Source organism: Oncorhynchus clarkii, chromosome 19 (assembly GCF_045791955.1).
Source record: "Oncorhynchus clarkii lewisi isolate Uvic-CL-2024 chromosome 19, UVic_Ocla_1.0, whole genome shotgun sequence".
Classification (NCBI taxonomy): domain Eukaryota; kingdom Metazoa; phylum Chordata; class Actinopteri; order Salmoniformes; family Salmonidae; genus Oncorhynchus; species Oncorhynchus clarkii.
Genome location: NC_092165.1, coordinates 35,464,543 through 35,534,158, shown reverse-complemented (window position 1 = coordinate 35,534,158; position 69,616 = coordinate 35,464,543). Strand labels below are relative to the sequence as shown.

Genomic DNA, 69,616 nt, shown 5'->3' with positions numbered 1-69,616 from the left:
AGCTATGCGTCCTTCCAAACACTACCCTGCCAAGCCGCACTGCTCGCTTAACCCGGAAGCCAGCCGCACCAATATGTAGGAGGAAACAACATCTAGCTGCCACAAGGAGTCGCTAGAGCATAATGGGACTTGGAAATCCAGGCCGGCTAAACCCTCCCCTAACCCGGACGACGCTGGGCCAATTGTGCGCCGGCCTCATGGGTCTCCCGGTCACAGCAGGCTGTGACACAGCCTGGGGTTGAACCCAGGGCTGTAGTGACGCCTTATGCCGCTGCGCCACTCAGGAAGCCTTTAAGGTCAACAGTTGAAGAGAGAAGACACTGCTGAGATGTGGGCCATAGGGGCCCACCTCAAATACCATCTGATCAAAGTCCTATCTCATACACAATTCCACGCCAAAGAGGGTCCTAGACTTAGGCAGGGCCATGACAATACCAGTAAGAGGAACCGACCGAGTTTCTGCCAAACAACAGAAAAGGTGTGTTTATCTTGGACATACAAGGAGGGGACTCCTAGTCGTAAGTATTGTATATGCTTGTGTGACTTGTGTCTGCAGATGAAGCACCCAGTGGGCGAATAAACTTGGTTGAAGCTTTTTCTAGTCATCCGTTTGAGTTTTTACTCTGTTTGTTCAGAACCTTACAAAAGTATGTATATTCTCTCTTGCTCGGAAAAGAAAGATTGAGAGTGAAGAGTGTCTGAGTGATTCACCGGTGGGGTCGGCCTGTACATTATGTACGGTATTTGAAGTGTGTCGTTTCGTAATGTAGAGAGAGGAGAAGAGAGAGTCATATGCCTCATACCACAGGAATTACCGACGCCACCAAACCTGAACGTTCTGTCTGTCTGGAATGTGTGTGTGTGTGTGTGTGTGTGTGTGTGTGCGTGCGTTTGAGATAGACAGACATATTTTGGTTTATGATTATCTACAAGACAAAAGACAATACGACATTCAAAGACAATGTCTCAGGTGTAGAGTATCATGACATTGATCAAGCATACATTGATAATGATCCATAAGTACACTCAAATCAAAATCAAACTTTATTTGCCACATGCGCCGAATACAGCAAGTGTAGACTTTATGTGAATTGCTTACTTACAAGCCCTTAACCAACAGTGCAGTTCAAGAAGAAGAAGAAAATGTTTACCAAGTAGACTAAATAAAAAGTAATAATAAAAAGTAACACAATAAGAGTAACAATAACGAGGCTATATACATGGGGCACCGGTACCGAGTCAGTGTGCGGGGGTACAGAATCATAAAACACGGGACGAGATGTTAAAAACTGTCCATTGTGCCAATAGATGGAATGCACTCGCATGAGATTTGCCGTGATGTTGACAGAGTGGCATGGGAGGTTTATTTCTTAGACTGGGTTAAGATGTCAATTTTGGGACACATCCTCAGTAGTGTGCCTTCGAATCAGTGGGTGTTTCGGCCTTTAATCACTAAACACTCTCATCAAAGGTGGCCAGCTAAAGGGTGATCAAGCCTTAGCTTGTGTCCCATGCCCAATTAAGATGTCCCACGGGACTATGCAAGGCAGGGGCGTCCTCTTCCCTGAGCCAGTCCTACAGCTGACCGCATACCTCAAGTTGGAGGGATCTGAATTGGGTTCTCAGGTGGGGGTGGGGGGTCATGAAGTTATAGCCCAGCAAGGGTCCTTCCGTTTGATCCAGATCCACTGGCTGCCTCTTTCAGCTGCTTGAGAAACTGCTCTGGCGGTCTGCCGCAGAGCCTGTCCATGGATTCCAAGTTCTTTCAGCAACCTGATGGTGGAAGAAGCCACGAATCCTCTGCATCCCACTTCAACTGGCCAGACTTTTGCATTCCAGCCACGCTGAGTTGCGTCTGCTGCCAACTCTGTGTAACGCAGTTTCTTACGCTCGTAGGCCTCTTCAACAGAGTTTTCCCACGGGACTGTGAGCTCTATGATGTACACAGCCTTTCGTGAAGGGGACCAGAGTACCATGTCTGGCCTAAGGTTGGTAGAAGCAATCTCAGGTGGAAAAATTAGTTGCTGGCCAATATCGACAAGCATCTTCCAGTCCCGGGCCATGGCTAGGTGTCCAGTTTCTGGCTTTGTAGGAGGATACATGGGCCTTTTCTGTCCCTCCCGGATGAATGTTGTTGTTTTGACGGGATTGCTTGTTTTTGGAGGTAATGAATTGGTTGCACTCCTCTTGGTCTCAAGTGCTGCAGCCAGGCTCTTGAGGACCTGATTGTGCCTCCAGGTGTAGCGGCCTTGTGAGAGGCTGGTCTTGCAACCTGTCATTATATGCCTGAGAGTCGCTGGAGCTGGGCAGAGGGGGCAGGTCGAGTCCTCGCCATACCATTGATGTAGATTTTTTGGTGATGGAAGCACATCATAAACAGCTCTTATGATGAAGCTGATGTTGCTTGCCTCCATTTGCCAAAGCTCACTCCAGTTGATCTTTCTCCTCTCCAGGCCTTCCCACTGCGTCCATTGCCCTTGTTTAGCAAGAGAGACAGCCTTTGCACTTCTTGCAGTCTCCTCCTGTCTGCGCACCTCCTCGACCACCAGCTTCCTGCGTTCAGATGTTGTTGCCTTTTGGAACGTTGGTTTGCTTGCTGCCAGGCCAAAGCCTCCTCTTCCATGCTGGATATTCCCCACAATGTCTTGGTGTCTCAGGGCTGATGTTGCTTGCTGCACAGCCTTGGATGATGTCAGACTAGTTAAGGTAATCTGTACATGCAGGTAGGAGCGAAGTGCGTAACAATGCATAGGTAACAAACAAACAGCGAGTAGCAGCAGTGTACACAAGGGAGGGGGGTCAATGTAAATTGTCCGTTGACGATTTTATGAATTGTTCAGCAGTCTTATGGCTTGGGGGTAGAAGCTGTTGAGAAGCCTTTTGCTCCTAGACTTGGCGCTCCGGTACCGCTTGCCTTTACCATGTACCAGAAACAACGGTCAATAACTTTGGTGACTGGAGTCTCTGACAATTTTATGGGCTTTCCTCTGACACCGCCTGCTCCTGGATGGCAGGAAGCTTGGCCCCAGTGATGTACTGGGCCGTTCGCACTACCCTCTGTAGCGCCTTATGGTCAGATGCCGAGCAGTTGGCATACCAGGCGGTGAGGCAACCGGTCAGAATGCTGTCGATGGTGCAGCTGTAGAACCTTTTGAGGATCTGGGGACCCATTCCTAATCTTTTCAGTCTCCTGAGGGGAAAAGGTTTTGTCGTGACCTCTTCACGACTGTCTTGGTGTGTTTGAACCATGATAGTTTGTTGGAGATGTGGACACCAAGGAACTTGAAACTCTTGACCCGCTCCACTACAGCCTCGTCGATGTTAATGGGAGCCTGTTCAGCCCGCCTTTTCCCGTAGTCCACGATCAGCTCCTTAGTCTTGCTCACATTGAGGGAGAGGTTGTTGTCCTGGCACCACACAGCCAGTTCTCTGACCTCCTCCCTAGAGGCCGTCTCATCGTTGTCGGTGATCAGGCCTACCACTGTTGTGTTGTCAGCAAACTTAATGATGGGGTTGGAGTCGTGTTTGGCCATGCAGTCGTGGGTGAACAGGGAATACAGGAGGGGCCAAGTACACACCCCTGAGGGGCCCCGTGTTAAGGATGGCAGACATGTTGTTGCCTACTCTTACCACCTGGGGGCGGCCCGTCTGGAAGTCCAGTTGCAGAGGGAGGTATTTAGTCCCAGAGTCCTTAGCTTAGTGATGAGCTTCATTGGCATTATGGTGTTGAACGCTGAGCTGTAGTCAATGAACAGCATTCTCACATAGGTGTTCCTTTTGTCCAGGTGAGAAAGGGCAGTGTGGAGTGCGATAGAGATTGCATCATCTGTGGATCTGTTGGGGGCGGTATGCGAATTGGAGTGGGTCTAGGGTGTCCAGGAGGATGCTGTTGATGTGAGCCCTGATCAGCCATGATCAGCCTTTCAAAGCACTTCATGGCTACCGATGTGAGTGCCACGGGGCGGTAATAATTTAGGCAGGTTACCTTTGCTTTCTTGGGCACAGGGACTATGGGGGTCTGCTTGAAACATGTAGGTATTACAGACTCAGTCAGAGAGAGGTTGAAAATGGCAGTGAAGACACTTGACAATTGGTCCGTGCATGCTTTAAGTACACGTCCTGGTAATCCGTCTGGCCCAGCGGCTTTGTGATTTTTGATCTGTTTAAAGGTTTTGTTCACATTGGCTACCGAGAGCGTCACACAGTCACCCAGAACAGCTAGTGCTCTCGTATGTGCTTCAGTGTTGCTTGCCCAGAAGCCAGCATAAAAGGTAATTAGCTCATCTGGTAGGCTCGCGTCACTGGGCAGCTCGTATCTGGGTTTCCCTTTGTAGTCTGTAATAGTTTTCAAGCCCTGCCACATCCGACGAGCGTCAGAGCCATTCAATCTTAATCCTGTATTGACGCTTTGCTTGTTTGATGGTTCGTCTGAGGGCATAGTGGGATTTCTTCTAAGCGTCCGGATTAGTCTCACGCTCTTTGAAAGTGGCAGCTCTAGCTTTTAGGCTCGATGCGGATGTTGCCTGTAATCCATGGCCACTGTGAGTATTCCTACATATACTGTACAACAGGTACATTACTTTTCTAGTCATGGTTTAGATGTAAAACCACTCTCTCCTTAGCCCCAGTTGATGGGACAAAGTCTTCTAGAATCTCAGAAAGAGTTGGAATTTTAACCTGAGGCCGTGGTGTACTGTATGGAGGGATGAACTAGTTGTAGCCTGGAGCACTGAGCTCCATGCATGTTTCATTCATACATTTACCTACACCTCATTCTTGTAAGCATGCCATATAGGTTCTTGTACAGTTCTCATACATATGTAGCTTCTTAATTTGAGCCAGTTTGCTACAGCAGGAAAAAAATCCTGCTGCTATAGTAATTGTGAATTAAGTGGATTATAATTTATTTGTTTGTAGGAGTCTATATATATTTCGTAAGGGGAAAACAAGTCTGAAATTTCAAAGTGAATCTTTTTAAAGCTCAAATACACTACACATTTTACATTTCATGCATTGCAGTAAAGTTATCCTGCTATAGGGTGATCAAATTAAGATCCTACATCTGTAGGCGTCAAATACTTTCTATAATGGAACAAAATAAGAATGTTATAAAATGAATCTATAACTGACCTTCCACAGATAGGGCGAGGAGGATGATGGAGAGGAGGAGGAAGAGCAGAGAGAAAACAACGACCTCTATAGAGAATGATTTCGACACTGCCCATGACCCCATGAACTCTCCCACTGGCGCCATGGCAACTGCTGCTGTAAGGGGAAACAGTGAGTGAGAGAGGTGGAGAGAGAGAGAGTTTGTGGGTGCATACATGTGCACTGAGAGGATTAATCTACTTACTCATTGAAAGATAATTCAAGAGAGTTCATGTATGCACATATTATTACAGTATAGGTTTGAACTCTTTGTATATTCCCAGCCCTGCCTGCACCCATGTCTACTTAAGGAAGTGAAGGCTGCTTGCTTATCCACTTGAGGGTGAGGGGATCTGGTTATGCCCTTACAGTAGATGGTAAGTTAGTAAAAACGTTGCTCCTATTTTATGCAAAACAGTGAGGGATTTCTATTGCTGGCAGTATTGATCACTGATATTTATAAAAAAAGTGCCTATAAGAATAAGACGGACGGACGGACGGACGGACGGACGGACGGACGGACAGCTTACTGATGACAGGAAAGTCATTTTCTCTGAGAGGCTACTCTTAATTAATTAATCACTTACTGCACTTAAATACCGAATTATCAACAAGTGTGCAAAACATTCTAAGAAAAGTAAAACATTGAAATAGAAACAGTGAAACAAAAGAAAACTGACATACACTTTGTGTACAAAACATTAGGAACACCTGCTCTTTCCATGACGTAGACAGACTGACCAGGTGAATCCTGAGGAAAGCTATATGATCCCTTACTGATGTCACTTTTTAAATCCACTTCAATCAGTTTAGATGAAGGGGAGGAGACAGGTTAAAGAAGGATTTTTAAGCCTTGAGGCCATTGAGACATGGATTGTGTATGTCTGCCATTCAGAGGGTGAATAGGCACGACCACAGATTTAAGTGCTTTTGAACGGCGTATGGTAGTAGGTGCAGTCACACCGGTTTGAGTGTGTCAAGAATCGTAACGCTGCTGGGTTTTTTACACTCAACAGTTTCCCGTGTGTATCAAGAATGGCCCACCACCCAAAGGACATCATGATATGACATGTTCATTCAGTATATGGCTTCTACAGATAGCTTGTTACATATTGAATAGGAAACAGCATTTCATGTAAAAAAGGATTTACCTTGTGATTCACAGGGATTATGTCTTGACTGTTATAATCCAATCAAATTCATAACCCAGAGCCATCTGTCAAATAGCAGAAGGAAAAATACACAGGCTTTTAATTTACATGTAATACACCTGATAACTGATATCATTAACAATGTTTAAATTCTATTCTACCATTCCAAGAATGACCTCATGTCAGTTCCATTCTGTGTTCTCTGAAACACTTGCACCTGTTTGGAGAGGTCTCACTGCCACTGCCAATCAATGACCCGTTGATTTGAGCCAATTAAAATGGGCTGGTGTTGATTGAAAAGCATTTAGATACAAACCTGTGCTCATAAAAATGCATGTGCTAATTATACTGCTCACTCTGTACTTGATGCGGCCTACACGTTGTTCAAACAATTCAAATTATATTTTGAAATGTAACTTTTTCTTTCAGGTAACCCATGAGCAAATACTGTAGTCCTAATGTACAAACACACATTCACACACACACACACACTGTATGCTTGCTCAAAGGAACAGGTTGTTTTGACCACACCTGAAAACTCACTCTAAGAACAGTGTCAATGAACAGGTTTCTCCTGCCGCCTAAGACTTAGACTGTAGCCTATGGCAAATTGGGTTGTTAATAAAAGTGGAAATGGAAGTTTCTACATTCTGCAGTTTATTCATTGACAGCCTTGAACACACAGGACAGAGGGCAAGTACTGAACCGTGCTCCTATGGTTGTGTTATATGGTCATTAATGACTTTCACTGTACAGGTGTTGAAGGCTTTAATACTGAAATACACACTGTCTTTCTCCTTTGAAAGGCTCTTGTTGTGTTGTTTTTTGTGTGTATTGTAGTCTGGGAATTGGGATCAAGCCATTTTTGTTGTTCTTGTACAATACCGTGACAAGGGATTAGTATACAATGATATCAAACTGGCAGCTATTTTAGCAGTGCACAGCAGCCCCCAACTGATGGTTAACCCTTGATCAGTGATGCATAGTGTGTTGTGACCCCAGCTGTGTGTCTCACTGAGATGAAAGCGAGAAAGGAGAAGAGAAAGACCACTTAATAAATTGAAGGAGAGAAAGGAGAAGATAAACACTTAGCAGATGGTAGATATTGTGTATGACAGTGTGAGGAGTTTAAAAATGATAACAAGCATATACAGTATTCGGGCAAAGGCCCACAAGCACACACACACACAGGTGGAAATAAACAAGTACTCACAAAGTAAATAATTTTGCAGGGTCGGACAGCTGACCTTGTCACAGACGGTCAACAGACAGCAACACCTTCTCACCCAAATATACCATGTCAATATGGCACACCACAGCCACCACCTCTCTCCCTCTGTCGCTGTCTCTGTCTCTCTCTCTGTCTGTCTCTGTCACTGTCTCTGTCTGTCTCTGTCTCTCTCTCTCTGTCTGTCTCTCTCTGTCTGTCTCTGTCTCTCTCTGTTATCTTGTCACTGATCTCGGTTAGCATTAAGCAGCAAGTAACTTTGGAACTTTACTTCCTCATTCTCTCTCTCCCCACCTCTTTCTTTCTCTCTCTTCCTCGCTTAATGTGACACACATCACAGCAAAACATAAACATTCTCAGAATAATAGCTAAGATTCCCAGTCACGGTTTTATCTATCATTAGGATGATGACATCCTAAACCATTCAAATAATGTTTTTGATAACAAAATGTTGTTGTTTTTTCTTCAGAAAATGTTTTCAATTAAATATCTTCGGAATGTTCTCCTTACATTCACTTACATTCACTAAAATGTTTTGCACAACATTTGGAGCGACTGCCTCAGAACAGTCCTCATACTTTCTCAGAAGGTTTTCAGGTAATGTAATAGCACAATGTACTAGTAATGTTTTTAGGTCACACTGCCGCAACAAAATGTCAGAACATTGGAAATGGTTCTGAGAAAACATTCCGGGAACGTTCTGCTAATGTTGATTGAAGTGTTATTAAAAAGACTGATAACAACAAGCAAGGAATATTCCCACAATGCTCTCATAAAGTTATAGTGTGACGTTATGACATTCTCTTAACATTATTCAGCAATCATGTCTGGATTCAATTATGTTTTTTTTAATGAGAAAACATTATCGGAACGCTGCGCTAACATTAATGGAGATGTCATCCGAGACATCTACCCAGGTACAGGATCTTAATTTGACCACACAGCAAATCAAAATTGGTTCTGTGAATGTTCCCAAAACATTCATTATGTAGCACCGAATGTTCTAATAACACAAAAACTATCCAGTTGTGCTGATGATCATACAATGTTCATATAAACATTCAGCTGATGTTGCAAGAACGTTCCCAGAACACATTTTGTCTGTTCTTTAAAGGTTCCCAGAATATCGGAGATATGTTTCCAAAACATAAAAACTGACCAGGTGTGTTGATGACTATACAATGTTGGCATTAGGGTTGAAAAAATATTCCTCTGATGTTGCAAAAATATTAACAGAGCATATTTTTTTTATGTTATTAGGGTCGGCAGGGTAGCCTAGTGGTTAGCGCGTTGGACTAGTATCCGGAAGGTTGCAAGTTCAAACCCCCGAGCTGACAAGGTACAAATCTGTCATTCTGCCCCTGAACAGGCAGTTAAACCACTGTTCCTTCATTGAAATTAAGAATTTGTTCTTAACTGACTTGCCTAGTTAAATAAGGGTAAAAATTACAATCAATTAGGAAAGTTCACAAAACATCATTAGGTTTGTAAGAACAGTGTGGGGACATTCCAAGAGATAAGTTCCTAAAACACAAAATCTGTCCAGTTGTGATGACATTCTTACGATGTTTGAATCAGGGTGCACAAAACATTACCTCAATGTTCCCAGAATGATAAAATTACATTTTGAACAGTCCATGGTGGTTTCTTTTTCCGTGTGTTACCTTACTGTTGAGGAAGTTAGTTGTACAACAATCCATGTAGAAACACATATGGCACTTATTTGGAATCACATGACATGACAATGTACTAACATACAGTAGTTTCACTGTATTTTGTTGTTAGCCGCAAGCAGAGATCAAACCTGGGAGCTTTTGAGTGTTATCCTTGGAATGAAACCACTGGTCCACTGGGACTTTTACTCTGACTTCTAGAATGTGGTTATCCAAAAGAGAGGATAACTAAATCTAGAAAAAGAAGTGTCTTTTATTATTTCTTACTCTACCAAGTTTGTAGGTAAAATACAAGTCAGTACATCCCAAGTTTACAGTATATAAAGAAGATTGGTAGAGTACAAAATAATAGAGAACGTATTTTTCTAGATTTAGTTATTCTCTCTTTTGCAAAGACAAAGACCACATCCTGGAGGCAGAGTAAAGGTGTAAACAGCTTTGTGTTGCGTCCCATCCCCGTGGCATGGTGGACTAACTCAAGGGATATCACTCCAAAGTTCAAAGGCTCTATCCCCGCTTGCAACTATCAACAAAGTAGGTTCAAATTGGGGCCCCACGAGTGGTGCAGAGGTCTAAGGCACTGCATTGCAATTGCTAGCTGTGCCGCTAGAGATCCTGGTTCGAGCCCAGGCTCTGTTGCAGCCGGCTGCAACCGGGAGACCCATGGGGTGGTGTACAATTGGCCCGGCGTTGTCCGGGTTTGGCTCCTGTGTTGTGGTGGACCGGGCACATGCACGCTGACATGGTTACCAGGTGTACGGTGTTTCCTCTGACACATTGGTGTGGCTGGCTTCTGGGTTAAGCGGGCAGTGTGACTTGGTTGGGTCGTGTTTCAGAGGATGCATGGCTCTAGGCCTTCGCCTCTCCCGAGTCTGTACGGGAGTTGCAGCGATGAGACGACTGTAAATTCCAATTGGGGAGAAAAAGGGGTCAAATTAAAATTTTAAAAGTAGGTTCAAACTATGTTTGTAAATAATTGCTATATGTGTTTCTACGTGGATTGTTGTACAACTAACTTCCTTAACAGTAAGATAACACTAACACATGATCGAAACATAGGAACATAGGAATAACATGCTAGGAATATTGAGGTATTGTTTTGTGCACCCTGATACAAACACTATAAGAATGTCATCACAACTGGACAGATTTTGTGTTTTGGGAACATATCTCTTGTAATGTACCCACAGTGTTCCCACAACCTAATTAAATATTCTGGGATCCTTTAAAGAACTCAGAATGGCTCTTCTGTCAACATTCTTACAACATCAATGGAGTGTGTTGTTCACCCTGATGCAAACATTATCTGAATGTCAGCATAACTGGACAGTTTTAGTGTTTTGGGAACTTATTTTGGGAACTCCACAATGTTCCCACAACCTAAAGAAATGTATAGGAACTTTAAAATAACATAAAATGTTCTGGGAACATTGTTGTAACGTCAGGTGAATGTTTTTGCCCCTAAAAGAAGCATTGTGTAATCATCTGCACAACTGGACTGTTTTTGTGTTTTGTTCACATAGTTTTTGTGATAACCCCACAATGTTCCCACCAGACTGTTCCCACAACCTATTGAAACATTCTGGGAAACTTTAAAGAACAGGCTAAATGTGATCTGGGAACATTCTTGCAACATCAGGTTAATGTTTAATACAAACATTCAATAATCTCTTGACAAATCATCCGCACGACTGGACAGTTTTTGTGTTATGAGAACATTTTCCGCAACCTAACAAATGTTCTTGGAACTTTCTGGGAACAGAACCAACTTTGGTTTGCTGGGTTGTCATATTCTGACATGCTTAATCTCGCTCTCCCACCCTGATAAGTGTCAACATGTCTGCCTAGCTTTCAGAATCACAACTATCACAGCTCAAGTTATTAGGTTAAGTGTATGTTTTATTTATAAAGACCTGCACAGATATTGTAATTTTAGGTAACACTTTACATTCAACCCTTACATTAGTGTGTCCTTAGTACTGGGTAATTATTACTCTGAATACAGTGCAACAAGCTCTTTAAGTATTATTGCACTGTACTTACAGCAGTGAAAAGTAAGTACTAGTTTAAAAGCAGTAAAATTCTAGTGTCATTATGTGAGTGGTTCAGTGTCATTATGTGAGCCAAAAAGATAATCAAGGACCTCAGCCACTCAAGCCACGGCCTGTTCACCCTACTACCATCCAGAAGGCGAGGTCAGTACAGGTGCATCAAAGCTGGACTGAGAGACTGAAAAACAGCTTCTATCTCAAGGCCATCAGATTGTTAAATAGTTACCACTAGCCGGCTTCCGCCCAATACCCTGTCCTGAACTTTAGTCGCTGTCACTAGCCGTTTACAGCCCGGTTACTCAACTCTGCTCCTTAGAGGCTGCTTCCTATGTACAGAAACATCTAACACGGGCCACTTTAATAATGGAATGCTGGTCACTTTAATAATGGAACACGGGTCACTTTAATAATGGAACGCTGGTCACTTTAATAATGGAACGCTGGTCACTTTAATAATGGAACACGGGCCACTTTAATAATGGAACGCTGGTCACTTTAATAATGGAACATTGGTCACTTTAATAATGGAACACTGGTCACTTTAATAATGGAACGCTGGTCACTTTAATAATGGAACGCTGGTCACTTTAATAATGGAACACTGGTCACTTTAATAATGGAACACTGGTCACTTTAATAATGGAACGCTGGTCACTTTAATAATGGAACGCTGGTCACTTTAATAATGGAACACGGGCCACTTTAATAATGGAACGCTGGTCACTTTAATAATGGAACACTGGTCACTTTAATAATGGAACACTGGTCACTTTAATAATGGAACACTGGTCACTTTAATAATGGAACACTGGTCACTTTAATAATGGAACACGGGCCACTTTAATAATGGAACGCTGGTCACTTTAATAATGGAACACTGGTCACTTTAATAATGGAACACTGGTCACTTTAATAATGGAACACTGGTCACTTTAATAATGGAACACTGGTCACTTTAATAATGGAACACTGGTCACTTTAATAATGGAACACTGGTCACTTTAATAATGGAACACTGGTCACTTTAATAATGGAACGCTGGTCACTTTAATAATGGAACGCTGGTCACTTTAATAATGGAACGCTGGTCACTTTAATAATGGAACACTGGTCACTTTAATAATGGAACACTGGTCACTTTAATAATGGAACACGGGTCACTTTAATAATGGAACACTGGTCACTTTAATAATGGAACACTGGTCACTTTAATAATGGAACACGGGTCACTTTAATAATGGAACACGGGTCACTTTAATAATGGAACACGGGTCACTTTAATAATGGAACACGGGTCACTTTAATAATGGAACGCTGGTCACTTTAATAATGGAACACTGGTCACTTTAATAATGTTTACATAATGTTTTACCCACTTCATATGTATATACTGTATTCTAGTCAAGGCCATCCTATTAAACTATTGCTGTACATATACTATTCTGTCCTACATATTCTACAGATATACAATAAACAACAATAGACACAAATCAATTTTTAAAAAAGTTAATGAATGGAATTAAGAAATATAGAAAAATTAGGATGAGCAATCTCGAGGTCCGGAGTGTGTGTGTGTGTGTGTGTGTGTGTGTGTGTGTGTGTGTGTGTATATATATATATATATATATATATTAGATTTGTGTCTATTGTTGTGTATTGTTAGATACTACTGCACTGAGCTAGGAACACAAGCATTTCACTACACACACATTATATGTTAAATATGTGTACGCGACTAATACAATTTGATTTGATCGGATTTATTTGTTGATTACAGGGCTGGGTTTGAGGCGGATTGAGAATGTTGTAGAGGAGTTATAGCATGACATCACCCAAGGGTGCTGATTGAGACATACTGTAGCAACAGGGTCTAACCTAAAAATAGCCTTATCTTCACCGACACACAGTCACTCATGCACCCATGCATGAATGTCCTTTGTGTTCGCAGTGGCCATGGCTCACTAAACCTGTATATGTGTCTGTATTAGTGTGAGTAGGATCACATTGTTGAAAGATGCATGTGTCAGAAAGTTTAGTTTATTGTTTGAAAAATTATGTTTGAAACAGAGTGAACCTAAACAGTGTGAACCTAAACAGTGTGAACCTAAACAGTGTGAACCTAAACAGTGTGAACCTAAACAGTGTGAACCTAAACAACGTGAACCTAAACAGCGTGAACCTAAACAGCGTGAACCTAAACAGCGTGAACCTAAACAGCGTGAACCTAAACAGCGTGAACCTAAACAGCGTGAACCTAAACAGCGTGAACCTAAACAGCGTGAACCTAAACAGCGTGAACCTAAACAGCGTGAACCTAAACAGCGTGAACCTAAACAACGTGAACCTAAACAACGTGAACCTAAATAGAGTGAACCTAAACAGTGTGAAGCTAAACAACGTGTGCCTAAACAGAGTGAGCCTAAACAGAGTGAGCCTAAACAGAGTGAGCCTAAACAGAGTGAGCCTAAACAGAGTGAGCCTAAACAGAGTGAGCCTAAACAGAGTGAACCTAAACAGAGTGAACCTAAACAGAGTGAACCTAAACAGAGTGAACCTAAACAGAGTGAACCTAAACAGAGTGAACCTAAACAGAGTGAACCTAAACAGAGTGAACCTAAACAGAGTGAACCTAAACAGAGTGAGCCTAAACAGAGTGAGCCTAAACAGAGTGAGCCTAAACAGAGTGAGCCTAAACAGAGTGAGCCTAAACAGAGTGAGCCTAAACAGAGTGAGCCTAAACAGAGTGAGCCTAAACAGAGTGAGCCTAAACAGCGTGAAATTGTGAAATGCTTCTCAATAGGAACATAATCACAGCATGAATGTGCTTGGAGTAAAAGTATTCATCTTTGCTTCACAAATCACAACTCTCCCTGCAGTAGATAGTAATGACAGTAGACACTGCCTCCCTATGGCCAAAGATGCACACTACAAATGAGACAACAACGTACATAAGCCTATGATCACCAGTGAATTATGTTCAAAACAAATAAGTGACCATAAAAGCTAGATATCAAGTCATCGTATGAAGGCCTTATAATGTATAAGAATTAATCTTTACAATCCCCAAATCTCTCTCTCCTTCCCCTTTTACCCTCTCTTCCCCTTCGTTCTACCTTACACCAGATCTCTCTTTCTCCCACTCTCTATCCTCTCTCTACCTCCTCCCCCCAACTGTCCTCCTTCCTCAGCCTCCTCTCCACCAATCTCCTCATGACCACAGCTGTCAGCACGCTACAGAACACCAGGGCAGGAAATGACACGGCTGCCACCAGTAGGCGGCACTCCCCATACTCCCTCGTCAGGGACGCCCGCCGGGACAGGAAGTCCTCAAACACAGCTTCCTGTTGGGTCAGCGTGCAGAGGGAGAGGAGGAAGTGGAAGAGCTGGTGCCCGTGGCCGATGATGTCACAGTGCCCAGGAAAGAAACGCTCAGGCATGGGACAGGAGAAGAAGAACGCTGCCAGGAGGAACAGCAACACCTGTGTGTGACATCAGAGTGTCAGATTGTGCAGAAACCTCTCCCCAACCTCAATCTTCTCTATCTCTTTCTCCATCATTCCCCCTCTCTCTCTCCCTCTCGCTCACCTGTATTGCGTGTAGGGTCATAGCAGGGTCGTCTCCCCAGGTCCTGCTGACCAGTCTATGTGCCACAGGACTGCTGTCTAGCAGGTACGCCAGACCGGTTGGCACGACCTGGCACAGCTTACGATGGAGTGGGTATGGGTGGCGGTAACTGAGTTTGGCAAAGCAGCAGCAGGCACAGGACAACCAAGCCAGGAGAGCTGCTGCAGGGAGGAACACCTAACAGAGGAGAGGTTTGTTCGTAACTTTGTTCCTTTGTCCACTCATTCATTCACTCATTCACTCATTGACTCCCTCATTCACTCATTCCCCACCTCTCCTACTCGACTGCGTCTCCATGCGGGATCAGAGCTGTAGAAGTATAGAGCCAGGGCACAGCCATACTGGTACACAGCCACTCCCACATAGTCCAGGAAGAATAGGGCATAGTGGGCCAGCTCGGAGTGGGACTGGAGCAGGTGGGCTGTAGCGCTGCAGCACAAGTAGGTCAGAAGAGACAGGACGTAGTAGACCAGTGGTAGACAGGCCAGGTCCAGGTAAAGACCCAGCCCGTCTGGTCCATTCAGGGTCAGGCCCACGAGACCCTTAGGAAGGGTGATGAGGTTTAAATAAAAGGTTTAAATCTGCAGTAATTGTGTTGCATTATTTTGGACACAAATACGCACATACAAATGCATACATACAAAATTCATCTAAATCTAACCCTAACACACACTGAATTACACAAAAAAGTATTGAAGTACCCCTCCACACATCACAGCAAACACAGAGAACCTCAGGGCAACGCAGACTCCGGCCAGCAAGTGGCTCCACACGTTGATTGTCTCATTGTGTATCTGGAAGAGGCTGAGGAAGTAGAAGCTCCAGGAATGGCCCACGGGCCGGTAGCCAGACAGGATGTAGGGCTCACGGAAGAGAAGGGGGACCTCAGTGTCTCTGACGGTGTGGGGAAGAGAAGACAGAGAGGAGAGGAAGGAGGAGAGGGAACTCATGGGTTTTAGGGAGAGGGAGACAGATATACTGGGCATGGTGGAATTGGGGGCAGAGGGAATGAGGGGGTAAGGAGAATGGGGCACCTGTGAGGAGGTTTGAGGTGAGGTGAGGGGGTCTGTCTGTAGAGGGAAGGACAGCAGGTTGGTAACTGTGTTGTCATACTGAGTTTGGTCGAATTTGATGAGATGCATGCTTTGCCCAAAAAATAGGATAACACAATAAGAGGTGTACATGATTGTACATTTACAGACATAACTGTCATTGGACAAACATTTTACTAGACTTCTCATGCCTCTGGTGTATCCTCTGCCATATAATGCTCCTCTTTCAAATCAATATCAACATCAACATGCTGCTGACTAATCTGGTTACATATGCTCACAGTGACCAAACCAGGAACTCAACCTTGTGAATAACAGTTAGCAGAAGACATACTTGTAGATGTCTACTATAAACTAAACCAGAAAGCCCTGAAGAAACATGTTAAAAGTGGATGTAGGAGAAACAAACCTAATAAAACAGAACTTTGAATTCCCCCTTTTAACACATATATAACAAGTATAGGCTGCTGTTCCACAGAGGTGAGAGAAGGACAAAGGAACTAACCTGAAACTCTCCCTTTCTGGACTCTCCCACCTCTGACTACTGACTGCAACTTTATGTGTATCAACATTTCACTCCCACCGATCCCAGACATCAGTCCCTCATTATAGGGATCTATTTTGCTTGGCCATCTCTCTCTCTCTCTCTCTCTCTCTCTCACACACACACACACACACACACACACACACACACACACACACACACACACGGGTAACAGACGGTATGTTCTACCTCATAGCTCTTAGTCAGCTTAATAAAACAATGAGTCTCCTTTTCTTAATGAATGTAAGAATTTGTTTCCAATTATGCTTATTTTCCTCCCAAACACAAACTGCAGACCACGAGGATAATCAGTCATGAGACATTCTTTAAATTGTAGTGAGATTTCCCTAGTAACTTCTACTGCTGATTTTTCAATTCTGATGAATGGACTGGACATTCTATTCTACTTCAAAAAATAATATATTTCAAAAGGTTTAAGACAAATGGGTTTTAAAAATGTTTTTATTGCTCAAATAGAACATATGTCAATGGGGATCTTTTTCTTGAATTCTACTCAACTATTCACAGTCAATTCTTCTGCTTAGTGGGATTAACAAATGTTGGACCTCCCTAGTTACTTTAAATTAAAATACATTACATTTGGATTGAATTAAATGAATAACCAAACAAAGTAAGGCCATAGATGTAGTGTACTGCAGGCTACATCAAGTAGTCCTTGCCCAGGCACAGGTGCACCCCACGGCCACAGACAGGAAGGAGGCGCTGTAGCACTTCCTGGTGGCTGAAGTGTAGAGTACCATGACCTGCTGGTAGATAGGTACAGAGTTCTGCCTGTAGCGCATGTACTGGCTTCTGTTGGTGGGGTAGACACAGTACATAGAGCTGCACTCGGCCTCCCACATGGTCGGAGGAATACGGTTCTCCACTGTAGTGCTTCTAGAGATTAAACAGAGAGAGAAGAAAATAAATCAACAACAAATATTTAAACCTACGGATAGTATTCACAGGCTTTACATAGAGCTTGTATTAAGATTGTAAGACAGTCACATAACTCAGATCAAGGTCAATTCAAGGTCAGTATCAAATACTGTAGTGTGTGTGTTAATGTAAATTTGCAGTAGGTAGCCTAGCGGTTACGAGCATTGGTCCAGTAACTGAAAAGTCGCTGGTTCAAATCCCTGAGCCGACTAGTTGAAAAATCTGTCAATTGTCCTTGAGCAAGACACTTAACCCTAATTGCTCCTGTAAGTCACTCTGGATAAGAGTGTCTGCTATATTATGTAAATGTAACTCACTTCCAGGTCCAGGGTGACAGAGAGCGTGTGTGAATGTTCCCATTTCCCTCTGATTCGTCTGTGGGAATCTTGTAGAAGTCTGAAGGGATGATCAGTGTTTCGTTACACCTCTCATTTGTCACCTTCATTCCTTTCGCCATGGTCAGGTCCAGCAGCACAGACACACAGCACACAACCTGAGGATGGAAATACAAGTAAATATGTTAGAAGTTATCTAACAAATGAACAGTGCTGAAACTTAAGCACAAACAGGCTAAACAAAAACCATTGGACAGAAACGGTTCTATTTAATTTTATTTAGATCAATTAAATTAATAAAATTGTCCAAATCGGATGTGACTCTGCACTGTACTAATAAATACATAAGAGATGATGCAACCAAAGAGTTTTTCGTTTATGAGATAAATGAATTAGCACATCACAAGTACATGGCAAAAAAAGTATGGCAAATAAGTACATGTCTGGTCATCCTTATTAGGCAGCTAGTAGCCTAGTGGTTAGTGTTGGGCCAATAACCGAAAGGTTGCCATTTTGAATCATTGAGCCGAGTAGGTGAAACATCTTTGGACGTGCCTTTGAATGAACCTTAAATGCTCTCGATAAGAGTTTCTGACAAATGTAATCAATTGTTACATACAATTTTCAGTATAACAAAAAAACATTAGTAGTAGCTCTATCACACGCTGACTGTCATACTCACCAGGTACTTCGACACGTTGCTTTTGAGCTCCATCTCTGATCTCTGTCTGTCTATCCGTCACGTTTTTATGTCGAACTTCTTTCTCCGGGTGTGAAGTATTTATCTGAATGCCTTGAGTGGAAAATCTGCACGTAATATGGAAAACTGATCAAAAATGAGATAATATCTCTGACCTGACCTGTTTGTAGACCATTTGAAACAAAGGGGGATTCTGCAGATCTGAAATAGTTTGCCTTATCACTAAATCTACTTCCAGGCGCCTTCGGTGTGGAAACACCACGCAAAAAGGTGTTAAAGTTCACCCAAATTACAAAATTACATATGGGTTTCCTTACCCTGTAAGCAGTCAATAGACAGAGTATGACAGCAATTCATACTTAGGTTTAGTTTCCCTGTACTGTTTCAATATGGTAATTTGTTTTGCATTTGTGGCACAAATCACGTTCAAGACCTAGTACAAATATCAGCATTAGTCACTTATACATTTGAAGTCAGAAGTTTACATACACTTAGGTTGGAGTCATTAAAACTCATTTTTCAACCACTCCACAAATGTATTGTTAACAAACTATAGTTTTGGCAAGTAATTTAGGACATCTACTTTGGGCATGACACAAGTAATTATTCCATCAATTGTTTCCAGACAGATTATTTCACTTATAATTCACAGTCTCACAATTCCAGTGGGTCAGAAGTCTACACTAAGTTAACTGTAAATTTAAACAGCTTGGAAAATTCCAGAAAATGATGTCATGGCTTTAGAAGCATCTGATAGGCTAATTGACATCATTTGAGTAAATTGGAGGACCCATAAACTACTGCAGCATAAATACTGGAGGCTGAGACAGGAGGGGTCAGGAGACACTGAGGCCCCATCCGATGATACCCCCGGACAGGGCCAAAAAGGAAGGATATAACCCCACCCACTTTGCCAAAGCACAGCCCCCACACCACTAGAGGGTTATCTTCAACCACCAACTTACCATCCTGAGACAAGGCCGAGTATAGCCCACAAAGATCTCCGCCACGGCACAACCCAAGTGGGGGGCGCAAACCCAGACAGGAAGATCACATCAGTGACTCAACCCACTCAAGTGACGCACCCCTCCTAGGGACGGCATGAAAGAGCACCAGTAAGCCAGTGACTCAGCCCCTGTAATAAAAGAAAGAGGGGAACCGGCCAGGCAGAGACAGCAAGGGCGGTTTGTTGCTCCAGAGCCTTTGCGTTCACCTTCACACTCCTGGGCCAGACTACACTCAATCATATGACCCACTGAAGAGATGAGTCTTCAGTAAAGACTTAAAGGTTGAGACCGAGTTTGCGTCTCTCACATGGGTAGGCAGACCATTCCATAAAAATGGAGCTCTATAGGAGAAAGCCCTGCCTCCAGCTGTTTGCTTGGAAATTCTAGGGACAATTAGGAGGCCTGCGTCTTGTGACTGTAGCGTATGTGTAGGTATGTATGGCAGGACCAAATCAGAGAGATAGGTAGGAGCAAGCCCATGTAATGCTTTGTAGGTTAGCAGTAAAACCTTGAAATCAGCCCTAGCCTTGACAGAAGCCAGTGTAGGGAAACTAGCACTGGAGTAATATGATCAAATTCTTTGGTTCTAGTCAGGATTCTAGCAGCCGTATTTAGCACTAACAGAAAAGTGTATTTAGTGCTTTATCCAGGTAGCCGGAAAGTAGAACATTGCAGTAGTCTAACCTAGCAGTAACAAAAGCATGGATTAATTTTTCTGCATCATTTTTGAACAGAAAGTTTCTGATTTTTGCAATGTTACGTAGATGTAAAAAAAGCTGTCCTTGAAACAGTCTTGATATGTTCGTCAAAAGAGAGATCAGGGTCCAGAGTAACGCCGAGGTCCTTCACAGTTTTATTTGAGACGACTGTACAACCATTAAGATTAATTGTCAGATTCAACAGAAGATCTCTTTGTTTCTTGGGACCTAGAACAAGCATCTCTATTTTGTCTGAGTTTAAAAGTAGAAAGTTTGCAGCCATCCACTTCCTTATGTCTGAAACACAGGCTTCTAGTGAGGTCAATTTTGGGGCTTCACCATGTTTCATTGAAATGTACAGCTGCGTGTCATCCGCATAGCACTGACAGTAAACATTATGTTTTTGAATGACATCCCCAAGATGTAAAATACACTGCTCAAAAAAATAAAGGGAACAATAAAATAACACATCCTAGATCTGAATGAACAAAATATTCTTATTAAATACTTTTTTCTTTACATAGTTGAATGTGCTGACAACAAAATCACACAAAAATTATCAATGGAAATCAAATTTATCAACCCATGGAGGTCTGGATTTGGAGTCACACTCAAAATTAAAGTGGAAAACCACACTACAGGCTGATCCAACTTTGATGTAATGTCCTTAAAACAAGTCAAAATGAGGCTCAGTAGTGTGTGTGGCCTCCACGTGCCTGTATGACCTCCCTACAACGCCTGGGCCTGCTCCTGATGAGGTGGTGGATGGTCTCCTGAGGGATCTCCTCCCAGACCTGGACTAAAGCATCCGCCAACTGCTGGACAGTCTGTGGTGCAACGTAGCGTTGGTGGATGGAGCGAGACATGATGTCCCAGATGTGCTCAATTGGATTCAGGTCTGGGGAATGGGCGGGCCAGTCCATAGCATCAATGCCTTCCTCTTGCAGGAACTGCAGAAACACTCCAGCCACATGAGGTCTAGCATTGTCTTGCATTAGGAGGAACCCAGGGCCAACCGCACCAGCATATGGTCTCACAAGGGGTCTGAGGATCTCATCTCGGTACCTAATGGCAGTCAGGCTACCTCTGGCGAGCACATGGAGGGCTGTGCGGCCCCCCAAAGAAATGCCACCCCACACCATGACTGACCCACCGCCAAACCGGTCATGCTGGAGGATGTTGCAGGCAGCAGAACGTTCTCCACGGCGTCTCCAGACTCTGTCACGTCTGTCACATGTGCTCAGTGTGAACCTGCTTTCATCTGTGAAGAGCACAGGGCGCCAGTGGCGAATTTGCCAATCTTGGTGTTCTCTGGCAAATGCCAAACGTCCTGCACGGTGTTGGGCTGTAAACACAACCCCCACCTGTGGATGTCGGGCCCTCATACCACCCTCATGGAGTCTGTTTCTGACTGTTTGAACAGACACATGCACATTTGTGGCCTGCTGGAGGTCATTTTGCAGGGCTCTGGCAGTGCTCCTCCTGCTCCTCCTTGCACAAAGGCGGAGGTAGCGGTCCTACTTCTGGGTTGTTGCCCTCCTACGGCCTCCTCCACGTCTCCTGATGTACTGGCCTGTCTCCTGGTAGCGCCTCCATGCTCTGGACACTACGCTGACAGACACAGCAAACCTTCTTGCCACAGCTCACATTGATGTGCCATCCTGGATGAGCTGCACTACCTGAGCCACTTGTGTGGGTTGTGGACTCCGTCTCATGCTACCACTAGAGTGAAAGCACCGCCAGCATTCAAAAGTGACCAAAACCTCAGCCAGGAAGCATAGGAACTGAGAAGTGGTCTGTGGTCACCACCTGCAGAACCACTCCTTTATTGGGGGTGTCTTGCTAATTGCCTATAATTTCCACCTGTTGTCTATTCCATTTGCACAACAGCATGTGGAATTTATTGTCAATCAGTGTTGCTTCCTAAGTGGACAGTTTGATTTCACAGAAGTGTGATTGACTTGGAGTTACATTGTGTTGTTTAACCCTTTATTTTTTTGAGCAGTGTATATAGTGAAAACAATAGTGGTTGATTTGTCAGAGGACAAACCATTCACAGAGACAAACTGATATCTTTCCGACAGATAAGATCTAAACCAGGCCAGAACTTGTCCGTGTAGACCAATTTGGGTTTCCAATCTCTCCAAAAGAATGTGGTGATCGATGGTATCAAAAGCAGCACTAAGGTCTAGGAGCACGAGGACAGATGCAGAGCCTCTGTCTGATGCCATTAAAAGGTGATTTACCACCTTCACAAGTGCAGTCTCAGTGCTATGATGGGGTCTAAAACCAGACTGAAGCATTTCGTATACATTGTTTGTCTTCAGGAAGGAAGTGAGTTGCTGCGCAACAGCCTTTTCTAAAAATGTTGAGAGGATTGGAAGATTCGCTATAGGCCGATGGTTTTTTATATTTTCTGGGTCAAGGTTTAGCTTTTTCAAGAGAGGCTTTATTACTGCCACTTTTAGTGAGTTTAGTGAGTTTGGTACACATAGAGAGCCGTTTATTATGTTCAACATAGGAGGGCCAAGCACAGGAAGCAGCTCTTTCAGTAGTTTAGTTGGAATAGGGTCCAGTATGCAGCTTGAAGGTTTAGAGGCCATGATTATTTTAATCAAAACACTTGAGTGTCTCTCTTGATCCTAGGCCCTGACAGAGTTGTACAGACTCAGGACAACTGAGCTTTGAAGGAATACCTAGATTTAAAGAGGAGTCTGATAGCTTTCTAATAATCATGATCTTTTCCTCAAAGAAGTTCATGAATTTATTACTGCTGAAGTGAAAGCCATCCTCACTTGGGGAATGCTGCTTTTTAGTTAGCTTTGCGACAGTATCAAAAATACATTTCGGAATGTTCTTATTTTCCTCAATTAAGTTGGAAAATTAGGACGATCGAGCAGCAGTAAGGGCTCTTCGATACTGCACGGTACTGTCTTTCCAAGCTAGTCGGAAGACTTCCAGTTTGGTGTGGCGCCATTTCCGTTCCAATTTTCTGGAAGCTTGCATCAGAGCTTGGGTATTTTCTGTATACCAGGGAGCTAGTTTCTTATGAGAAATGTTTTTCGTTTTTAGGGGTGCAACTGCATCTAGGGTATTGCGCAAGGTTAAATTGAGTTCCTCAGTTAGGTGGTTAACTGATTTTTGTCCTCTGGCGTCCTTGGGTAGGCAGAGGGAGTCTGGAAGGGCATCAAGGAATCTTTGTGTTGTCTGTGAATTTATAGCATGACTTTTGATGCTCCTTGGTTGGGGTCTGAGTAGATTATTTGTTGCAATTGCAAACGTAATAAAATGGTGGTCCGATAGTCCAGGATTATGAGGAAAAACATTAAGATCCACAACATTTATTCCATGGGACTAAACTAGGTCCAGAGTATGACTGTGACAGTGAGTGGGTCCAGAGACATGTTGGACAAATGTTGCACCCTATTTCATTGTGAAGCTAGAGGAGTTAGAGCCCTGTCTATGTTGATAGATAAGATGAGAGCACCCCTCCAGCTAGGATGGAGTTCGTCACTCCTCAGCAGGCCAGGCTTGGTCCTGTTTGTGGGTGAGTCCCAGAAAGAGGGCCAATTATCTACAAATTCTATCTTTTGGGAGGGGCAGAAAACAGTTTTCAACCAGAGATTGAGTTGTGAGACTGCTGTAGAGCTCATCACTCCCCCTAACTGGGAGGGGGCCAGAGACAATTACTCGATGCCGACACATCTTTCTAGCTGATTTACACGCTGAAGCTATGTTGCGCTTGGTGACCTCTGACTGTTTCATCCTAACATCGTTGGTGCCGACGTGGATAACAATATCTCTATACTCTCTACACTCGCCAGTTTTATCTTTGCCAGCACCATCTTCAGATTAGCCTTAACGCCGGTAGCCCTGCCTCCTGGTAAACAGTGTATGATCGCTGGATGATTCGTTTTAAGTCTAATACTGCGGGTAATGGAGTCGCCAATGACTAGGGTTTTCAATTTGTCAGAGCTAATGGTGGGAAGCTTCAGCGTCTCTCCTCCTCCCGTTACGGGGTCTGAGACAAGAGAAGGCTCGGCCTCAGACTCCGACTCACTGCTTAATGGGGAAAACCGGTTGAAAGTTTCTGTCGGCTGAATGAGCGACACAGGTTGAGCATTCCTACAGCATTTCCCTCCAGAAACCATGACAAAGTTGTCCGGCTGCGGGGACCGTGCGAGGGGATTTATACTAACGTTACTATCTGTACTTACTGGTGGCACAGACGCTGTTTCATCCTTTCCTACACTGAAATTACCCTTGCACAGTGATTGCGTCTGAAGCTGGGCTTGCAACACAGCTATCTTCGCCGTAAGGCGATCGTTCTCCTGTATATTACAGTACAGCTGTTATATACAGCGACTGCAATTAGAAGGCATCATGTTAATGTTACTACTTAGCTTCGGCTGTTGGAGGTCCTGACGAACCATGTCCAGATAAAGCGTCCGGAGTGAAAAAGTTGAATGGAAAAAACCCAAAATATGAATGGTAATTAAAAAGTAAAAACCGTAAAGTTGTCAGGTAGCAAAGTAAGGTTGGCAACAAAACGCACAAAACGCACAGCAACACGTAAACAAGTCTGCAAGTTGTGACCGGAAATGGCGACAGTAGTCAATGAGCTACTGTCTTGTGATGCAAGAATGCAGTATGTATGTGATGCAGTACCAGTCAAAAGTTTGATGATATGATACTAACTTCAATCTATTAGCCCTATAATGAATTATATTCCCGAAATTTCATCTGAAGGTTTCTTTGAATCAGTACACCACACACACGATTTCTAGCCTGTGACAGCCAATGGACTGGACATTCTATTCTACTTCAAAAAATAATATATTTCAAAAGGTTTAAGACAATTGGGTTTTAAAAATGTTTTTATTGCTCAAATAGAACATATGTCAATGGGGATCTTTTTCTTGAATTCTACTCAACTATTCACAGTCAATTCTTCTGCTTAGTGGGATTAACAAATGTTGGACCTCCCTAGTTACTTTAAATTAAAATACATTACATTTGGATTGAATTAAATGAATAACCAAACAAAGTAAGGCCATAGATGTAGTGTACTGCAGGCTACATCAAGTAGTCCTTGCCCAGGCACAGGTGCACCCCACGGCCACAGACAGGAAGGAGGCGCTGTAGCACTTCCTGGTGGCTGAAGTGTAGAGTACCATGACCTGCTGGTAGATAGGTACAGAGTTCTGCCTGTAGCGCATGTACTGGCTTCTGTTGGTGGGGTAGACACAGTACATAGAGCTGCACTCGGCCTCCCACATGGTCGGAGGAATACGGTTCTCCACTGTAGTGCTTCTAGAGATTAAACAGAGAGAGAAGAAAATAAATCAACAACAAATATTTAAACCTACGGATAGTATTCACAGGCTTTACATAGAGCTTGTATTAAGATTGTAAGACAGTCACATAACTCAGATCAAGGTCAATTCAAGGTCAGTATCAAATACTGTAGTGTGTGTGTTAATGTAAATTTGCAGTAGGTAGCCTAGCGGTTACGAGCATTGGTCCAGTAACTGAAAAGTCGCTGGTTCAAATCCCTGAGCCGACTAGTTGAAAAATCTGTCAATTGTCCTTGAGCAAGACACTTAACCCTAATTGCTCCTGTAAGTCACTCTGGATAAGAGTGTCTGCTATATTATGTAAATGTAACTCACTTCCAGGTCCAGGGTGACAGAGAGCGTGTGTGAATGTTCCCATTTCCCTCTGATTCGTCTGTGGGAATCTTGTAGAAGTCTGAAGGGATGATCAGTGTTTCGTTACACCTCTCATTTGTCACCTTCATTCCTTTCGCCATGGTCAGGTCCAGCAGCACAGACACACAGCACACAACCTGAGGATGGAAATACAAGTAAATATGTTAGAAGTTATCTAACAAATGAACAGTGCTGAAACTTAAGCACAAACAGGCTAAACAAAAACCATTGGACAGAAACGGTTCTATTTAATTTTATTTAGATCAATTAAATTAATAAAATTGTCCAAATCGGATGTGACTCTGCACTGTACTAATAAATACATAAGAGATGATGCAACCAAAGAGTTTTTCGTTTATGAGATAAATTAATTAGCACATCACAAGTACATGGCAAAAAAAGTATGGCAAATAAGTACATGTCTGGTCATCCTTATTAGGCAGCTAGTAGCCTAGTGGTTAGTGTTGGGCCAATAACCGAAAGGTTGCCATTTTGAATCATTGAGCCGAGTAGGTGAAACATCTTTGGACGTGCCTTTGAATGAACCTTAAATGCTCTCGATAAGAGTTTCTGACAAATGTAATCAATTGTTACATACAATTTTCAGTATAACAAAAAAACATTAGTAGTAGCTCTATCACACGCTGACTGTCATACTCACCAGGTACTTCGACACGTTGCTTTTGAGCTCCATCTCTGATCTCTGTCTGTCTATCCGTCACGTTTTTATGTCGAACTTCTTTCTCCGGGTGTGAAGTATTTATCTGAATGCCTTGAGTGGAAAATCTGCACGTAATATGGAAAACGGATCAAAAATGAGATGATATCTCTGACCTGACCTGTTTGTAGACCATTTGAAACAAAGGGGGATTCTGCAGATCTGAAATAGTTTGCCTTATCACTAAATCTACTTCCAGGCGCCTTCGGTGTGGAAACACCACGCAAAAAGGTGTTAAAGTTCACCCAAATTACAAAATTACATATGGGTTTCCTTACCCTGTAAGTGTCAATAGACAGAGTATCACAGCAATTCATACTTAGGTTTAGTTTCCCTGCACTGTTTCGATATGGTAATTTGTTTTGCATTTGTGGCACAAATCACGTTCAAGACCTAGTACAAATATCAGCATTAGTCACTTATACATTTGAAGTCAGAAGTTTACATACACTTAGGTTGGAGTCATTAAAACTCATTTTTCAACCACTCCACAAATGTATTGTTAACAAACTATATTTTTGTCAAGTAATTTAGGACATCTACTTTGGGCATGACACAATTAATTATTCCATCAATTGTTTCCAGACAGATTATTTCACTTATAATTCACAGTCTCACAATTCCAGTGGGTCAGAAGTCTACACTAAGTTAACTGTAAATTTAAACAGCTTGGAAAATTCCAGATGATGTCATGGCTTTAGAAGCGTCTGATAGACTAATTGACATCATTTGAGTAAATTGGAGGACACATAAACTACTGCAGCATAAATACTGGAGGCTTAGACAGGAGGGGTCAGGAGACACTGAGGCCCCATCCGGACAGGGCCAAAAAGGAAGGATATAACCCCACCCACTTTGCCAAAGCACAGCCCCCACACCACTAGAAGGTTATCTTCAACCACCAACTTACCATCCTGAGACAAGGCCGAGTATAGCCCACAAAGATCTCTGCCACGGCACAACCCAAGTGGGGGGCGCAAACCCAGACAGGAAGATCACATCAGTGACTCAACCCACTCAAGTGACGCACCCCTCCTAGGGACGGCATGAAAGAGCACCAGTAAGCCAGTGACTCAGCCCCTGTAATAAAAGAAAGAGGGGAACCGGCCAGGCAGAGACAGCAAGGGCGGTTTGTTGCTCCAGAGCCTTTGCGTTCACCTTCACACTCCTGGGCCAGACTACACTCAATCATATGACCCACTGAAGAGATGAGTCTTCAGTAAAGACTTAAAGGTTGAGACCGAGTTTGCGTCTCTCACATGGGTAGGCAGACCATTCCATAAAAATGGAGCTCTATAGGAGAAAGCCCTGCCTCCAGCTGTTTGCTTGGAAATTCTAGGGACAATTAGGAGGCCTGCGTCTTGTGACTGTAGCGTATGTGTAGGTATGTATGGCAGGACCAAATCAGAGAGATAGGTAGGAGCAAGCCCATGTAATGCTTTGTAGGTTAGCAGTAAAACCTTGAAATCAGCCCTAGCCTTGACAGAAGCCAGTGTAGGGAAACTAGCACTGGAGTAATATGATCAAATTCTTTGGTTCTAGTCAGGATTCTAGCAGCCGTATTTAGCACTAACAGAAAAGTGTATTTAGTGCTTTATCCAGGTAGCCGGAAAGTAGAACATTGCAGTAGTCTAACCTAGCAGTAACAAAAGCATGGATTAATTTTTCTGCATCATTTTTGAACAGAAAGTTTCTGATTTTTGCAATGTTACGTAGATGTAAAAAAAGCTGTCCTTGAAACAGTCTTGATATGTTCGTCAAAAGAGAGATCAGGGTCCAGAGTAACGCCGAGGTCCTTCACAGTTTTATTTGAGACGACTGTACAACCATTAAGATTAATTGTCAGATTCAACAGAAGATCTCTTTGTTTCTTGGGACCTAGAACAAGCATCTCTATTTTGTCTGAGTTTAAAAGTAGAAAGTTTGCAGCCATCCACTTCCTTATGTCTGAAACACAGGCTTCTAGTGAGGTCAATTTTGGGGCTTCACCATGTTTCATTGAAATGTACAGCTGCGTGTCATCCGCATAGCACTGACAGTAAACATTATGTTTTTGAATGACATCCCCAAGATGTAAAATACACTGCTCAAAAAAATAAAGGGAACAATAAAATAACACATCCTAGATCTGAATGAACAAAATATTCTTATTAAATACTTTTTTCTTTACATAGTTGAATGTGCTGACAACAAAATCACACAAAAATTATCAATGGAAATCAAATTTATCAACCCATGGAGGTCTGGATTTGGAGTCACACTCAAAATTAAAGTGGAAAACCACACTACAGGCTGATCCAACTTTGATGTAATGTCCTTAAAACAAGTCAAAATGAGGCTCAGTAGTGTGTGTGGCCTCCACGTGCCTGTATGACCTCCCTACAACGCCTGGGCCTGCTCCTGATGAGGTGGTGGATGGTCTCCTGAGGGATCTCCTCCCAGACCTGGACTAAAGCATCCGCCAACTGCTGGACAGTCTGTGGTGCAACGTAGCGTTGGTGGATGGAGCGAGACATGATGTCCCAGATGTGCTCAATTGGATTCAGGTCTGGGGAATGGGCGGGCCAGTCCATAGCATCAATGCCTTCCTCTTGCAGGAACTGCAGAAACACTCCAGCCACATGAGGTCTAGCATTGTCTTGCATTAGGAGGAACCCAGGGCCAACCGCACCAGCATATGGTCTCACAAGGGGTCTGAGGATCTCATCTCGGTACCTAATGGCAGTCAGGCTACCTCTGGCGAGCACATGGAGGGCTGTGCGGCCCCCCAAAGAAATGCCACCCCACACCATGACTGACCCACCGCCAAACCGGTCATGCTGGAGGATGTTGCAGGCAGCAGAACGTTCTCCACGGCGTCTCCAGACTCTGTCACGTCTGTCACATGTGCTCAGTGTGAACCTGCTTTCATCTGTGAAGAGCACAGGGCGCCAGTGGCGAATTTGCCAATCTTGGTGTTCTCTGGCAAATGCCAAACGTCCTGCACGGTGTTGGGCTGTAAACACAACCCCCACCTGTGGATGTCGGGCCCTCATACCACCCTCATGGAGTCTGTTTCTGACTGTTTGAACAGACACATGCACATTTGTGGCCTGCTGGAGGTCATTTTGCAGGGCTCTGGCAGTGCTCCTCCTGCTCCTCCTTGCACAAAGGCGGAGGTAGCGGTCCTACTTCTGGGTTGTTGCCCTCCTACGGCCTCCTCCACGTCTCCTGATGTACTGGCCTGTCTCCTGGTAGCGCCTCCATGCTCTGGACACTACGCTGACAGACACAGCAAACCTTCTTGCCACAGCTCACATTGATGTGCCATCCTGGATGAGCTGCACTACCTGAGCCACTTGTGTGGGTTGTGGACTCCGTCTCATGCTACCACTAGAGTGAAAGCACCGCCAGCATTCAAAAGTGACCAAAACCTCAGCCAGGAAGCATAGGAACTGAGAAGTGGTCTGTGGTCACCACCTGCAGAACCACTCCTTTATTGGGGGTGTCTTGCTAATTGCCTATAATTTCCACCTGTTGTCTATTCCATTTGCACAACAGCATGTGGAATTTATTGTCAATCAGTGTTGCTTCCTAAGTGGACAGTTTGATTTCACAGAAGTGTGATTGACTTGGAGTTACATTGTGTTGTTTAACCCTTTATTTTTTTGAGCAGTGTATATAGTGAAAACAATAGTGGTTGATTTGTCAGAGGACAAACCATTCACAGAGACAAACTGATATCTTTCCGACAGATAAGATCTAAACCAGGCCAGAACTTGTCCGTGTAGACCAATTTGGGTTTCCAATCTCTCCAAAAGAATGTGGTGATCGATGGTATCAAAAGCAGCACTAAGGTCTAGGAGCACGAGGACAGATGCAGAGCCTCTGTCTGATGCCATTAAAAGGTGATTTACCACCTTCACAAGTGCAGTCTCAGTGCTATGATGGGGTCTAAAACCAGACTGAAGCATTTCGTATACATTGTTTGTCTTCAGGAAGGAAGTGAGTTGCTGCGCAACAGCCTTTTCTAAAAATGTTGAGAGGATTGGAAGATTCGCTATAGGCCGATGGTTTTTTATATTTTCTGGGTCAAGGTTTAGCTTTTTCAAGAGAGGCTTTATTACTGCCACTTTTAGTGAGTTTAGTGAGTTTGGTACACATAGAGAGCCGTTTATTATGTTCAACATAGGAGGGCCAAGCACAGGAAGCAGCTCTTTCAGTAGTTTAGTTGGAATAGGGTCCAGTATGCAGCTTGAAGGTTTAGAGGCCATGATTATTTTAATCAAAACACTTGAGTGTCTCTCTTGATCCTAGGCCCTGACAGAGTTGTACAGACTCAGGACAACTGAGCTTTGAAGGAATACCTAGATTTAAAGAGGAGTCTGATAGCTTTCTAATAATCATGATCTTTTCCTCAAAGAAGTTCATGAATTTATTACTGCTGAAGTGAAAGCCATCCTCACTTGGGGAATGCTGCTTTTTAGTTAGCTTTGCGACAGTATCAAAAATACATTTCGGAATGTTCTTATTTTCCTCAATTAAGTTGGAAAATTAGGACGATCGAGCAGCAGTAAGGGCTCTTCGATACTGCACGGTACTGTCTTTCCAAGCTAGTCGGAAGACTTCCAGTTTGGTGTGGCGCCATTTCCGTTCCAATTTTCTGGAAGCTTGCATCAGAGCTTGGGTATTTTCTGTATACCAGGGAGCTAGTTTCTTATGAGAAATGTTTTTCGTTTTTAGGGGTGCAACTGCATCTAGGGTATTGCGCAAGGTTAAATTGAGTTCCTCAGTTAGGTGGTTAACTGATTTTTGTCCTCTGGCGTCCTTGGGTAGGCAGAGGGAGTCTGGAAGGGCATCAAGGAATCTTTGTGTTGTCTGTGAATTTATAGCATGACTTTTGATGCTCCTTGGTTGGGGTCTGAGTAGATTATTTGTTGCAATTGCAAACGTAATAAAATGGTGGTCCGATAGTCCAGGATTATGAGGAAAAACATTAAGATCCACAACATTTATTCCATGGGACTAAACTAGGTCCAGAGTATGACTGTGACAGTGAGTGGGTCCAGAGACATGTTGGACAAATGTTGCACCCTATTTCATTGTGAAGCTAGAGGAGTTAGAGCCCTGTCTATGTTGATAGATAAGATGAGAGCACCCCTCCAGCTAGGATGGAGTTCGTCACTCCTCAGCAGGCCAGGCTTGGTCCTGTTTGTGGGTGAGTCCCAGAAAGAGGGCCAATTATCTACAAATTCTATCTTTTGGGAGGGGCAGAAAACAGTTTTCAACCAGAGATTGAGTTGTGAGACTGCTGTAGAGCTCATCACTCCCCCTAACTGGGAGGGGGCCAGAGACAATTACTCGATGCCGACACATCTTTCTAGCTGATTTACACGCTGAAGCTATGTTGCGCTTGGTGACCTCTGACTGTTTCATCCTAACATCGTTGGTGCCGACGTGGATAACAATATCTCTATACTCTCTACACTCGCCAGTTTTATCTTTGCCAGCACCATCTTCAGATTAGCCTTAACGCCGGTAGCCCTGCCTCCTGGTAAACAGTGTATGATCGCTGGATGATTCGTTTTAAGTCTAATACTGCGGGTAATGGAGTCGCCAATGACTAGGGTTTTCAATTTGTCAGAGCTAATGGTGGGAAGCTTCAGCGTCTCTCCTCCTCCCGTTACGGGGTCTGAGACAAGAGAAGGCTCGGCCTCAGACTCCGACTCACTGCTTAATGGGGAAAACCGGTTGAAAGTTTCTGTCGGCTGAATGAGCGACACAGGTTGAGCATTCCTACAGCATTTCCCTCCAGAAACCATGACAAAGTTGTCCGGCTGCGGGGACCGTGCGAGGGGATTTATACTAACGTTACTATCTGTACTTACTGGTGGCACAGACGCTGTTTCATCCTTTCCTACACTGAAATTACCCTTGCACAGTGATTGCGTCTGAAGCTGGGCTTGCAACACAGCTATCTTCGCCGTAAGGCGATCGTTCTCCTGTATATTACAGTACAGCTGTTATATACAGCGACTGCAATTAGAAGGCATCATGTTAATGTTACTACTTAGCTTCGGCTGTTGGAGGTCCTGACGAACCATGTCCAGATAAAGCGTCCGGAGTGAAAAAGTTGAATGGAAAAAACCCAAAATATGAATGGTAATTAAAAAGTAAAAACCGTAAAGTTGTCAGGTAGCAAAGTAAGGTTGGCAACAAAACGCACAAAACGCACAGCAACACGTAAACAAGTCTGCAAGTTGTGACCGGAAATGGCGACAGTAGTCAATGAGCTACTGTCTTGTGATGCAAGAATGCAGTATGTATGTGATGCAGTACCAGTCAAAAGTTTGATGATATGATACTAACTTCAATCTATTAGCCCTATAATGAATTATATTCCCGAAATTTCATCTGAAGGTTTCTTTGAATCAGTACACCACACACACGATTTCTAGCCTGTGACAGCCAATGGACTGGACATTCTATTCTACTTCAAAAAATAATATATTTCAAAAGGTTTAAGACAATTGGGTTTTAAAAATGTTTTTATTGCTCAAATAGAACATATGTCAATGGGGATCTTTTTCTTGAATTCTACTCAACTATTCACAGTCAATTCTTCTGCTTAGTGGGATTAACAAATGTTGGACCTCCCTAGTTACTTTAAATTAAAATACATTACATTTGGATTGAATTAAATGAATAACCAAACAAAGTAAGGCCATAGATGTAGTGTACTGCAGGCTACATCAAGTAGTCCTTGCCCAGGCACAGGTGCACCCCACGGCCACAGACAGGAAGGAGGCGCTGTAGCACTTCCTGGTGGCTGAAGTGTAGAGTACCATGACCTGCTGGTAGATAGGTACAGAGTTCTGCCTGTAGCGCATGTACTGGCTTCTGTTGGTGGGGTAGACACAGTACATAGAGCTGCACTCGGCCTCCCACATGGTCGGAGGAATACGGTTCTCCACTGTAGTGCTTCTAGAGATTAAACAGAGAGAGAAGAAAATAAATCAACAACAAATATTTAAACCTACGGATAGTATTCACAGGCTTTACATAGAGCTTGTATTAAGATTGTAAGACAGTCACATAACTCAGATCAAGGTCAATTCAAGGTCAGTATCAAATACTGTAGTGTGTGTGTTAATGTAAATTTGCAGTAGGTAGCCTAGCGGTTACGAGCATTGGTCCAGTAACTGAAAAGTCGCTGGTTCAAATCCCTGAGCCGACTAGTTGAAAAATCTGTCAATTGTCCTTGAGCAAGACACTTAACCCTAATTGCTCCTGTAAGTCACTCTGGATAAGAGTGTCTGCTATATTATGTAAATGTAACTCACTTCCAGGTCCAGGGTGACAGAGAGCGTGTGTGAATGTTCCCATTTCCCTCTGATTCGTCTGTGGGAATCTTGTAGAAGTCTGAAGGGATGATCAGTGTTTCGTTACACCTCTCATTTGTCACCTTCATTCCTTTCGCCATGGTCAGGTCCAGCAGCACAGACACACAGCACACAACCTGAGGATGGAAATACAAGTAAATATGTTAGAAGTTATCTAACAAATGAACAGTGCTGAAACTTAAGCACAAACAGGCTAAACAAAAACCATTGGACAGAAACGGTTCTATTTAATTTTATTTAGATCAATTAAATTAATAAAATTGTCCAAATCGGATGTGACTCTGCACTGTACTAATAAATACATAAGAGATGATGCAACCAAAGAGTTTTTCGTTTATGAGATAAATTAATTAGCACATCACAAGTACATGGCAAAAAAAGTATGGCAAATAAGTACATGTCTGGTCATCCTTATTAGGCAGCTAGTAGCCTAGTGGTTAGTGTTGGGCCAATAACCGAAAGGTTGCCATTTTGAATCATTGAGCCGAGTAGGTGAAACATCTTTGGACGTGCCTTTGAATGAACCTTAAATGCTCTCGATAAGAGTTTCTGACAAATGTAATCAATTGTTACATACAATTTTCAGTATAACAAAAAAACATTAGTAGTAGCTCTATCACACGCTGACTGTCATACTCACCAGGTACTTCGACACGTTGCTTTTGAGCTCCATCTCTGATCTCTGTCTGTCTATCCGTCACGTTTTTATGTCGAACTTCTTTCTCCGGGTGTGAAGTATTTATCTGAATGCCTTGAGTGGAAAATCTGCACGTAATATGGAAAACGGATCAAAAATGAGATGATATCTCTGACCTGACCTGTTTGTAGACCATTTGAAACAAAGGGGGATTCTGCAGATCTGAAATAGTTTGCCTTATCACTAAATCTACTTCCAGGCGCCTTCGGTGTGGAAACACCACGCAAAAAGGTGTTAAAGTTCACCCAAATTACAAAATTACATATGGGTTTCCTTACCCTGTAAGTGTCAATAGACAGAGTATCACAGCAATTCATACTTAGGTTTAGTTTCCCTGCACTGTTTCGATATGGTAATTTGTTTTGCATTTGTGGCACAAATCACGTTCAAGACCTAGTACAAATATCAGCATTAGTCACTTATACATTTGAAGTCAGAAGTTTACATACACTTAGGTTGGAGTCATTAAAACTCATTTTTCAACCACTCCACAAATGTATTGTTAACAAACTATATTTTTGTCAAGTAATTTAGGACATCTACTTTGGGCATGACACAATTAATTATTCCATCAATTGTTTCCAGACAGATTATTTCACTTATAATTCACAGTCTCACAATTCCAGTGGGTCAGAAGTCTACACTAAGTTAACTGTAAATTTAAACAGCTTGGAAAATTCCAGATGATGTCATGGCTTTAGAAGCGTCTGATAGACTAATTGACATCATTTGAGTAAATTGGAGGACACATAAACTACTGCAGCATAAATACTGGAGGCTTAGACAGGAGGGGTCAGGAGACACTGAGGCCCCATCCGGACAGGGCCAAAAAGGAAGGATATAACCCCACCCACTTTGCCAAAGCACAGCCCCCACACCACTAGAAGGTTATCTTCAACCACCAACTTACCATCCTGAGACAAGGCCGAGTATAGCCCACAAAGATCTCTGCCACGGCACAACCCAAGTGGGGGGCGCAAACCCAGACAGGAAGATCACATCAGTGACTCAACCCACTCAAGTGACGCACCCCTCCTAGGGACGGCATGAAAGAGCACCAGTAAGCCAGTGACTCAGCCCCTGTAATAAAAGAAAGAGGGGAACCGGCCAGGCAGAGACAGCAAGGGCGGTTTGTTGCTCCAGAGCCTTTCCGTTCACCTTCACACTCCTGGGCCAGACTACACTCAATCATATGACCCACTGAAGAGATGAGTCTTCAGTAAAGACTTAAAGGTTGAGACCGAGTTTGCGTCTCTCACATGGGTAGGCAGACCATTCCATAAAAATGGAGCTCTATAGGAGAAAGCCCTGCCTCCAGCTGTTTGCTTGGAAATTCTAGGGACAATTAGGAGGCCTGCGTCTTGTGACTGTAGCGTATGTGTAGGTATGTATGGCAGGACCAAATCAGAGAGATAGGTAGGAGCAAGCCCATGTAATGCTTTGTAGGTTAGCAGTAAAACCTTGAAATCAGCCCTAGCCTTGACAGAAGCCAGTGTAGGGAGGCTAGCACTGGAGTAATATGATCAAATTCTTTGGTTCTAGTCAGGATTCTAGCAGCCGTATTTAGCACTAATTGAAAAGTGTATTTAGTGCTTTATCCAGGTAGCCGGAAAGTAGAACATTGCAGTAGTCTAACCTATCAGTAACAAAAGCATGGATTCATTTTTCTGCATCATTTTTGGACAGAAAGTTTCTGATTTTTGCAATGTTACGTAGATGTAAAAAAAGCTGTCCTTGAAACAGTCTTGATATGTTCGTCAAAAGAGAGATCAGGGTCCAGAGTAACGCCGAGGTCCTTCACAGTTTTATTTGAGACGACTGTACAACCATTAAGATTAATTGTCAGATTCAACAGAAGTTCTCTTTGTTTCTTGGGACCTAGAACAAGCATCTCTATTTTGTCTGAGTTTAAAAGTAGAAAGTTTGCAGCCATCCACTTCCTTATGTCTGAAACACAGGCTTCTAGTGAGGTCAATTTTGGGGCTTCACCATGTTTCATTGAAATGTACAGCTGCGTGTCATCCACATAGCACTGACAGTAAACATTATGTTTTTGAATGACATCCCCAAGATGTAAAATACACTGCTCAAAAAAATAAAGGGAACAATAAAATAACACATCCTAGATCTGAATGAACAAAATATTCTTATTAAATACTTTTTTCTTTACATAGTTGAATGTGCTGACAACAAAATCACACAAAAATTATCAATGGAAATCAAATGTATCAACCCATGGAGGTCTGGATTTGGAGTCACACTCAAAATTAAAGTGGAAAACCACACTACAGGCTGATCCAACTTTGATGTAATGTCCTTAAAACAAGTCAAAATGAGGCTCAGTAGTGTGTGTGGCCTCCACGTGCCTGTATGACCTCCCTACAACGCCTGGGCCTGCTCCTGATGAGGTGGTGGATGGTCTCCTGAGGGATCTCCTCCCAGACCTGGACTAAAGCATCCGCCAACTCCTGGACAGTCTGTGGTGCAACGTAGCGTTGGTGGATGGAGCGAGACATGATGTCCCAGATGTGCTCAATTGGATTCAGGTCTGGGGAATGGGCGGGCCAGTCCATAGCATCAATGCCTTCCTCTTGCAGGAACTGCGGAAACACTCCAGCCACATGAGGTCTAGCATTGTCTTGCATTAGGAGGAACCCAGGGCCAACTGCACCAGCATATGGTCTCACAAGGGGTCTGAGGATCTCATCCCGGTACCTAATGGCAGTCAGGCTACCTCTGGCGAGCACATGGAGGGCTGTGCGGCCCCCCAAAGAAATGCCACCCCACATCATGACTGACCCACCGCCAAACCGGTCATGCTGGAGGATGTTGCAGGCAGCAGAACGTTCTCCACGGCGTCTCCAGACTCTGTCACGTCTGTCACATGTGCTCAGTGTGAACCTGCTTTCATCTGTGAAGAGCACAGGGCGCCAGTGGCGAATTTGCCAATCTTGGTGTTCTCTGGCAAATGCCAAACGTCCTGCACGGTGTTGGGCTGTAAACACAACCCCCACCTGTGGATGTCGGGCCCTCATACCACCCTCATGGAGTCTGTTTCTGACTGTTTGAACAGACACATGCACATTTGTGGCCTGCTGGAGGTCATTTTGCAGGGCTCTGGCAGTGCTCCTCCTGCTCCTCCTTGCACAAAGGCGGAGGTAGCGGTCCTACTTCTGGGTTGTTGCCCTCCTACGTCCTCCTCCACATCTCCTGATGTACTGGCCTGTCTCCTGGTAGCGCCTCCATGCTCTGGACACTATGCTGACAGACACAGCAAACCTTCTTGCCACAGCTCACATTGATGTTCCATCCTGGATGAGCTGCACTACCTGAGCCACTTGTGTGGGTTGTGGACTCCGTCTCATGCTACCACTAGAGTGAAAGCACCGCCAGCATTCAAAAGTGACCAAAACCTCAGCCAGGAAGCATAGGAACTGAGAAGTGGTCTGTGGTCACCACCTGCAGTACCACTCCTTTATTGGGGGTGTCTTGCTAATTGCCTATAATTTCCACCTGTTGTCTATTCCATTTGCACAACAGCATGTGGAATTTATTGTCAATCAGTGTTGCTTCCTAAGTGGACAGTTTGATTTCACAGAAGTGTGATTGACTTGGAGTTGCATTGTGTTGTTTAACCCTTTATTTTTTTGAGCAGTGTATATAGTGAAAACAATAGTGGTCCTAAAACGGAACCTTGAGGAACACCGAAATGTATGGTTGATTTGTCAGAGGACAAACCATTCACAGAGACAAACTGATATCTTTCCAACAGATAAGATCTAAACCAGGCCAGAACTTGTCCGTGTAGACCAATTTGGGTTTCCAATCTCTCCAAAAGAATGTGGTGATCGATGGTATCAAAAGCAGCACTAAGGTCTAGGAGCACGAGGACAGATGCAGAGCCTCTGTCTGATGCCATTAAAAGGTGATTTACCACCTTCACAAGTGCAGTCTCAGTGCTATGATGGGGTCTAAAACCAGACTGAAGCATTTAGTATACATTGTTTGTCTTCAGGAAGGAAGTGAGTTGCTGCGCAACAGCCTTTTCTAAAAATGTTGAGAGGATTGGAAGATTCGATATAGGTTTAGCTTTTTCAAGAGAGGCTTTATTACTGCCACTTTTAGTGAGTTTAGTGAGTTTGGTACACATAGAGAGCCGTTTATTATGTTCAACATAGGAGGGCCAAGCACAGGAAGCAGCTCTTTCAGTAGTTTAGTTGGAATAGGGTCCAGTATGCAGCTTGAAGGTTTAGAGGCCATGATTATTCTAATCAAAACACTTGAGTGTCTCTCTTGATCCTAGGCCCTGACAGAGTTGTACAGACTCAGGACAACTGAGCTTTGAAGGAATACCTAGATTTAAAGAGGAGTCTGATAGCTTTCTAATAATCATGATCTTTTCCTCAAAGAAGTTCATGAATTTATTACTGCTGAAGTGAAAGCCATCCTCACTTGGGGAATGCTGCTTTTTAGTTAGCTTTGAGACAGTATCAAAAATACATTTCGGATTGTTCTTATTTTCCTCAATTAAGTTGGAAAATTAGGACGATCGAGCAGCAGTAAGGGCTCTTCGATACTGCACGGTACTGTCTTTCCAAGCTAGTCGGAAGACTTCCAGTTTGGTGTGGCGCCATTTCCGTTCCAATTTTCTGGAAGCTTGCATCAGAGCTTGGGTATTTTCTGTATACCAGGGAGCTAGTTTCTTATGAGAAATGTTTTTAGTTTTTAGGGGTGCAACTGCATCTAGGGTATTGCGCAAGGTTAAATTGAGTTCCTCGGTTAGGTGGTTAACTGATTTTTGTCCTCTGGCGTCCTTGGGTAGGCAGAGAGAGTCTGGAAGGGCATCAAGGAATCTTTGTGTTGTCTGTGAATTTATAGCATGACTTTTGATGCTCCTTGGTTGGGGTCTGAGTAGATTATTTGTTGCAATTGCAAACGTAATAAAATGGTGGTCCGATAGTCCAGGATTATGAGGAAAAACATTAAGATCCACAACATTTATTCCATGGGACTAAACTAGGTCCAGAGTATGACTGTGACAGTGAGTGGGTCCAGAGACATGTTGGACAAAATCCACTGAGTCGATGATGGCTCCGAAAGCCTTTTGGAGTGTGTCTGTGGACTTTTCCATGTGAATATTAAAGTCACCAAAATTAGAATATTATCTGCTATGACTACTAGGTCCGATAGGAATTCAGGGAACTCAATGAGGAACGCTGTATATGGCTCAGGAGGCCTGTAAACAGTAGCTATAAAAAGTGATTGAAAAAAAGTGATTGAGTAGGTGGCATAGATTTCATGACTAGAAGCTCAAAAGATGAAAACATCATTTTTTTTGTATAAATTTAAATTTGCTATCGTAAATGTTAGCAACACCTCCGCCTTTGCGGGATGCATGGGGGACATGGTCACTAGTGTAACCAGGAGGTGAGGCCTCATTTAACACAGAAAATTCATCAGGCTTAAGCCATGTTTCAGTCAGGCCAATCACATCAAGATTATGATCAGTGATTAGTTCATTGACTATAACCACCTTTGAAGTGAAGGATCTAACATTAAGTAGCCCTATATTGAGATGTGAGGTATCCCGATCTCTTTCAATAATGGCAGGAATGGAGGAGGTCTTTATCCTAGTGAGATTGCTAAGGCGAACACCGCCATGTTTAGTTTTGCCCAACCCAGGTTGAGGCACAGACACTGTCTCAATGGGGATAGCTGAGCAGACGACACTGACTGTGCTAGTGGCAGACTCCACTAAGCTGGCAGGCTGGCTAACAGCCTGCTGCCTGGCCTGCACCCTATTTCATTGTGAAGCTAGAGGAGTTAGAGCCCTGTCTATGTTGATAGATAAGATGAGAGCACCCCTCCAGCTAGGATGGAGTTCGTCACTCCTCAGCAGGCCAGGCTTGGTCCTGTTTGTGGGTGAGTCCCAGAAAGAGGGCCAATTATCTACAAATTCTATCTTTTGGGAGGGGCAGAAAACAGTTTTCAACCAGAGATTGAGTTGTGAGACTGCTGTAGAGCTCATCACTTCCCCTAACTGGGAGGGGGCCCGAGACAATTACTCGATGCCGACACATCTTTCTAGCTGATTTACACGCTGAAGCTATGTTGCGCTTGGTGACCTCTGACTGTTTCATCCTAACATCGTTGGTGCCGACGTGGATAACAATATCTCTATACTCTCTACACTCGCCAGTTTTAGCTTTGCCAGCACCATCTTCAGATTAGCCTTAACGCCGGTAGCCCTGCCCCCTGGTAAACAGTGTATGATCGCTGGATGATTCGTTTTAAGTCTAATACTGCGGGTAATGGAGTCGCCAATGACTAGGGTTTTCAATTTGTCAGAGCTAATGGTGGGAAGCTTCAGCGTCTCTCCTCCTCCCGTTACGGGGTCTGAGACAAGAGAAGGCTCGGCCTCAGACTCCGACTCACTGCTTAATGGGGAAAACCGGTTGAAAGTTTCTGTCGGCTGAATGAGCGACACAGGTTGAGCATTCCTACAGCATTTCCCTCCAGAAACCATGACAAAGTTGTCCGGCTTTTGGGACCGTGCGAGGGGATTTATACTAACGTTACTATCTGTACTTACTGGTGGCACAGACGCTGTTTCATCCTTTCCTACACTGAAATTACCCTTGCACAGTGATTGCGTCTGAAGCTGGGCTTGCAACACAGCTATCTTCGCCGTAAGGCGATCGTTCTCCTGTATATTACAGTACAGCTGTAATATACAGCGACTGCAATTAGAAGGCATCATGTTAATGTTACTACTTAGCTTCGGCTGTTGGAGGTCCTGACGAACCATGTCCAGATAAAGCGTCCGGAGTGAAAAAGTTGAATGGAAAAAACCCAAAATATGAATGGTAATTAAAAAGTAAAAACCGTAAAGTTGTCAGGTAGCAAAGTAAGGTTGGCAACAAAACGCACAAAACGCACAGCAACACGTAAACAAGTCTGCAAGTTGTGACCGGAAATGGCGACAGTAGTCAATGAGCTACTATCTTGTGATGCAAGAATGCAGTATGTATGTGATGCAGTACCAGTCAAAAGTTTGAGGATATGATACTAACTTCAATCTATTTGCCCTATAATGAATTATATTCCGAAATTTCATCTGAAGGTTTCTTTGAATCAGTACACCACACACACGATTTCTAGCCTGTGACAGCCACCAAGCTAGAACTGACGCACGCCTACCAAAATGTAAAAACCTACCTAGCTAGCATTAGCATGAATCAATAGATTTGTGCTACATGTTCCCGTAAGAGACCATCAGAAATTTATACTAGCTTCAATCTATTATCCCTATAACGAATATAATCCCTATAATTGTATTCTGACATTATATGGGTTATTTGAATCAGTAACGTTACGATCTGTAGCCAGCTGACAGTCAGTAGACGTGCATGCCATAGTGAATTGTCAAAAGCCACACACCCTTGTTTCAAGTTGAGCGCACACACAGCATTGCTACCTCATTGTCACGCCCTGACCTTAGAGAGCAGTTTTATGTCTCTATTTGGCTAGGTCAGGGTGTGATGTGGGGTGGGCATTCTATTTTTTGTTTTCTAGTTTTCTATATTTCTATGTTTTGGCCGGGTATGGTTCTCAATCAGGGACAGCTGTCTATCATTGTCTCTGATTGGGAATCATACTTAGGTAGCCCTTTTTCCCTCCTTTCAGTGTGGGTAGTTAACTTTGTTTGTGGCACTTAGCACTGTAAGCGGCACGGTTGTTGCGTTCTTTTGTTGCGTTGTTTTGTTGGCGACATTTTAAAATAAAAGAAAATGTACGCTCACAAAGCTGCACTTTGGTCCACTTCTTTTGATGGCCGTGACACTCATTAATAATATATCTAGTCACATGTCCAGGGTTTCTGGTTTTCTTTTATCTTCCGGTATTGAGTGACTGTCCTGGTCAGGAAAGTTCAAATCCAAAATTGTATCCATCACCTTTGTTGGTGGTGTATGTTTTCAGCACAACAAGCTTTGGCATGCCAAACGTGTGCTCAATGTGTCTGCTTCGGTGCCATCATTACTTGAATGAGGGAAGAAACTGTTTTGCGAAAATGACTTCCACCAACCCCTATGGCCTAGATGATTATAGTATCTATGGGGATCAAAGTTGTTATGTGAGGGTGCGTTAGGACTGCTTTTCACATGTATTACTATAACAAGACATGGGATACTTGTTAAACATAGTATGTAATGTGACTGACCAGAACCTACATCTCCATATAAATGCAACTGGTATCTTAGTGGAAGACACACAAAGGATGCAGTTTGAACTCTGTTACTGTCAGTAACTCCACTGCTCTTTTATTAATGAATGAGCATAAATGAGAAGTATAATATACTAACAAATGAAAATGGCAGATGCCGCTTTTTGCTTTGGTATTAACCTGCAATTTGTAACATATCATGCCAAGAAAAAAGGCAGTAACTGCCGTTTAAGGGTCAAAGGTAATTTTAGAGGTCAGGGACAATTAAAAAAACTGAAGCCATTTTTCTCAGTTCAACGCTATGAACAGTTACTGCCTTTTTGCTTGGTAGGGCAGTATAGCACAACCCATTACACCCCTTTGCTGATCGTTGTTTTAGCCTGTTGCATGCATTTACTCTTATCTCAGCGAGATCCGCATCGGCTGAACAGATAACAGAAGCAGTTGTGAGATACTCCTACCTCCTCCTACCCAGTTGTAGTCTAGTCATTCCGTACACTCTAGACTACACAACTACACAACAGTTTTATTATCTATCTCTCCATCGAGATGAAACTCTGTTCTAGATAGATGCCTCCAATGATAGGGCATCCTCATGTGCTCTCGACTACCCAACCACTGCACAGATGAGTGAAAGGCTGACTGCATCCAGACAAGGTCCCATTTTAAAACAGGTTACATCTACCACCTTAATAAGCCCTCTCAACCTGGGAAACGTGCACATGCACACAGTCAGATGCTGTCCCAGGGAGGGGGAGAGGGAGGGAGGGGGAGAGGGAGGGCAGGGGGAGAGGGAGGGGGAGAGAGGGAGAGAGGGAGAGAGGGAGAGAGAGAGAGAGATTAGTGGAGGCTATACACAGGTTTTCTCCCACTCACTTATTTTTCAGTGGGCTTTGCGTATTTTCACTTCTTAATCCCCATGATGCTATCAATTAAATAAGGAGGATGAAACAGATCATAATGCTTAGCTTAAAATATATTTTTATAAAGCATTATTTCACATTTTAGTCCCAGAAATGTGCACACGGTGGAAGGCCTATGAGAGAATGTTCTAAAATGCAATTAGCAGGTGTTAGGTTCCAATTCTCAGAGTAAAAAACTCTACGGACACTATGAAAGCTTAAACCAAGTTTATTCTTCCCAGAGGATCAATACAGCTGCATTAGACAAAACATATTTCCACCAACACAAGTATATATAATCCAATTTAGATGCACTCCTCCTTCTCTCCAACCCTGACATCTGTTATGGTTCAACAGGATGACGAAGTGATGGGGTAATAAACCGTTCCTCCTCCCTTAAGGTGACCTGACCTCAACCCCCTTGATGCCTAATCCAAAGCTCTCCACCCGTATCACCCATAGCACTCCCTTAACACCCTCCCCTCTACCCAGCACATTCCAAAGCCATCTGGCTCCTACAGATAACCATTTAACTTCTGATGTCAAAACCAGTCTCTATCACTCCTCAGATACTATAGTATAACTTCTGATGTCAAAACCAGTCTCTATCACTCCTCAGATACTATAGTATAACTTCTGATGTCAAAACCAGTCTCTATCACTCCTCAGATACTATAGTATAACTTCTGATGTCAAAACCAGTCTCTATCACTCCTCAGATACTATAGTATAACTTCTGATGTCAAAACCAGTCTCTATCACTCCTCAGATACTATAGTATAACTTCTGATGTCAAAACCAGTCTCTATCACTCCTCAGATACTATAGTATTACTCCTGATGTAAAAACCAGTCTCTATCGCTCCTCAGATACTATAGTATAACTTCTGATGTCAAAACCAGTCTCTATCACTCCTCAAATACTATAGTATAACTTCTGATGTCAAAACCAGTCTCTATCACTCCTCAGATACTATAGTATAACTTCTGATGTCAAAACCAGTCTCTATCACTCCTCAGATACTATAGTATAACTTCTGATGTCAAAACCAGTCTCTATCACTCCTCAGATACTATAGTATTACGTCTGATGTCAAAACCAGTCTCTATCACTCCTCAGATACTATAGTATTACTCCTGATGTAAAAACCAGTCTCTATCACTCCTCAGATACTATAGTATAACTTCTGATGTCAAAACCAGTCTCTATCACTCCTCAGATACTATAGTATAACTTCTGATGTCAAAACCAGTCTCTATCACTCCTCAGATACTATAGTATTACTCCTGATGTAAAAACCAGTCTCTATCACTCCTCAGATACTATAGTATAACTTCTGATGTCAAAACCAGTCTCTATCACTCCTCAGATACTATAGTATAACTTCTGATGTCAAAACCAGTCTCTATCACTCCTCAGATACTATAGTATTACTCCTGATGTAAAAACCAGTCTCTATCACTCCTCAGATACTATAGTATTACTCCTGATGTAAAAACCAGTCTCTATCACTCCTCAGATACTATAGTATTACTCCTGATGTATCATGTCTCTAGTATAACAATGTTCCAAGTTTAACCCAGAATCTAACACAGGAAAACACAGTTCTAAAATGTGTTCCACACATGCAAGCGGACAGAGATGGGAATATCGGTTAGAAATGTAGAAAGAGGAGAGATAAAGATGCAACAACTGTCATGGGTTGCTCATATGATTAGGATAATGCCTTTCGCAGCAAGACATTTAAATACATTTGAAAGAATAGAACAGGAGAATGCATATGAGGATGTCTTCATAAAATAATTGGCTCCATGTTTCTATGGTGGGATTTTGGCTATAGACTACTTTGAGCAAGATAACACATGCTTCATAATATGAAGTAAAATGTCCAGGTTTCAAACAATTTAAGGACATAAAAAATATAGAAATGCTAATGACAGGCCTAACCTTTAGGTAAAACCTTCCCAATTAAATGTTAACTGGCTACAAAGTAACCTATTCCTACATGGCAAAATGATTTAGTCTACCTGGCATTTGCATCAATCCAAGTGGTCATTTGTTTTTCAAACTTAATCTCATGTGCTACAGAAACGCTAACCAAACAGTGCTACTGTAGGTGCCTGCACACGTGAATCAAAGGGTAACTACACAAAAAAAAAACATTTATTCGATTTTTCCCAGCCGTCAAAACTCGTCTCCTGATGTGGTTTAAACATTGAATTTAGAACATCTCATTGTGTTGTGTTTCTATTTAAAGAAGTGTAACTGGGAGTAAAAACCTTCTGACACAGTTGATAACTTCATTTATCTGTTTCAATAGCATTACCCTACTTGCACAGTACAGCATGGGTCGGCCTGACTGTGAAAAACCAATATGGGATTCATCATTTTAGATAACTTAGAGTGTATGTGTCAGCATGGTGTATTGGAGGCGAAGACAAGTGCAGGAGGGCAGATACAATGAACAGGCGCACTTTTATTATAGTTCCAAAAACGAGAGCACTACATGAAACAAACACGCTCAGAAAACGGAACATAAAAGTAGAGCGCGTAAACTAACACTACCTAACATGAAAACAATTACACACAACACATGATGGGAAACAGAGGGTTAAATACAAGTAGCTTAATTGGGGAAATGAAAACCAGGTGTGTATGGAAACAAGACAAGACAAATGGACACATTAAAAATGGAGCGGCGATGGCTAGAAAGCCGGTGACGTCGATCGCCGCACGCCGCCCGAACAAGGAGAGGGGCTGACTTCGGCAGAAGTCGTGACAGTATGGCACTGTTTCTCATATAATTTTTCACCCAGGGCGCCTTTCCTTTGCCCGGGCAGCCCATTTAGGACAAATTTGAGTATACCCACTTCTCCAGGCCCACTACACCACTGACTACAACCTTTTAAAACAGACAAAGCAGCATATTACTGTTCATTATCCTTGAATTTTTGAAGCTGACGGGTATTGTACTGTACAGTACATTACTTTCCTTTTATGGACCTACCAACTTCCTGTGTCTTTCCTGCTGGCCCCGCCTCTTACTGTTACATCACAATCTGTGTGATGTGGTTCCTAGCGTCCTCTGATGTGGTCTGGTCAGACTGTGTAGAGGTTTCATTCTTAGTCTGCTGCTGTGACTCAAAAGATACTTACTTGTGGGAAGTGTATCAGCACTTCTGTGACCCCATTTTATCTAGTGTGTATGTAGACAAATGCAATGCTTCTGATATAACTGCTACCCATGATACAATAAAATACAACATAATAATATGATATACACTACCGTTCAAAAGTTTGGGGTCACTTAGAAATGTCCTTGTTTTTGAAAGAAAAGCAAATGTTTTGTTCATTAAAATAACATCAAATTGATCAGAAATACAGTGTAGACATTGTTAATGTTGTAAATGACTATTGTAGCTGAAAACGGCAGATTTTTTATGGAATATCTACATAGGCATATGGAGGCCCATTATCAGCAACCATCACTCCTGTGTTCCAATGACACGTTGTGTTAGCTAATCTAAGTTTATCATTTTAAAAGGCTAATTGATCATCAGAAAACCCTTTTGCAATTATGTTAGCACAGCTGAAAACTGTTATTCTGATTAAATAAGCAATGAAATGAGCCTTCTTTAGACTAGTTGAGTATCTGGAGCATCAACATAACAGTGGGGTTGATTACAGGCTAAAAATGGCCATAAACAAAGACTTTCTTCTGAAACTCGTCAGTCTATTCTTGCTCTGAGAAATCAAGGCTATTCCATGCGATAAATTTCCAAGAATCTGGAGATCTTGTACAACGCTGTGTACTACTCCCTTAGTACCTGCAAAACACCAGGCTCAACGTCAGTGAAGAGGCAACTTCATTAAATAGTACCTGCAAAACACCAGTCTCAATGTCAACAGTGGAGAGGCGACTGGGGGAATGGCTGCAGCTCAAGGAGACAACGGATGTCCACTAGGGCTAGAGCAGATGTGACACCCACAAACGCAGATACTCAACTAGTCAAAAAAAAGTCCAGTTTTATTGCTTATTTAATCAGAATAATAGTTTTCAGCTGTGCTAACATAATTGCAAAAGGGTTTTCTAATGATCAATTAGCCTTTTAAAATGATAAACTTGGATTAGCTAACACAACGTGCCATTGGAACACAGCAGTGATTGTTGCTGATAATGGGCCTCTGTACGCCTATGTAGATATTCCATTTAAAATCTGCCATTTCCAGCTACAATAGTCATTTACAATATTAGCAATGTCTACACTGTATTTCTGATCAATTTGATGTTATTTTAATGAACAAAAAATTTGTTTTTCTTTCAAAAACAAGGACATTTCTAAGTGACCCCAAACCTTTGAACGGTAGTGTATATAAAGTGACTAACCAAAAGTCAGGAAAGTGCAAATATATTTGTGCCCTGTTCTAAGCTCTTGATTGACCAGTGTCCGCCACAGATACACACGTGTAGCCTTTTCCTGCCGTGTAGCCTTTTCCTGCCGTGTAGCCTTTTCCTGCCGTGTAGCCTTTTCCTGCCGTGTAGCCTTTTCCTGCAGTCAAATGACCTAGTAGCCTCATGGGTGGAATATTATTCATTTTTTTTTTTTAAACTGTGTTTATATGTCAAACGGTTTAGTTAAATTTCAGTCTTCTGTGATGTATATAAAGTGTAAAATTAGGATGCAAACTCAAAATTATGGTATAGGTGTCTTCTTTTTTTAAGCCCATAACCATGTGTGTGAAGTGTATACTTTCGTTTCAAAGTTTGTTTGTTTATGACTACCAATAAACACTCTGTGTGATCCTGATTTAGCCCAGTGCAGTAAAAGGTTAATCGATAAAATGTTTTTGGGTCTCCCCGCGTGGTTCCTGGATATTACTTAGCCCACGCTGGTTGGCTGTTAGCGGAAGAGGAGGAAGCAACTTCAGAGATTCCTGGATGTTTAGAAACCCCCATGTAGGTTAACCCTGGCCCTGACATCCACATTTCGACTGACAGTGGTGTCCTAGATTGTGATGACAGAACAAATGGGGGAAACTAAGTCCTAGAAGACCTGAGCCACATCAAAGCCAGTCAAGCCTTAATGAAGTACCTGAACTCTGAGATTTTTATGTATCACGAACTGGATATCAAATTGTTTTGCAAACTAAGAGAATATGACGCTTTGTTTCAGGAAGGGCTGTAAATGATCCACCGAAAGATTTTTCTTGTCTCTTAAAATGAATCAAACCAATGTGTCTGGCCTGAACTCAGTTCTTTGCTGTGACCCTAGTGGAACTAGTCATGTCCAGGCCCGCTATTTGGGACGTACTGTGTTAGGGTTCAACCTTGTACGGTGAAATTAATCATTCCAGACACATCTACCGATGTAGGATCTAAATTTGAGCCAATTCTTCTACAGCAGGATAATAATCCTGCAGCAACAGGAAATGTGAATTATAATGTGGATTATAATACATTGACATATTTTGTAGGGGTTTTCATGAGGGAAAATCAAGTCTGACATTTTAAAATGGGAATTACAAACTTTAGAAGCCATTTTAAACCTTTATGACACTGTTATGAATCATTATGTGACACTTATGTGACACTTTACTTGGACTAAGTATTATGACCATCATATAATCATATAAGCCAGATAGGTCTATCATGTACATGCCCTTATGTCAATCATCAGTCAAAAAGGAGTGTGTCTTGTCCTGATCCTGATTCCTGCTCCTGCAGTCATCCCAGTCATCAGCCACAGAGCATTGGGGTATGTGCAATTACAATGATAATTGAATATGGTCAATTCATATTTTTTTGTATATGACATAAACATATTGTTGACACGTAGGCTATGGTGTAAAGCAATGTTTTGCCCTGTGTGGTAGGTTTTGTGGGTTTTGACACTCTTATGTAGGTGTGTATCATAACCAATCATAATGTAATACAATATACAGTATTTCACAATAGGTCTAATGATCTGTGTCATGACAGTATTGTGAACATATTAAAACAGGTTATGGCAGGTTATGTCAGCTGTTATGACATATTATGACATGGTTACGACAGTGCCATAACGTTTTATGACGCTGGGTGTCAAGTAAAGTGTTACCAAGATTTCCGTAGATGACAGCAGTAACTACGTGCACTACTTTTCGCAATGTGTGGTTAGCCAGTAAGCATTAAGCAGAGGATGAAAGGCAATCGCAGCATCACAGGAAGTGAAACGTCTGAGTAGACACACAGCCACTACAGTATAAAACCTACAGCATCACCTCAGACAACCTGAACAGAATCAGAACACGGCAGCAGAGGAAGACGAGCAGAACACTGTGAGACAACCAGACCAAGACTACAACACAGCAGCGAACTTTCACTGAGGACGACAAGACTAACAAACAAATCATGGGTTCTACTTCAAACGTACACTTTTTGATGGTAAGTGATAACTTGAGTGTCTTCAAGATATCAGCGGAGTTTGCCACTGGTGTCTGTATCTGCTGAGCAAGAAGTTGAAATTGTTTTAAATTGTTTTTTCAGTTCTGTCGTTTTGATTATCCATTTTACCTCATTGGGTTCATAGTAGAGTAAAGATTATATTTTATGTTTTGCTGTTGAATTTGTCTGGCTCATAGTGTAAATCAGCAAACATATTTAGCAACAAATTTAGCAAAACTGTCCTATATATGCCTTCATTCAGAGGTGATACCAGGCCACCAACAGTCCCTCTGTTCCTCAGGTGCTGTGTTTAATGGGGTTGTTGGGGATGATGATGATGGGTGCAGAGGCTGCCCCCCACGTCCATCCAGGGTTGACAGGGAGACGCTCACAGAACAACCTCCAGGGACACAAGAAGCCTGTAGAGCCTTCAGCTCCAAACACAATAACTGTCCCCCTGCACCTGGACCCGAGCGACTTGATTCCTTCCCGTCCCGTCAGATCCATTGGGAACCACTCCATCTCCCCATGGACTACCAAGTGAGGACCTGCAACGAGCTTACATAGACACCATAGAAATACCACAATACACACAGACAAACATTTATTTTTATTTTTATATATATATATTTTTATATGTCTTTCAAAATAATAATAATACATTTTATTTGAGCCTTTCAAAATACCTAAGAACACTTACGGAGTAAGGAATAAAATAAAATATGAAAATGATATATGCTTATGTGAAATATGCCTTTCATACCATAAGGAAGCTTGCTTGAAAAAAACGTCTGAATTCTCAGCTGTGCTCTGTTGAATACATTGTGATCTCTAATATCGTCCTCTCCCCTTCTCTTTCTATCTCCTCTCTCTCTGTCTCTCCAGCACCACCTATGATGAGTCCCGCTTTCCCAATACCATCTCGGAGGTCAAGTGCTCTCTGGAGGGCTGTCTGAACGTCGCGGGTAAGGAGGACAGGAGCCTGGAGTCCAAACCCATTTACCACCAGATCCTGGTCCTGAGGAAGGTGATGGGGAGCAAGGACAGATACTACTACCGGCTGGAGGCAAAGATCATCGCGGTGGGCTGCACCTGTGTCAGGCCTAGCATTGAGCACCAACAGTAATGATATCAGTGCGGTGAGGTCAAGCCTGGTGGTGCAGCTGGTTGGGCCGTGAGTGTTGGCAATACCAAGGTTGTAGGTTCGATCCCCACATTCATTGAAAGTATTTGGGTGTTAGTTTTATGGAGCTTTGGCTCTATGTCATTGAAAGATCGATTTGAAAAGTCAAATATGGATATATTTTCTATTGAGCTTTAAATCACAAAATTAATTATGTATTTATTCAGTATATGGTTCTATTTATTTTGGGGTTATTTAATGTATTGGATGATATTTTGGTATTTATTGAATAAAGAAATTCACATGTTCAATTCAAAACAGAACTCCTTTAATTATCTTTTGGCATCTAAAATAGAGCATCATTTCTGTACATCAACATGCAGCCACATCATTCCCTGACCTCCATTCGCTTCAGTAGATTTACAATGATTTTGGCTCCAACAGACTCAAGTTTACAAACCAAACTCATAAGGACATTTAAGTTAAAACCTTGCCTGCAAGTGTGAGCTCAAAGCAAAATGTGTGATATCAAAGTATTTTTACTGAAGCATACACACTCATGCTCACGCTCATCCTTACGGAAACGCTCACACTCGCACTCAGACCCACCGTTGGCACTGTTGGCATGTCAGCAAAGCACAGAGAGAATCCTGAGCAGAACACTGAAGAAGGTAGCAATGACGTCATCCTTTGTCATATGTTTCAGCTCGATCTTTTAATATCTTTTTTTGTTGTACTGATCAGTTCCTAAAGCAGGGCACACTGACCAATCCGCTTCGGTCGTTGACTTAACCACCTCTCTCATGTGTCATCATTAGAATCTCATAGTCTCAGTCTTTTCTCCAAACGACTGAACCCAGAGGGCTACAGTCTGAACAGGCTGGCGAACGCCCTTCAAAATGGCTTCCAAAATAAGTTCAGCTCGTGTTGTGATCAGGCCGTCATGAAACCTACAACACAGAGTTCAGAGATAGGACAGTTAGAAAAGACACGAGCGCACACACGTGACTAGTGCACATGTAAGTAAGCATACAAACAACAAGGGTCTCTTATACAGATGTTGTACTTTTTTAAATTGATATTGAGTGACACATCACATACATCTGTAACTGGTACATATTAATACAAACAGCCTATTCCCCTAATAATCAAATCTACTATATCTGAAAAAACACCAAAGAAACTAGCCATGCACAATCAACACTACACTACTCACCACAGTGAAACACAACAGCCATTGACTACAGAATAAATACAGAGATAATTAACGCAAATAGGAGCTTTCCTATTTGAGATAGATATAAATTGCGACGTCGGTAGCATCAGTATCCCATTCAATGACTATTTATGTACTGTACACAAGCTAACATGCCAAAAAGTGGGGAAAAGTGTAACAAACATGATGTGTAGAATGCTTTAAATTGAAGTATATGTGTCAGTGATTTTATTGACCGGAACTTTAAAAAAGTAAGCTGTGTTTAGATTTCTTGCAAATAAGAATGTGTTCAAGGTCTATTATAAATACCCAGCCTACAGAAGGTGTAATTAGCTACTAAATGATGCATAGTGCTCTTATACTCCGCTTCACTCAAGAGCAATACAAAACTACATTTTGATTTTCTGTCTCTCCAGGAAACCGCCTTGTGTGCACTTCTCCTACTTCAACTTCATCATTGTGGATTCTCGTCTGTCAAACAAATCCCACGTCCATTTTAAGAACCTGTCATGCTAGTCTCTTTAGCTTGTCTCTTCTCTTCTCTCCTATTCTCACGCAACAAAACAGAGGCACCACGGGCTCTCTTTCTTTGTCTCCATCTCTCTCTCTACCCGCTCTCCTCCTTGTGCTCTCTGTTTTTCCTCACCTCCACAGCGTGCTTGTCCTGAAAGAGAGAAACACAGACACCACTCTTTAGACTTCCCGTCTGTTTTATATCGACAAAATAATGGTCAGAGGTAATGATATTCTATGGATGGACTAGTCAGTAGAGTGTATCTCAAATGTGTCTTGATTGTTTCTCAAACCAGCTACATTACATAGAGGTAATACACAGCACTTTGAACTTTAACATCACAAAAAATTAAATTTCTTAACCAAATAGAACTATTCTGACAGAATATTGATGATATTGTCCATGACAGAAGAAAAACAAACAGAAAACAAAGGAGATAGAGTTAGGGTTGGGGTTAATTCCATTTCAATGTTCATCAATGCACTTCCTGTATTGAGTGAATTGAAATGGAATGGACCCCAATCCTGCCTTGGGTATCAGCTGAGTGTAACTCTACCTTCTCCTGCAGGCGTTCCAGCATGGCGGCCAGGTGTGCCTCACGTTTCTCCTTGTTGTGCTCCATGCGCAGCTCCATGCGCTCTTTGGCCAGCCGAATGAAGTTGTTGTGTTCCTCCAGGGCCTTCTGGGCCACCTCACGCTCGTGTTCCCGCTTCTCAGACAGGTGCTTCAGCAACTCAGCCTCCTGGCACTGGGGTGTGATAGAGAAGGGTAGAGGGAGGGGTGAGTGGATGATCAAAGACCAGAGTCCCTATCTCTTCAAAGATGCAAAGCAGTCTTGCTCAACTCTGCACACCTGACTCTAAGAATTCCATGTCCCCACCAAACTGGAAAAATTTAATTCTGAATTTGGTTAACATTCCCATATCCGCCTTTCCCTCTTGACCCCTGACCTCTGACCCCTCACCTTTCTCCTCTCCTCAGCGGCGTCCAGCTTTCTCTGGATCTCTTCCAGGGAGGGCTCCCTGCGTGGAGGTGTGGTGGCGAGAGGGTTCGGACCCCCGTCAAACGAGGGGGGCTTCAGGATGACCTCGAAGGCCTGGCCGGATCTCCTCTTGTTCAGCTCAATCACCTCCATGTCCCTGATGATGCACAGATTCAGGTCCACCACATCTGCAGAGGGTAGAGATTAAGAAAAGTGTGACATTGTATAAAGGAAGGACCCAAAGGAAATAGAATACCAATGAGGGGGCGGGGCGCCATTTGTGTAGCTGCATCAAAAAACAATAATTATAGTAAGCTGATTGCTGGCTCATTGAATGAAATGGCTTCTATGGTGTGTTGTGGGACTTGCAGGTGGATTGTGGTAAAATTGTGTAAAGCTATTTGCCTTTCTTGGTGGGCTTTTCTTTGGCTTCAGGTAGGATGCAGGAACAGAAGATGGACACTAGAGGGAGCTCCCGTATCTTGTCTCTGTAGGCTGCAGGGGAGAGAAGACCATTAGCATGAATCTCCCTCTCCCTCTCCCTCTCCCTCTCCCTCTCACACACATGCAAACACACATACATTACCTGCGAGAGTCATTCTGCCTCTTGTTTATCTTCTAAAGACACTGTGGTGAATCAGATAGTCCTAGAAGGGGAGACAATAAAAGTTGATTAACATCAGATCCTGCAATCTGCAAACACATGTTAAATCCCTGTACAGCAACAGAATTCCACTACCATTACAATAAAACGGACCATTGTGAACTACTGTAAAGCCTTTATTCAAACCCACTCATAGAGAGCATTTGAGCCCTTACGCTTGTCACGAAAAGAGAGAGGGAGGGGTGAGGAAGAGATAGAGAGGAGGATGGGGATTGGGTGAGAACACCATCTGCATTCTGCTGCAGAAGTGACCTAACCACTAAGCTGTCTCTCTCTCTCCTCGTGATAATAAGGTGGACAAATCACACATGATCAGAGCATGATGGTACACTTTTGTTATATAATTAAACAACATACAGGCCTTATTGTCTACAGCAAAAAAAAGGAGAAAGTGATGGATGGAGAGAAAAAGAGATACTTGATAATAACATCATAATAATCTTTCCATTTGTGTTATCTCCTGCTCTTCAAGCTATCGCTGTGACTCAATTGTGGTCTATTCCTTTCACCACAAAGACAACAAAAGAATCCACCCACAGAGAATCTGAATATTCTCTCTCGCACTTTCTTTTCTTTTCTCTCCTCTCTCTTTCTCTCCATCCACTCCTTTCTCACTGGCCCCTAATCTTACACACTTGCACAAAGCTACCTCGCAACAGTAGCTAGGCCACTAGGCCACATGATACATTCCCCTTACGTACTCAAAACCTTCAGTCATGACGAACTGCAGGACTACTGTTCCACATTGAACATTGCTGTTGTTGAACCTGCCTACTGTGAGGCTTGACTGTAGAAAGAGTCTGCAATATACTCAGTCCTTCACCTACTTGAATTCAACATGCTTTTATGACTTAGCTTTCTTTTTCTATGAAGTGTCTTGTTGCCTGTTATATTGTTTCCTCGATATTTCTGAGTGAGTATTCATGCTGTGTTGAAAGAACAGGAAGGCACCACACAGGGAGAGAGTAGGAGGAGTAGGAGGGAACCAAAGGCCCATACACTACCCTGCACACACACACGCACGCACCATGAACGCACGCACAAACACACAAACACACACCACAGTGTAGATGAATACACACATCGTACAGATTTCATTATCACCAGTCAATCACAATAAAAAAAGGAATCCCATAGTTATCACTGATATCTCAATCCTAATCTTAGACTCACAATCTCCTCAATGCATAACCAAAGTCATCTCATAGTCATCTTGTACTGATCATCAACATCTTCTTTCTCACTTTAAGCTATTTCTTCAACAAGTAAGGCATTTTGTAATAAATGCATAATAAGTAACGCACACTGTATGAATTGCATAAACTGCATGTCTGTGAACCAAAGTCACTTTACAAAATCAGCTGGGACAGACTGTTTCTTGTTGTTTCACTACATTTCAACCCATCTGTGGATAATCTGTGCAGCCAGACACTGTGCACATGCACACACTCGAACAACTGAGGTGAGGTAAACTCCCTGTGCAACTCGGGTGATGTCATAGTCAATGCTGCACAGAGAATGTCCATCATCTGTGGCAGAGAGGCATCCCATGCATACACTCTGTTTTCTGTGGCTAAAGCCTTTTCAGATATAAAACGGAACAATCTTTAGAGAATGCACAACATACACACTTAAATTAGAAAAATATACAAGAAAACAGCTTTGAAATGAATATAATAGGACTATATACAGGATGCAACATCTCATATTTTTGTTTGTTGTTTCAGTAGTTTTGATGGACTCACCCTGTGCTGAGCAATGTTGGTGGTACACTCCTTTTATATCTTTAACTCTCTTTCTTTCTTTCTTTCCCTCTCTCTCTGTCGTTCTGCTGCTGTTTGGGCTGCTCTCTCAGCAGCATCAGCACCACAACCAGCTATTACTGCATGACATCACCTCCCAGCCATCCCATTGGCCCAGAGGAATCAAGGCCCCTGACTGGCTGGAGAGATGGTGGAGGGAAGGGGATGGGGGTAATGTGGAGGAGGAAAGAGCTGGGGGTGAGGTTGTGTTCTTTAGCGTTTACTGAGTGGAGGCCAGCTGCAAGGATGGATACATCCTAAATGGCGAGAGGAACAAGATAATAGCAAATAGGTGGATAATAGCACAGTGACCAGGCACAAAGGATATGTAAGGACAGATGTTTGTCACAGCAGTTCAATGCATGTAAAGATGGGAGACATGAAAAGACAGAGAAATTAGGGGAGGTTGCAGGAAATTAGGTTTAATACTGCAACATTTTTTCTCAGCCTCATGGCGAAATGTGTAGAAAATCAGGAAATTTGCTTTAAAACGCCAATATTTTCTCTTAGCTACATGGCAAAATGTGAACAAAAGCATGTGATGAGCTATAAAACAGCTAAAGAAAATGTCTCTGTCTCTGTCCCATAACAAAAAGTGGAATATTGCAGGAAATTAGCATTTATCTCTCTGCACCATGGCAAAATGTGTTGAAGTGTAGTAAGTTCGCTTATTTCCCCAGAACAAACAAAAACCTCGGAGGTCGGTCCCTCAAAAGCACTAGTTCCAGCCCTGATCCATGAGTTCATAATTTCTTGATAATTGAGTGAATGAAAACACTGGTCATGTCTACTCATGTTGTATGACACTGAGCTGAAGTACTGAAAACAGAAACCATGAATGGAGCACAAAATGTAAGTCGCTCTTTCTGATGAAACAAACGTGTGGTTGAATTTATTCAGCTACTGTGACTGTTGTCTTTTTGTTGTCTTGGCCGTATCATATATCACGGTGGCGTGTGAACTAACGGGTTACAGAGCAAACAACTCAATTATCTCAACACAGGTTGTAATATAGGTTTTTTCCTGGCTTGGCTTCCCCAGTGATTTTACCCATGCACCGCTACTGGTCAGAGATAACTTTTACAGTGCTTTGGGAGTCTGATGGCGGTCACGGACTGAAACGTTTCAGTGATTTGGCATGAGCATTGCGTAGTGCTTTTCCTTAACTAGGCATACTTAGCACTCTGAACAAAAAGTTAGTTGGAAAATCAGATGGGAATAATGTTGAATTAAGTGGCTGGTTGTGACTGGTTTGAGTCAGTCAGATTTTAGCAGTAAATGTCAGATCTATTACTGTCAGAACCGAGGGCTCTGTCTCATCATTTTCAGTTCCAGAGCTCTGGATGACTAAACAACACTCACCTCGCAAACAGCCCTGTGTGGATCAGCCACTACCCACCCACCCACACACACACACACACACACACACACACACACACACACACACACACACACACACACACACACACACACACACACAAATACACACACACTCACTCACTCATGTGTGCACACAAACCGTGTCTGGATCAACTGCCTGCATGCTTCCTGTGTAAGCAGCCTGTTGACGGCTCTTTAAAACGGTCCACCTGTTCTTCTGGTTCTCCTACAAGTGTCTCAGTTTTAACGTTATTTCAATAACAGGACCTGAAATGAAGTTGAGATATAAAGGGTCTTTTTAAATAGCGATCAATAAATAATTCCATAATATAAGAGAAACAATTACTTAACATGCAGAGTGTGCAGGTTTTATTCCACCCCAGCACCATTACTATTTATCAGTGTTAGTAAGTGCTGGGATGGAGCAAAAACCTGCAGACCCTGCAGCATTGTGGGACCAGGACTGTCAACCTCGTACTGACAATCTTTAGGCTTGTGTGAGACTCCACAGAGCTAGATCCCCTTAATAAACTACATGTCCCATGATGCCATGCATGGAAGTGGTACCTGGAACAGAACACTGAGTGCTCGAAGAACATCAGGAACACAGACTCCCAGCACGGCCATGGCATCAATCAGTGTTCGCAGAATAAACAGGAAGAGACTAGTAGCTGAAGAAAAAAGGGGTAAAGGCAAATGTGATACTATAGGATGAAAGGAACCTGAGCCATCCACCAATTTACTTCAAATACATTCTCTAGACATAAAAAGCTGAATTTCTGTGTGAAGACTCACAAGCATTAATAGCGGGAAACATTCATATTAATGATCGTGCCCTCAAGGCGAGAAGTCAGGTGCATTCGAATGATGTCGTAATACATTAGCGTTGCAAGGCAGGAGGATAAGGGCAGGGACTGTGGAGTGCAGCAGCTCAGGGAGGCAAATAAAACAAGCACATTAACAATAGAGTGCAGTAGAGAGAGGTGGTTTTATTAGCACAAGGTGCATTGTTATTAAACACAGAGGGGGGAGGGATCGCACCAGCCCAAATGATGTCATGCAGCTGCATGCCAGCAGGAGAGTCGTGTGCAGAGAGAGAGAAAGTGAGAGGAGGAGAAGGGGGGTGCGAGTGGGTGCTGATGAGAGAAATGTGTGGGCTATGAGTAGAGGAGAAAGGTACAGTACAGGATGCAGATAGAAAGAAGAAAAGTAAAGAGAGAAGGAAGGAAAAAGAGGGGGTGGAAGAGAGTGGTAGAGGTTATCAGTGGAGGAACCGAGCCACAGCATTGGAGGCATTAAAGAGATTGAGGGAGAGAAGAGGGAGGACGTTGCTTGTATAACACCTTTCCATTGTTTATCACTGCATTGGACTGTGTAGTCTTACCCCTGCAAAAGCCTAAGAGCAACCCCATATACCTTGAGTCAGTGTAAAACAATGACATAATCATTCCTAGGGGAGGAAGCAGTGGGGGATGGGAGGACGAGCAGAGGAGAGTAGACGACGATGTGTTTGCAAGGAAAGCCTCATCACCAGTATCCCTTCAGTGATGTCATTTCCAGCCAATCACGGGAGCTCCCTTTCCTCTCTCTAAAGATGCAGTACATGCATCAGTCTCATCGTCCGCATAGATCACATAACTAGACACAACAAACAATAAGAGGACAATGTCACGAGGAAGGCAAGGCGTTACGTCACTAAAATGTAATAATCATTAATAACAGACGATGCAGCAACAGTCATGTTTGCACAAGGTGGGGTGGGGACGCACATGGTTTTACAGTATATCTATAGGTGTTGTGAGGGGGAGGGGGGACGCACATGGTTTTACAGTATATCTATAGGTGTTGTGAGGGGGAGGGGGGACGCACATGGTTTTACAGTATATCTATAGGTGTTGTGAGGGGGAGGGGGGACGCACATGGTTTTACAGTATATCTATAGGTGTTGTGCGGGGGAGGGGGGACGCACATGGTTTTACAGTATATCTATAGGTGTTGTGAGGGGGAGGGGGGACGCACATGGTTTTACAGTATATCTATAGGTGTTGTGAGGGGGAGGGGGGACGCACATGGTTTTACAGTATATCTATAGGTGTTGTGAGGGGGAGGGGGGACGCACATGGTTTTACAGTATATCTATAGGTGTTGTGAGGGGGAGGGGGGACGCACATGGTTTTACAGTATATCTATAGGTGTTGTGAGGGGGAGGGGGGACGCACATGGTTTTACAGTATATCTATAGGTGTTGTGAGGGGGAGGGGGGACGCACATGGTTTTAGAGTATATCTATAGGTGTTGTGAGGGGGAGGGGGGACGCACATGGTTTTACAGTATGTCTATAGGTGTTGTGAGGGGGAGGGGGGATACAGGTTTGCAGTGCTACAATCTGTTTGTAAGGGGTTGGCACATAGTGACATTGGTTTACGGTAAAGCTATTAATTGACCTTAGTATGGTGGGACATAGATTCTTGTGACAGACTTAATCATAAAAATGTTAAATTGTGTGTGTGTGCAGGTAGGGGCTTGCAGGTCTCCAGCAAATCTCTAGGTGCTGTTTGGGGAGTTGGGGTGGGGGGCTTGCAGACCTGCAGCAAATCTCTAGGTGCAGTTTGGGGAGTTGGGGTGGGGGGCTTGCAGACCTGCAGCAAATCTCTAGGTGCAGTTTGGGTAGTTGGGGTGGTGGGCTTGTAGGTCCGCATTGAGCCTCTGTGCAGTGGGATGAGCTCACTGCGTCAGTCCTGTGCTGTTGACCACTCACCCATACCAAACAGCACCATCCATTATTCATTAGACTCGGTCGTCATTCCTCTCTCTTGCTCATTATACAGCCTCTGTAGTGATATTAGAATTCAGGGTTTCAATCAATCAATCAAATTACCATTTGAAAGACCTTAGGGCAGGAAGGAGTTGAAGAGAATTGAACACAATGAGACCAAGCAGAATGTATGCCAATGTATATGTCATTGCCAGTAATTCCTAGCATTTATTTTATGTCCATCAGATACAGTAAGAATGACATCATGCTGTATTCCAAAGGGGCAACACACATCCTGAATCCACTTTACCCTCCTCACATCAAGCCCAGAGGATGACGCCATAAGAACAAGACTCAATGTTGTAATGGGGGCATGAGTCATTCTGCTAAGCGAGACTGCTGGACCAAAGTTACCCTAACAATAAATCAGATGAAATCAGTTTCTTATTTAATCTTTTCTAATATGCCTGCACGCCCATATGATGTCATCTTGAAGAATGCATGTCGTCATTGGACACCACAGATCCTCTTCAATGAAAACGTTTTATTAAGGTTAGGTCTTTGTTATGATGTGAGAAAGGAAACGTGAAGGTAAGTAAATGTATCAAATAGGAACCCCAAAGGGTGTATCACAGCTAATGATAAGCAGCAGGTAGCCTAGCGGCTAAGAGCATTGGGCCAGTAACCGAAAGGTCGCTGGTTTGAATCCTCAAGCCGACTAGGTGAAAAATCTGTCGACGAGCCCTGGAGCAAGACACTTAACCCTAATTGCTCCAGTAAGTCGCTCTGGATAAGAGCGTTTACTAAAACGTCAGATGTGATATTGCATGAAAAAGATAAGTCAGCCATGATTTGCACAGACAAAAGATCATGCCATTTGACCTTATTCACTACCTCCCAGAGTTCACTTGCATGCAAATGTGATTTCTAAATTGTAGTTACAACATTCTTCCCATACTTGTGTTCAACTTTGACACATTATTCTGCTTTTTACTGTAGACATGTAACGACTAGTAGGCGTTTTGACACTTTCCCACTGAGCTGTGAATTCCTCTCAAAAGATCCTATTTGTTCCCTGTGTGTGTGGCGACATTTCTAGCCCACGGGCTGAGAGGGGCGCGGAGGGTGTGTGAATGTTCTTGCAAATGCCATCGCGGAAGTGAGTCACCATCACTGGAAGAACACAGCGACACAGGAGGCGTCTGGCTGCTGCTATTGTTTGTGTTGCCGCGACAACACTTTCATCTCATCAGAGAGACGGTTTGTGTTTATGTGAATCTGTGTGGTAAGACCCACTCATCTTGAACAAATGGAGGGAAACGTTGGCCATTAAGACTGAGGTCTGTGATAAAATACTCCCCTGTATCTGTTGGGCTTTCTGTGCTGCTGCAAACACGACTCAGCAGGCATGACTAATGCATTTGCATTACACATATAGCATGAATATACAATAAGCAGCCACAGGGATCAGAGCAGATTAAATCTGCATCTATTTTACAGATCTGTAAACATTGAATGGTTAGGGCCGAATGAAGGGTAAGTTATTTGGGACAAGAGGACTCAGCGATGCAAAGCATTGAAGGGAAAGTTCACCCATTTTAACGTGGCCTTATTTTCACTCTTTCTGTGCTTGTAGTTGACCACCCCCCAAACTGTTTTAGGATATTTTGTTTTGAGAAGAGAAAATTGGTTGACACATTTTGCTGAGTCATCACTTACCATATACTACAATGCTTTAAGAAAATGTGTGTAAAGCATGTCATAAAACAACTCATAATACATCAGAATCTCATTCTGCATGTCTCAGCACATCCGTGTTCGAATGATGTCGTTTAAAACAACTAAAATATGCAAATACAGGTTTATGGGACAGTGGAACATACAAAAAAAAAAAATTGAAATGTAGCACAGAAACAAAATCCACAATGACATTCTGATGTAATAACATACGGTTTGGAGTGTTTCAGCATTTTATATAACATGCCTAGACACATTTTCATAATGCATTGTAGTCTATGGCAAGTGATGACTCTGTAAAGAAAGAAAATATGGAGAGAAAAAAAAAAAACATTTGGGATATCACCTTGAAGCACAGAAAGGCCACGTAAAAATTAGTGAATTTACTCTAACAAATGTGTTTTAATCTGTAAACTCATATGCAGTCATTCTGTAGGCAAATGATGCCATACCCATTTGCAGCAAGGTAAAAGAAAGACTGTATTTTCAGCCTTCACAGAATACCATTCTGCTGTATTTGTGAATGCCAGTTTGATTCTTAGGCCAGATGGTGAGAAGGCGTAGAATCCAGAATATTCCGGCTATCCACCCCCTCACCCCATAGTTTCATTCACATAAGGCAGTGTGCATCTCACGAAGCCACACATGACTAGGCTGAACACATTCATAAGCAATTTATTTAGCTTTTAAAATTGAGACAAACACTACAGGACTTTAACAAACATGAGCACATTTGCACTAAAACAGAAAACAAAACTGTTACAAAAATATACACTTCAAGGACTATGTGACTGTTAAAGAGCATTGCCCAGATAGGAATGACTTACAGGTGTGTGTTCTTCCACTGAAGAAAAAGCTTCATAGAATGAACATACAATATGCAATAAAACAACTTAGGATAAAAATAATAGGATACAAGTACATTATTCCATCAGCCATTACCTCAACAACCCTCCCTTATAAACAAAATGAGTCTCGAGCTTCTGACAAAGAAATAGGAAACAAGTGGTTCACTTTTCCCAACCCGTATGCAAAAATATTGTCCTTAACTTGATAAGTTGCAGTTAGTAAGATCAAACAAAAAACCTACATAACACTTGCATTCACAAGGAAGAATATTAATTTAAGTCAGAGTTGAACTGCAACACTGCTTCAGTCCAATGAAGTTCAGCACTTGTGAAGAGGGGACCAGTAGGTATGCAGGTGGGGATAGAGGTCCCAGTAGCCAACACACCTAGGTGTATCTTAGTAATCTAAAGAGGCATCTTTACAGGGTCCTCCAGACATCATTGAGACTTCCTATTTCGTACCTGCACCACTTCTTTCCTCTCCTTCAGGAAGTTCCCGAAGGCTGTGCCCTCCTTGCTCTCCTCAGTCACTGAAAGGGATGATATGTTAAGTCAACAAGGGAACTTACACTGCTCCAAAAAATAAAGGGAACACTAAAATAACACATCCTAGATCTGAATGAATGAAATATTCTTATTAAATACTTTTTTCTTTACATAGTTGAATGTGCTGACAACAAAATCACACAAAAATGATCAATGGAAATCAAATTTATCAACCCATGGAGGTCTGGTTTCGGAAAATCTCAAAATTAGTGGAAAACCACACTACAGGCTGATCCAACTTTGATGTAATGTTCTTAAAACAAGTCAAAATGAGGCTCAGTAGTGTGTGTGGCCTCCACATGCCTGTATGACCTCCCTACAATGCCTGGGCATGCTCCTGATGAGGTGCCAGATGGTCTCCTGAGGGATCTCCTCCCAGACCTGGACTAAAGCATCCGCCAACTCCTGGACAGTCTGTGGTGCAACGTGGCGTTGGTGGATGGAGCGAGACATGATGTCCCAGATGTGCTCAATTGGATTCAGGTCTGGGGAACGGGCGGGCCAGTCCATAGCATCAATGCCTTCCTCTTGCAGGAACTGCTGACACACGAGGTCTAGCATTGTCTTGCATTAGGAGGAACCCAGGGCCAACCGCACCAGCATATGGTCTCACAAGGAGTGTGAGGATCTCATCTCGGTACCTAATGGTAGTCAGGCTACCTCTGGAGGGCACATGGAGGACTGTGCAGGCCCCCTAAAGAAATGTCACCCCACACCATGACTGACCCACCGCCAAACCGGTCATGCTGGAGGATGTTGCAGGCAGCAGAATGTTCTCCACGGCGTCTCCAGACTCTGTCACGTCTGTCACATGTGCTCAGTGTGAACCTGCTTTCATCTGTGAAGAGCACAGGGCGCCAGTGGCGAATTTGCCAATCTTGGTGTTCTCTGCAAATGCCAAACGTCCTGCACGGTGTTGGGCTGTAAGCACAACCCCCACCTGTGGACGTCGGGCCCTCATACCACCCTCATGGAGTCTGTTTGAGCAGACACATGCACATTTGTGGCCTGCTGGAGGTCATTTTGCAGGGCTCTGGCAGTGCTCCTCCTGCTCCTCCTTGCACAAAGGCGGAGGTAGCGGTCCTGCTGCTAGGTTGTTGCCCTCCTACGGCCTCCTCCACGTCTCCTGATGTACTGGCCTGTCTCCTGGTAGCGCCTCCATGCTCTGGACACTACGCTGACAGACACAGCAAACCTTCTTGCCACAGCTCACATTGATGTGCCATCCTGGATGAGCTGCACTACCTGAGCCACTTGTGTGGGTTGTAGACTCCGTCTCATGCTACCACTAGAGTGAAAGCACCACCAGCATTCAAAAGTGACCAAAACATCAACCAGGAAGCATAGGAACTGAGAAGTGGTCAGTGGTTACCACCTGCAGAACCACTCCTTTATTGGGGGTGTCTTGCTAATTGCCTATAATTTCCACCTGTTGTCTATTCCATTTGCACAACAGCATGTGAAATTTATTGTCAATCAGTGTTGCTTCCTAAGTGGACAGTTTGATTTCACAGAAGTGTTATTGACTTGGAGTTACATTGTGTTGTTTAAGTGTTCCCTTTATTTTTTTGAGCAGTGCCAGTATTTTTGTGTTTGATCATATTTTTGTAACAAATCTTCGCTTTCCATGCAAGAATCATTCACAAATCATGATTAGGCTTGTTTTTAGGAATGCAAGGATGTTGTTATAGGTTAAATCAATGATAGGACCTTGAGGCCACTCAAAAAGTTTATCCCCTTACCGCTGTGATCTATGTCATCCGTGTCGCTGTCCTCCCCCTCCTCTTCCTCATCCTCATCAGGGTTACCACGGTTGAAGATGAGATCACTTCGGCCCGCCACATCAGCTTCCTCTGGAGGATAGGAAGCGACATTTTATTATTTATTTCACAGAACACCGGTCTCATGTACCTGATCCAAGCATATAATACACAACATGGGATCTCTTACACAATCAAGCACGTAATGCATTGGGGGGACACTCTCGCTCACAGGCACACATACACACCTGTCCGTGAGGTCGTCTCCATGGCAACAGCTCCCATGTCCTTCCGTAAATGCTCCATCTGCTCCTGCTGCTTCCTGCTCTGAGCATCAGCCTGGAGGGCATACCAGGACCGTCAGAGAATGATAGATGCTACGTGTGTGCACGGGACATTTGGTATTTAAACACTCACCAGTTCTTTATGAAGTCTTTCATATTCAGGACGATAATCCCTGAATAACACAAAACAATGAATTGTCATACAAATATTACAGACAGTGGTGTGTTTGCAGAGCAGCCCCCTCACTCACGTCTCGTACTCCTTTGCGGCCTCTGCCACCTGAACAAAGAACTCGTCCAATCCGCTGCCTGTGACTGCAGACACACCCACAACCTGCACATGAAACACAGACGTGACCAAGCAGAGGGAAAACTCGATAAACCCTCTCAAATGCACAGAAACACTTCCCCTTAGACTGATGTAAAAGTCCACACAAAACTAACGGAATAGTGTCTCAAATACGCACACGCAGATCACACAAATAATACTAGTTCTCAGAAGTGTGCACTGAAGTAGCATACGGTATTGAAAGACAGACACATACCCGTAAGTTGGAGTAGAACTCATCCAGCACAAGGCTCATGGAGCGCGTCAGGTTGCTGACGTAGGACGTCTCCTGGTTCAGAGCGTCCTGGAACACCTCAAAGTCCTTCATCCACTCCACCGCAAAGCTGTGGTCGATTATGTCTGTCTGAAACCACACAACAGACATGTACCAAAATCTGTGGTTTGTTATCTCTGTATTATTACCCCCCCCCCCCCAAAAAAAAAAAACATATTTCCTTTGAGCATGTCAACCCTTACAGACCTATAGTTTTTTTCCCCTCATTCAGTAATTCACTGTTACCAAGTTAGTGGTTTGATGAAAGTGTTCCAATCATCTCCTACCTTGTTCATGATGACAATGAAGGGCAGCTTTGTCTTGTACAGGATGCTGGGGGGTAGGGGGGACACAGTCACAAAGTGAACAAGCAAAAGCACCACACTAGTTCTTTAATTGCCTATATGTAAAATATTAAATTTGTTCAAACCAATTTGTGGTTTTATTTGACTATCAGAAAGTAGCTAGTGCTCCCTTCAGTGTCAGACCTGCAGGCGTAGAGCATGTTGGACATGAAGGTGACTGGATTGACACTGCGAGACGTGTCCATCACGTAGACCACCACACAGGGGAAGGAAGAGGCCTGGAAACACATTCACACCAAACAGATCACAATTATGTTGCAGCTAGTCATATCTTTAGGCCTAAATGTTATAACACATTACTACTACACACCAGAGTTTCAGTGATGATGGTTCCAGACGCTGACCAGGTGAACACTTCTATCTGTCCAGGAGTGTCAATCAACACATATCTGTAGACATAGGTCAAAGGTTAGGGCAGGTAGGTACGCACCAGAAGAGGGGATGGCAAAACAGTACAATGCTGTACTAACTATGCTTCTTCTATGCTTACCAGGAGTACATCTACTAACTTTCAAAAATACTTACTGGTGATTGTACTGTTTCTTCTCAATGAATTTCATGACCTGAGAAGGCAAGCGGGAGATTTTGATTCATAATATCCAAATTGTGCAAGCAATAATAGTGACATCTATTGGACAGTCGAGGTGTCAAATACACGTCCTGTTATAACAAAAAGAGAGCTGGGCCTACCTGATCAAACCTCGTAGCAAAGAGATTCAACGAGGTGACGATTCCTCCATTAGGACCTAGGCCATATTGCTTCATGACTTCTTTGTAATTCACTGTGTCGCGGATATCTACAAGGGGACAATACGCAGCTTTCAGTTACTTATTAGCCATGGTTGGTAGCTAGCTAGCTAATACAATAATAGTGTCGTGGGATATCAACATATTTACAATTCTATCAATAGAATACCAAGGAAAAAAAAACATACCTTTCTGAACATTCAACACATTAATGATTGGCAAGAAGTATTACAGTATCAACATGATGCCAGACACATGCATGGTTAAGCATGGTGGTGTGAATGATTTCTTACCGATGTTGGCTGGGAAAGGAACTTCGTGCACCGCAGGGTCTAGGTTGATAACATATGGAGGAGACTTCTTGGTGTGAAGATGAGCATTGAGTCGCTGTGAAGAAACAACAACGTCAGCTCTAGCTAGGTAACATGAGCATAGGTAGCTAAGTTAGAACCCAGATGTCCGTGACTTAGCTAAAATATACCGTTTCCAAACTGCTTGACTAAATAGCAAATAAGAAAAATACTAAATTCCAGAATACAATTGTGCTTAGTTTGGTTGAGCTAGCATAGCTATGTCTCATACACCGTACTGGTAACGTTATCTAGCTAACTTACCTAGCCACTGTAGTGCTAACAGTTAGTTAGCAAACATTAGCTCGTTTTAGCTTACCTGCACAAAAGTTGTTTTTCCAGACCCTGCCATGCCAAGCACTATGAGACAAACGGGTTTCTTCTGCGAAGCATTTCCCGAAGTAGTCTCTTGTGCTGAGTCGCGATTGTCGTCGCCTCCTCCATCGTCGCATTCACCCCTTTCTCCTTCTTGACAAGTGCTCCCAGACGCAGTAGCCATGCTGGTTGTTGGTCGAGACTGTTGCTGTGAAGTAGTCGAGTCTGTCGCAAAGGGCCAGCTTGTCTTTCTTATTTCCACCACTAAGTGATGCTCTTATCCGATCTTTTTGTTTCCGTTTTCTCCTTCAGCGTAAAAAAAGGAAAATGCTATTCAATGGCGTACAGTACTTAAGTAAAATACTTTAAAGTACTGAGTTTTTTGGGGTAACTTCTACTTCCCTACATTCCTAAGGAAAATAATGTTCTTCTTTCTCCATACATTTCCCCTGACACCCAAAAGTATTCGTTACATTTTGAATGCTTAGCAGGACATGGAAATTGTCTAATTCACACACTTATCAAGACAACATCCCTGCTCACCCCTACTGCCTCTGATCTGGCGGACTCTCTAAACACATGCTTCGTTTGTAAATAAATGTGTTGGAGTGTGCCCCTGGCTAGCCATGACATTTTTTGTTAAGAAAATGGTGCCATCTGGTTTGCTTAATATAAGGAATGTGAAATTATTTACTTTTACTTTTGATACTTAAGTATATTTTAGCAATTCCATTTACTGTTGATACTTAAGTATATTAAAAACCAAATACTTTTAGACTTAAATTTTTTTTTTTTATACTTTTACTTTTCTCAAGTAGGATGTTACTGGGTGACTTTCACTTTAATCATTTCTATTAAGGTATCTTTACTTTTACTCAAGTACGACGACAATTGGGTAGTTTTTCCACCACTAGGTGGGACATCTGGGGATATAATTTGAATATTGAAACAATGTTGCAAATGTCAGAGACAAACAACAAAGTTTATTCAAATCTCTGCAGTTGAAATGTTAGTCTAAAAGAAATGTGAGATAATGTCTAGATGCTTTTTATAGTGGAGATCAAGTTTATAAAGTTGTCACGCCCTGATCTGTTTCACCTGTTCCTGTGATTGGTGTCACTTATTTTCCCCAGTGTTATCCCTGGGAATTGATGGAAATTGATGTAAAAAATGTACCACTAGCCACTTTAAACAATGCCACTTAATATAATGTTTACATACCCTACATTACTCATATGTATATGTATATACTGTACTCTATATCATCTACTGCATCTTGCCATGTTCATGTAATAATACATGTATCACTAGCCACTTAAACTATGCCACTTTTATGTTTACACACCCTACATTACTCATCTCATATGTATATACTGTACTCGATACCATCTACTGCATCTTGCCTATGCCGTTCTGTA

General features: G+C 42.9%; 8 protein-coding genes across 9 annotated transcripts in view; 1 reads left to right on the top strand and 7 right to left on the bottom strand.

Moving 5' to 3' along the window:
- The window catches only part of LOC139374467 (uncharacterized), an 11,309-nt gene extending 9,246 nt beyond the window's left edge, over nucleotides 1-2,063 (bottom strand). The window contains exon 1 of the mRNA XM_071115496.1: nucleotides 1,774-2,063. Coding sequence (XP_070971597.1) covers nucleotides 1,774-2,063 — 290 coding nt within the window. The remainder of the gene's footprint in view (nucleotides 1-1,773) is intronic.
- Nucleotides 2,064-14,390: 12,327 nt separating this feature from the next.
- LOC139374466 (membrane progestin receptor beta-like) lies at nucleotides 14,391-16,017 on the bottom strand. Its single transcript, XM_071115495.1, has 4 exons — nucleotides 15,577-16,017; nucleotides 15,148-15,417; nucleotides 14,837-15,052; nucleotides 14,391-14,730 (listed from the first exon to the last, which is right to left on the bottom strand). The coding sequence occupies exons 1-4, from the start codon at nucleotides 16,015-16,017 to the stop codon at nucleotides 14,395-14,397; spliced, it is 1,263 nt and encodes a 420-aa protein (XP_070971596.1). The 3' UTR covers nucleotides 14,391-14,394.
- A 1,119-nt stretch (nucleotides 16,018-17,136) lies between these two features.
- Nucleotides 17,137-18,460, bottom strand: LOC139374224 (interleukin-17A-like). Its single transcript, XM_071115252.1, has 3 exons — nucleotides 18,428-18,460; nucleotides 17,728-17,903; nucleotides 17,137-17,368 (listed from the first exon to the last, which is right to left on the bottom strand). The coding sequence occupies exons 1-3, from the start codon at nucleotides 18,458-18,460 to the stop codon at nucleotides 17,137-17,139; spliced, it is 441 nt and encodes a 146-aa protein (XP_070971353.1).
- Nucleotides 18,461-25,231: 6,771 nt separating this feature from the next.
- Nucleotides 25,232-26,555, bottom strand: LOC139374223 (interleukin-17A-like). Its single transcript, XM_071115251.1, has 3 exons — nucleotides 26,523-26,555; nucleotides 25,823-25,998; nucleotides 25,232-25,463 (listed from the first exon to the last, which is right to left on the bottom strand). The coding sequence occupies exons 1-3, from the start codon at nucleotides 26,553-26,555 to the stop codon at nucleotides 25,232-25,234; spliced, it is 441 nt and encodes a 146-aa protein (XP_070971352.1).
- A 6,755-nt stretch (nucleotides 26,556-33,310) lies between these two features.
- On the bottom strand, nucleotides 33,311-34,634 carry LOC139374222 (interleukin-17A-like). The gene is made up of 3 exons (XM_071115250.1): nucleotides 34,602-34,634; nucleotides 33,902-34,077; nucleotides 33,311-33,542 (listed from the first exon to the last, which is right to left on the bottom strand). Exons 1-3 carry the CDS (start codon nucleotides 34,632-34,634, stop codon nucleotides 33,311-33,313), a joined length of 441 nt encoding a protein of 146 aa, XP_070971351.1.
- Nucleotides 34,635-50,175: 15,541 nt separating this feature from the next.
- On the top strand, nucleotides 50,176-51,349 carry LOC139374221 (interleukin 17a/f1). The gene is made up of 3 exons (XM_071115249.1): nucleotides 50,176-50,208; nucleotides 50,510-50,748; nucleotides 51,094-51,349. Exons 1-3 carry the CDS (start codon nucleotides 50,176-50,178, stop codon nucleotides 51,332-51,334), a joined length of 513 nt encoding a protein of 170 aa, XP_070971350.1. The 3' UTR covers nucleotides 51,335-51,349.
- A 311-nt stretch (nucleotides 51,350-51,660) lies between these two features.
- Nucleotides 51,661-56,495, bottom strand: LOC139375095 (stathmin-4-like). Of its 2 annotated transcripts, XM_071116536.1 has the most exons (7): nucleotides 56,453-56,495; nucleotides 54,630-54,690; nucleotides 54,449-54,538; nucleotides 54,026-54,231; nucleotides 53,618-53,809; nucleotides 53,194-53,211; nucleotides 51,661-52,281 (listed from the first exon to the last, which is right to left on the bottom strand). In XM_071116536.1, exons 2-7 carry the CDS (start codon nucleotides 54,640-54,642, stop codon nucleotides 52,273-52,275), a joined length of 528 nt encoding a protein of 175 aa, XP_070972637.1. In that variant the 5' UTR covers nucleotides 54,643-54,690; nucleotides 56,453-56,495; the 3' UTR covers nucleotides 51,661-52,272. The 2 variants fall into 2 exon arrangements, with proteins under 2 accessions (XP_070972637.1, XP_070972636.1); XM_071116535.1 differs by lacking the exon at nucleotides 51,661-52,281 and having other exon boundaries at nucleotides 52,316-53,211.
- A 6,545-nt stretch (nucleotides 56,496-63,040) lies between these two features.
- LOC139375094 (GPN-loop GTPase 1) lies at nucleotides 63,041-68,757 on the bottom strand. Its single transcript, XM_071116534.1, has 13 exons — nucleotides 68,203-68,757; nucleotides 67,827-67,920; nucleotides 67,477-67,583; nucleotides 67,312-67,349; nucleotides 67,097-67,175; nucleotides 66,910-67,004; nucleotides 66,709-66,754; nucleotides 66,365-66,511; nucleotides 66,071-66,153; nucleotides 65,953-65,992; nucleotides 65,784-65,874; nucleotides 65,518-65,628; nucleotides 63,041-63,759 (listed from the first exon to the last, which is right to left on the bottom strand). Exons 1-13 carry the CDS (start codon nucleotides 68,380-68,382, stop codon nucleotides 63,668-63,670), a joined length of 1,203 nt encoding a protein of 400 aa, XP_070972635.1. The 5' UTR covers nucleotides 68,383-68,757; the 3' UTR covers nucleotides 63,041-63,667.
- Nucleotides 68,758-69,616: the final 859 nt, after the last annotated feature.

Excerpts from the sequence above, each read along its gene's own strand:
- LOC139374222 (XM_071115250.1), bottom strand. The coding sequence starts at position 34,634 with ATGGAGCTCAAAAGCAACGTGTCGAAGTACCTG. Across the intron at positions 34,078-34,601 it reads GCAACGTGTCGAAGTACCTG|GTTGTGTGCTGTGTGTCTGT; the intron begins GTGAGTATGACA and ends TTCCATCCTCAG. Across the intron at positions 33,543-33,901 it reads CTGTCACCCTGGACCTGGAA|AAGCACTACAGTGGAGAACC; the intron begins GTGAGTTACATT and ends TTTAATCTCTAG.
- LOC139374221 (XM_071115249.1), top strand. The coding sequence starts at position 50,176 with ATGGGTTCTACTTCAAACGTACACTTTTTGATG. Across the intron at positions 50,209-50,509 it reads CAAACGTACACTTTTTGATG|GTGCTGTGTTTAATGGGGTT; the intron begins GTAAGTGATAAC and ends TCTGTTCCTCAG. Across the intron at positions 50,749-51,093 it reads ATCTCCCCATGGACTACCAA|CACCACCTATGATGAGTCCC; the intron begins GTGAGGACCTGC and ends CTGTCTCTCCAG.
- LOC139374224 (XM_071115252.1), bottom strand. The coding sequence starts at position 18,460 with ATGGAGCTCAAAAGCAACGTGTCGAAGTACCTG. Across the intron at positions 17,904-18,427 it reads GCAACGTGTCGAAGTACCTG|GTTGTGTGCTGTGTGTCTGT; the intron begins GTGAGTATGACA and ends TTCCATCCTCAG. Across the intron at positions 17,369-17,727 it reads CTGTCACCCTGGACCTGGAA|AAGCACTACAGTGGAGAACC; the intron begins GTGAGTTACATT and ends TTTAATCTCTAG.
- LOC139375095 (XM_071116535.1), bottom strand. Across the intron at positions 53,810-54,025 it reads CCGCTGAGGAGAGGAGAAAG|TGCCAGGAGGCTGAGTTGCT; the intron begins GTGAGGGGTCAG and ends ATCACACCCCAG. Across the intron at positions 53,212-53,617 it reads TGGAACGCCTGCAGGAGAAG|GACAAGCACGCTGTGGAGGT; the intron begins GTAGAGTTACAC and ends TCTCTCTTTCAG.
- LOC139375094 (XM_071116534.1), bottom strand. The coding sequence starts at position 68,382 with ATGGCTACTGCGTCTGGGAGCACTTGTCAAGAAGGAGAAAGGGGTGAA. Across the intron at positions 67,176-67,311 it reads AAGAAACAGTACAATCACCA|ATATGTGTTGATTGACACTC; the intron begins GTAAGTATTTTT and ends CTATGTCTACAG. Across the intron at positions 66,154-66,364 it reads AGTTCTACTCCAACTTACGG|GTTGTGGGTGTGTCTGCAGT; the intron begins GTATGTGTCTGT and ends TTTCATGTGCAG.
- LOC139374466 (XM_071115495.1), bottom strand. The coding sequence starts at position 16,017 with ATGCATCTCATCAAATTCGACCAAACTCAGTATGACAACACAGTTACC. Across the intron at positions 15,418-15,576 it reads TTGCTGTGATGTGTGGAGGG|GGTCTCGTGGGCCTGACCCT; the intron begins GTACTTCAATAC and ends ACCCTTCCTAAG. Across the intron at positions 14,731-14,836 it reads TGACCCTACACGCAATACAG|GTGTTGCTGTTCCTCCTGGC; the intron begins GTGAGCGAGAGG and ends TGTCACACACAG.
- LOC139374223 (XM_071115251.1), bottom strand. The coding sequence starts at position 26,555 with ATGGAGCTCAAAAGCAACGTGTCGAAGTACCTG. Across the intron at positions 25,999-26,522 it reads GCAACGTGTCGAAGTACCTG|GTTGTGTGCTGTGTGTCTGT; the intron begins GTGAGTATGACA and ends TTCCATCCTCAG. Across the intron at positions 25,464-25,822 it reads CTGTCACCCTGGACCTGGAA|AAGCACTACAGTGGAGAACC; the intron begins GTGAGTTACATT and ends TTTAATCTCTAG.